Raw genomic sequence first — 72,089 nt, forward strand, 5'->3', positions numbered from 1 at the left:
TACATAAACATACTGGAAAAAGACACATCTGAAATTATATTTGCATAAACTTGTGCCCTGATGTATATGACTTTATGTAAATGTGTATTAACAGACCTTTTCTTTTTCTTTTTTACAAAAGATTGGTTACCATTCAATCCACAAACCCTGCTGGATATCAGGTCAGGCAGCAAATCCTTAATTAGTTGATGATCTAAATTAAGCAGCAGCCTGAAAAATCCATGTATGGACTGCTGTACCCTTTTACTCTGTTGCTTAGCATGTAATCTAATTAAATGTTGCCACAACAGCATATTCACACACAACACACTCTCACAATCTACTCTTATTCATTATCCCTCCTGGGTCCATGACAAATATTTGACCTATAAAGCCAGCTTCCCGTAGAATTCAGGAGCATCCAGTTTACACTATACTACACAGCAAGGCTACAAGGGACTAAACTTTTCCTAAACGGTGGCAATCTGATATTCAATCTTTAAAGCCAACAACATGTTTATCCCCATCACTACTTACTAATGTGGACAACAATACTTATTAATAAAGAAAAAAAAGGAACTATTTAGTCCTCACTTAGTACACAATGCTGAAACGCACACTTTTGTTGGCTTGTGGTTAAGCTGTAAAATACTGTGTGTAAACTGTTTTATAATCTCAACCGGTGCTGAGATACAGCTAGTTTTTTGTTACAGGCACTACTCCATTATTTCTCAATTCCGAACAGACGCATTTTTTTAAATGTCGCCAAAATCTAAGTCTTACAGACAAGATATGGTATGTTCAATGAATTGGATGATTCTATGTATACAGTACAAGATTAAAATATATTTCGTATAATCATTGTAATTTTAATGACATACACTGACTTATATTGATAACCACATTCACATAAAAGGCGCACAGAATTATTTTATATTACATTGTTGTATTTTTTATTCACATACGGATAAAGATGCCGATTTTAAGATAACATAGCAGCACGTCTAGTTAACTATAGTAAATGTACAAACATCAAACATTTTACATCCTTAAGCGCTAAGTGTTTAAAAGTGTGTGCGTGCAACATTTTTGTATACATTTATCTTTTTTTAAAAGATCATAGAAATGATATTGTATTCTCCTTGATGTACACAATGCATGTAATAGTTAAGATAAGATTTACTTTTACAACCCGTCCAAAATGGGTTGTTTCACAAAGAGTTTACAGCCAATTAACATTTTCTGTTCACATAAAGCCTAGTTACAATTTTTAGCTACTTAAAACAACTAAACAAATTAACTAATTAATTGTGCAAAGTTTATTAGTTCTAAGAATGTATGCATGTTTGTGTACAATACAAATTACTGCAATAATTATCTCTCACCTTTGTAGAGGAGTACTCAGGCCAGTCTTTACTTACACAGGAACATCTGTATGTTATGTACAACCTTATTTACTTTTAAATGAAATGTTATACCACTTTATAGGAAATATCCAAATACTTAGTTTTGAGACATACTGTAGATAGTGTTTTACTGACATAACTCAGACCACACTCATTGAGGGAGCATATGTTGTTTATATAATGCATCTTCCAGAAATACGGTTCTTTCCACCATCGCAGCTACTTTTTTTAAGTTACAGTGTATTCAAGCATGCCATCACCCAAATCCCTGTGGAATAATGCATTTATCATACAGCCATGTGAGCACCCGACATGTGCTTATTTATACACTTTCTGATTTTGTGGTGGACTTTCTCTTACCTCTGCAAGAGTTCACTCGTTGTCTCAGGGGGGTATCCGCCACTCTGTCCTTTTCCCAGCATTTTTGTATGGCCTCTCTTGACACTCTCAGTGCTACTTGTCCGATCCCAAGCTTGCTGCATGGCAAAACAAACTCCCTAGCACCACCTGCAGCTTCAACACCCCTAACCTCCTCTGACACCCCTCTCAAAAATCACAGTCCAAAGACAGCAAATCCTGATGAGTCAACCTTCTCTAGCTTGACCCCCCCCCCCCCCCCCCCCACTCCTTAGTGCAAGATGACAGAAAGGCCAGCAGGAAGGAAAAGATCGGCTGCTGAGCACTGCAGCAGGAACTCTTTCACTCAGCTACTCCTGATCGACAGCACCAAAGGCAGCAAAGCACCCCTTAGCCTCTTCTCTGCAACTCTCTTTCCCTATAGGCTAGACTTTCCTTCACTTCCCCTCTTCTCTTGAGGGTCAAAAGATGGGTAAATCAGATCAGAGCCTCTTCAAAGGGAAACAGGAGGTTGACTGTGTGAAGTTTAAGAGGGAATAACAGAAGAGGTGGGCTCAGGGGACGACAGAAGGGGGGTGAGTTGAAAGGGGCCAACTGGGAGTCCCTGCCCGGGACAGCTCCACACGGCACAACAACAGAGACGAGAAAGTCCCTCCTGCCACAACTGATTATCACCCCTACAGTCCCGGACAAACACACACCCACAGACACACACGCACCCTCACATAGTCTGGCCAATGACTGGATGCACTGAGGTTCTGGGAATGTAATCAGTCACTCAGTAGATGTCGGTGTCAATTTAGCTGCTGAATCATTGAAGGGGTCCAGCCTCCAGCCCCTGGAACACCGTGTCAGATTGTTCACATTTTTTTTAATGGACTGCCAGTCTGAGGATTCACATCTGTGAGCCAAAAGGTAGGGCATGTTTGGTAATAAATCCCCAGTAGAGAAAGAATAGCACTGAGTGAAAGCACATCAGCAATCCTTGAAGGATACACCATACATCAAAAAGAGGAGAGAGCGTCTAGCTTGTAGCCAGGTTGGATTTTAAATTATTTATATATTTTGGTTGGATAGGCAATTGTCATTTGGCAAGGGGATTAATATTGTGACTACAGCCATAGAGTGTTTCCAAAGGATCAGTCTGAGAATCTGAGTTGTCATTTCTATTTTCAGAAAACAATTTATCCATGTGGAAACAATTAGAAACAAGATATTTACTTAAAGAGGATAGTATTTGCTTAAGATTTACAATACATTGTGACACTTTTAGATAATAATCAAGACTTTTCATTAATGATTTCGCTACTTTGCTTTCATCTAGATAAGTGAATGGATTTTGCAAAATGTGACAAGTGGCCTAACAACACCCAAGCATTCTTGTGGTGTAATCCGAAATTTGGAGAGAGAGAGAGAGAGAGAGAGAGAGAGAGAGAGAGAGAGAGAGAGAGAGAGAGAGAGAGAGAGAGAGAGAGAGAGAGAGAGAGAGAGAGAGAGAGAGAGAGAGAAAGACTGAAGGAAAATAAAACAAACTGGAGTTCCTGGTGAGCTCTGAGATCAGTCGGATTCTGAGCTGTCACACAAACACACTCACCCGACACAAATGGTTGGTGCATGTGTAGCTAGCTAACTTACAGCTAGTGGCTGTTAGGGGCGAATAAACAGACTGCACAACCAGTCCAGCAGTCAAATTGGAGCAAGTAAGGCAAAACAAAAATTTGCTTTGCATTGTCTGAACATTTTCCATCTTTCTCTAATGTGTTGAATTGTGTGAGAAAAAGCATCCTTCCTCTCTCAAGCATTGCACACGGTGCTGAATAATAAATCACAGTGCAGTTTCTTAATCAACCAAGAGAAGAGACATGCTTTACATCTTCACATTGTCCACTTCAATGATGAATGGCAAAAGTCTAAACATATCTGACAATTCATGCTGACAACGACCAGGAAACTCTTGCCAAGCATTGCGTGTTTGCAAGCACATGCATATATTCATGTGACAACTCTACATAACAATCCCCCTATTTTTGGCCCTGTGAGAAAGCAGATACCACTGTAGTATGAAGTGGTTTCTATAATGGTGCTCATCTGAATGACTCAGAGTTGAGCAAGGTAGTAACAGAAGTGAATTAGAATTAAACTGTCTAGTGAATCTCCTGCAAACTTTCAAAACCATCAAGCTCCACATTCCAAAAATCTTACCTGAAAGGATATTTCTTGTACATGACTCTCCTTTACATTACATTCATTTAGCTGATGCATTTATCTAAAGCGACTTACAATAAGTGAATTCAACCATGAAGATACTTCCCAGAAAGTGCAAGAATCATGTGAGTACATAAAAATTATCAAATCGGCAAAACTGCTTCCAGTGCTACATTTTAGAAACATTGTTTTTTTAAAATCACATATATATATTGATTCATGAGCCATGATGCAGTCTAAATACGTATGTTGTATGTAAGGCGTGATGGGGTTTCTGCTGTCCTGGGGAGCACCTTTTAAAATGTATAACAGTGACACCCTTGTCAAAGAACTTCATAAACATGGGTATAAGTGAGTCAGTGCGAGTGTCCGTCTGTGCGCTACGTCAAAATAATGTCTACTTATAATTATTCTAAAAATTGTAGTCAGAATATTAGTAAAGCTCTCCCACTACTCTAAAAGTGTGCCATCAAACTACATTTCTATAACTCACCAGTGCTGCCTCACCAGCTAACATTAGCGCAATCATGTGAACTGAGAACATGCTGAGAAGTGATCTGTCATGTTCAGTGTAGCCAGCTGTGGATTAAAAAGCCTAGTGATGAAAACTCAATTTTGATGATTGAGAGTGAGAGCAAGAGGCCTTGCAAAGAACTAGCCGATGACAAGTGTGGAAGTCTGAGTCACAACAACACTCAGAGAAGCCAGGTCTTATAGATACAGCTCGTAGTTGAAAAATGATTTACCTGAAGCTAGTGCAAACTAATCACTGAACATATTTATTACTCAACAATATTTTTCTGTAAATGTGTTTTAAGTTGTAGATAGAGGAAAGTGTAAGCCTTTTACTTTTGTTGCATTATATTTTAAATAATGAACTCTAAATCAGGATCAAAAAGGTGCTCAAAATACAAGGGCTTTTCTTTGGTGTTTAATGCGCACAATAATTAAAAACAAATGAACAAAGTGCTGTAGTCAAGAACATAAATAGAACAATTACCATGAGAATATGAAAAACAGGTGTACTGTAACATATATAACAAATACATGGGAATTAGTATTTTGAAGAACTTTTTTTTTAAAGATGTATCTCAGTGCTACAGGATATTGGTGTGTGTTGCAAAATATGCAACCGAACCCTTTAGCACTGGTGCTGCATTCTACAATTAGGAATGTGCAGCTCTACTAAGACCTGCAGGTTTTAAATGATGGGAAAAGTTGACTCTGTCGTCTGAATTTAACTGCGCAAAATGTTGTAAATGCATGTATGAAAGAAAGATTTTTATATATTTTGGAAAATAATCATGACAGACTTTAAAGGTATAAGGCCAGTATTTTATGTGTGTATGTCTGTATTTGTTTGTGCTTAAGCTTACAGTCGCCCCCAAATGAGTATGTGTAGATTTGAAAGCAGTACAGTATATCTTACTATGCATGCAGTCATTATAAGAAAATTAAGAGTTGTTTATTTTTACAGAGATAAAAGGAACAGGGAAACAGCTTGTTCTTTGTGCTAATCTTGTTAAATGAAACATGTATGGCACCACAATCTCTCTGTATCAGTATCACCATTATATATTGTGAGACAATAAGTCAGTGAAACAAAGACAAGCATAACAATCCATACCATTTGCCAAATGCCAAAGTAAGACTGTGCTAAGTAAGAACAACTCCCTTTCCATGCGATCAGTTTTCCAAAAAATGCTCCGGTTGCAGCTGGGAATGCCACTCTGGAGCTGAGCATTCCCATGAACAGGGGAATGTTTATTTTGCAGTGGATTTAGGCTGACATGTGTGAAGCCGTTAAACAGGCTTAGTCTGTTAATTAAATCCATTCTAATATTCTACCTTTAGCCTCATTAGAGTGAGACCTCTATGCTGAGAACTGAGCAGGCTACAGTATGTGACAGACCAAAGCTCACAAATTCATTCACAGACGCATGTGACACACTTACATACACACATACACAGTCAAGGTCAAATGTGGTTATGGTCATTGCATGGGAGGAAGGTATCTATTTCAGCACGCCTCTTTTAATGTGTGCACACTTGAACAGGCACACCAACTAGGTTCAATGACATACACAAACGTACAATAGTGTTTCTTTAGTTTGGAGTTGAAGCTATTTAAGATAATTACATATTTTTTAAGTAATACATTTTCTTTGTTAAATAGAGCAAAAGAAGTGTATATGTTGCAGGTTGGAAAAGCCTGCAACAGAGAATTTACACAATCACAGAAAATGAAAATTCACCATTATTCCCATGCCAAGAATTATTATTAATTAGTAGGTGTCTTGCTATTTAACGTTTATGTCCTGAAGCTGCTTGACTTCACTTCTCTTATATCATGAGTGGGCAAACTGATCAATTTACAGATCCGTCCAACCCAAACGTGCATACATCTAAAGCCAGGAAAACACAAATCCACAGTCAAAACTGTTCATCTAAATCACTATTAAAAAAAACTGGGTATGTCACTTGCAGTACAGACATTGGTGCCCTTCTGGCCGGCCCAGACTTTAGTGAAGTTATGACCAGCTATCAGCATTTGGCCATGGATCCTGAGAACATATGACCTCATAAAACCAGGTTAAAAAAGGAATCAGGCACCAGCAATCACTGAGACAGCAGCCTGTAAATTCCTTTGACAGCAGTTGCATTTTTTTTATTGTTGAACTAAAACCACACAGTGACACACTGCCGTGCCACATGATGCAAAATGTCTATTGTCCAACGTGTTTCTGGCTTTACAGAGCACAGACAGAAAAAAAAAAGCCTGTTTAAAAAGCCCCAAAAAAGAAGTGATTTTATAAAAAGTTCACAATTTATAGATCTGAACGACACTAATACCTCTAGTGGAACCGGCATAAGATCCTGTGTGAATGGATGTGGTCCTCAACCTGAGAAGCTTTAAATAGCTGATATTAGGAAAGAGTTTGTTAACACGCTCACATTTTATAGACATGAACAGCCCCTCCAGTAGCAAATAACTAAGTGGCAAGTCTTTTAAAAGACGGAGCAGATTCTTGTAATCAAATTGGTAGTCTAACTGTAATACTGAAAATTTACAACTTCACACTTACCTTAAAATTGCCATAATAATCATTTAATGGGCAGATGCGAGTAAAGACAGCTTACCCAGTTGAGATGCCTGTCAAGAATGAAAAGAGCATCATAATGTTACTTTGAAGTGAAAGAACTTTTACTGGACCTAAATATGACTCGGACAGAATAAAAAATAAATATTGTGTCTATTATGTGTAGAAAGTAGCTCTGTCTCATGACTAAACTGTAGCTGCATTTAAGCTACATTGTAATCTTTACCTTTAAGGGTTATTAAGTAAAATACTACCCAAATATCTACTTAGAGGTGTAGTAAAGTAGAAATTCTGATTTAAGAATGCACTCATATAAACCTCACAAGTATTATAAGCAGACCTATAAAAATAACTTATTAAAATTTAAACCTTAAAAAAGTAATACTCTAGAATATTAATCCACAGAATTAATAAATATACTATTTTATTCCCATTATCAAAGGTTGTAAAGTAGCTGTCTTTCCCTGGATAAGTTCTATGACCTTTGGGAAACTCAGCTTTTAATTAATAAAATAAATTTCAGCAGTAAAGTAAAGTAATTCTTCTAGGAAGTGAATTGCCGGAAAATAATAGAAATTAATAACTAAATCTTAAATATTATGCTTCAAAACATTCCTTTTGTGTGTTTTGTCAAAGGCGCCCCTGATAATTTAACAGCAATTCAGATTAAATTGTTTGAAAAGTAATGTAAATGACAGAATAAGATATTAAAACAAATACCATTAATCTATCCTGAGCATATCACACTTTGCCTGAGGCCAGCAGCTGGGTCATGGAGTGAAATCAAGGGCCAGATCAGTTGGTGACCTTTGGTTCCACAGAGTCTGAGCCAGGGCCTCCTGCAGGGCTCCAGCAGCTCAACAGCAGACCAACGGGGGTTAATGTCTGTCTGATGCCTGGTGTCAGCTAAATAAACACACTCTGAGAAGACCCCTGGTCTCAAAACTAATATTTTTCTTTCATTTTTTAAATTTGTATTTTTATCCATTTAAATGACAGGTATAGAAGGCATGGACCACTCCTGTCACCTCTGTGTCAGCGCCGCTAAATTTATGCAAGTGTACGCTTTAACGTCTATTTTACGAATACTAGTTTTTACTTTTTGTGATTGACATTGGACAGTGATGTCAACTCACCGGTCTCCTGCCGACTCTGCTTACCTGGCTGGTCGAGGTTTTCAAATGTAGGCTAAACGTCAGAGTAAACATCGAGGACAAGGTGGAGAAGATGGGCATCAGTGACGATCTCGACCACATGGATAAGCAAGACCATCTCTGCATCCATTTCCATCTTTACATCAGAAGGGGCATCGGGGGGAAGCGTGGAGGAATTAACACCGGCTGTGAATCATTGATCTTCTCTGCCAGGCATTCTGCTGGCTAGTGTGCAGGTGTTGGATGGTGAGCTGGGCGGCCTTCATGCCTGCGTCGGTTTCCAGCGGGATGTTGAGAGCTGTGGTGTCCTTGGTTTTGCCAAGAAATGGCTAGATCCTAGAGTGATTGATGGACAGATCAGTAAAACTGAGTCCGTCCACAAAGAACCACGCAAAAGCACCACTTTATAATCTTGCATTTACCAGCGGTGTGCTCGTAAGACATTTAGCATGAAGAAAGCATTAAAATGACTAATCAACTAGAAAACTTTTAGTCGAGGAAGACAAAACGACAGAGTAGTTTAAAGCTTATATTTGACATGGGCTTACTATTAAAAATGACAAAAGTTCTCCGCACAGTGAGACAAGGGAGCCTGATGAAGCATAGACAATCCTCTTTTACTTGCAAAAAAAAACAAAGACTTAACTGACCTCTTTGAATCTCATACATAAGCTATCAATGACATGGTGTTAATAAGTCAACAATACATGTAATGTATGCAGCAAGTAAATGGTCATTTAAATGTGCATAGATTAGAAATTCTTCTTCTTCTTATCTATCACATTATTATTATATATATGTTTTAAACAACTTACCCAGGACTTGGTTTAATTTCTTAGGCTCCAGAGTCCTTTCCTTGGCATGACCCATGGGCATGGCTGGCATGTTTGCAATTACAGTAGGATACCTGACCTTTATAAGGGGGCCCCACCTGACTCCTCCAACTTCCGTTGTTCTTTATATTAAAGCTGCAGTCGGCAAGTCTGGCAGATTAAGTCGACCGGGTGATTTACGTTGCTCTATCTGGGCATAGTGTCGGCTTCAGTGAATATGATTAAACAAATGTTGCCAACTGAGACATTAAAATCTTTGAATTACAATTTTTTTTAAATGTTTATATCCCTAGTGATTTTAATTTTTTTTTTTTACATGTTTTATTGGTGTCAGATTATTTATAACATAATGGTGATGAACACTGGTTCGAGGGGCACCAAGTGAATTTATGCCCATGGCCGCAGCAGACTATAAACTCGCCTCTGTCATTAAAACTAACGTTACCTCTCATTTCACTAAACATTAAAGTTCTGAAACAGTAATAAATAAAAAATAACTTAAAAAGGTCAACCAGCAGCTGTATTGTTCAGTCAGACATACCATGTTAACCCACCTTTAGCACTTGTTTATTAGCTAACTGGCCGGTCTTACCACCAGTGAGACCAATTTGTTTTAACTTAACATTAGCAAGTTAGCATGAACGTTACTATGGTTACGGCCGTTTAGCTAAGGTGGCGTTATCTAACTGTTAGCTAACCTAGCTAGAGATGTGTAAACAATTTAGGAAATCACAACAAAGTGGGACAATTTCACAAATTCTCATTTAAAATATGATCACGTTACCTGGAGAGTTTAGCGTCCTCGCTGTTACCGTATAACCAGTTCACACGACACAGGTTCGATGCTGCGTCCACAGAACACGGAGCTTTTACTTTGCTTACATGGCAGCATACTGTTAGCTGTTCTTGCTTATTTTATCACACATTACAAACATCATACTGCTTCCTTATTTATTTCTAAATGTATCTAAAGTGTTTTTGAATATCCCAACACGAATAACACAATTTATTATTATTATTATCATTACTATCATTGTTATTAGTATTATAATTATCATTGTTATTATTATTATTATACCATAATCTAATATCCGTGTTCTGTGGACGCAGCATCGAACCTGTGTCGTGTGAACTGGTTACAAGGTTACAGCGAGGACGCTAAACTCTCCAGGTAACGTTATCATATTTTAAATGAGAATTTGTCAAATTGTCCCACTTTGTTGTGATTTCCTAAATTGTTTTTATTTTTTGTGTTTGTCATGAAATGTCTTTGTCTGAAATGTCTGAAAATAAACTGAACTGAACTGAACTGAATATTGTAGGAGTAATAATAGCGATAATATAATGGTAACAAACTAATATAAAGTGGCCAAACGACAAATTAAAAAACAAACAAAACAATCTTTACCCGTGTGTGCTGGGCTTCCACAATGTGTGTTGGGCGGGTGTCTCTAATGTCACCCACACCCACCTGCTGAACATACATACACATACCACCACTGCAAGAAAATCTGCATTTAATGAGATTTGACTCAATGAATGAGATCTTGAGCTAAAAAATCCAATAAAACCACAACTCTCATCAGAGATCCGTTGCTTGCTTGGCAGCCTGCAATTCATCTGTCACCACCACTTTCAGGCTCCAGCTCGGGCTTTGGGACAGTAATATGTTTATAGAGGAACTTTAACACAGACCAGAATCACATGTCAGACTGATCATCTGACAGGCAGATAAAATAGACGGGCAGAGTTGACTGAGAGTCAGTCAGCCCATCAGGCCTGCATGGCAGATGGACCACCATGAATTGCAAGGACAGAGCCCGTCTGTTCACAGGACACTCCTCCTCCTCCCACTCTCCACTGCAGTTAATAAGCACCTGTTGGACAACAAATTAACTTGTTGACTGTAAAAAACAAGACAGTTTTATGCCAGCTTTTGGGGCTTAATTACAGCAGCAAGTACTAGCTGTACGTTGCTGTACAACATACCAGAGGGCAGAGGAGCAAGCAGATAGTTCAACAGATATGGTGTTTATTGTCTGAGAAAGGAGGGACGAGGGGAGGCCAAGGAAGCACGGGCGGATTAGATAGTGGAGGAAATACTATACGAGCGAGAAACACACAAACCCTGTGGCAACACATAACAGTTTTCAAGCAATAATTGAAGAATGATATTTATAGGTTATTGTATTTTACAAATCAAAAGAATCATCTGTTGAGTTGTGGTTTCATCTGATTAGTTTAGTCTAATTAAGAAGCTGTAAATATGAAAAGTTACTACAGTGGCACTTAAACATGTGACCTCTTACTAGCAAACCTAAAGCATCATTTTGAAGGCAATAAGAAGAGCAAATACCATACCTTGACTTTAATACTGTTTAATGCACTTTTTTTATAGCCTACCAATTGTATAAAATCCATTTTAACAAAAAGAAATTACAACATCATTTATACAGTATATCCTTTTTTTCAGCTCCTTTGAGATGTACTATAGTCAAGCCTCTCAGAATACAACACACTTGTGACACACCCCTGTCTCTGTGTGAAACGCAGTACATGCCTCTAAGATATGTTACATTAGACAGCATTACTATTTCCTGGTACAGGCATACATGCTTACTGGCCCCCTGACGCTGATGGGAGTAATCTGTAGGTATTGAATAGTGTGGCCAATTTTCGATATGCAATATGGAGCCAATTTAGTTGGTGCCTAACATTAAAATCCACATAGCATATTGTAATATAGTGTTTATCTGCAATACTGTACTTTATTGTTGTTCATATTTTATTTTTAGTACTTCTGATTGCTTTGTACCGCTACTACGATGACCTAATTTCCCCTCGGGGATAAATAAAGTTATCTCTCTATCTAAAAGTATTAATGTTCAGCACACAATTCCCAGTAGGAAATGCACAGGTCTTAATACCAACATTAATGGCTGAATTCCATTTGGCTGCTTCAGTTTCAGGGTCTTTATTGCGCACGACTGGGCTGCACTCACACAAATGGTGCAGAAAATGACTCTCCTGTCTATTAAGGTAATTTAAAATCAAACAAGATCTTTTTCTGGTGGACGTTTTACACATGAGAGAGGAGAGCTGGAAGGGCGATGGGAGGAAATTGTAGACGGGTTTCGAGAATATGGCAGAACCGATATGAAGCATATCATCATCTGTCAGCTGACTTGGCGACAGATAACATGCAGGGTTGTTAATATCTGGCAGCCACAGCAACAGATTTTCTCTCTGCTGGCAGGCCCAGGCACAGAGGGATGAGGTGTGCTGTCAATATCACACCAGGCCCTCTGACGTGCTGGCACCAGATTTTTGTGTTTTTTTTAACCAACTCACTTTGAGGTCATTGGGGTTCACATGGAATGGAAAAAAAAGTGCAGATAATATGGGTGATAACTTTATATGCAGGGCAAAAGAACAGCACAGCAGTGTAATTTATCTTATTTAAAACAGCCTCATCGTCAATCAATGCCACTGTAATACACTTCTTATAATCATACAGGAATAAAAATGTGCCATGTAAACATGTAAATTAGTTTTCCTCCCACCCTGGAGTGTAGAAATGTACAAAAAAGTTTCTTATATACCAGAAATATGTGTAAGGGAGAGACAATGGCTGCGTAATAATAGCTAAGGAGTGAGATGAGGAGGTTATTTCTGTTCCTCACTTCAGAAGTGTCAATTAGTTGTGGAGGACGCTGTACCACGATACAAGACAAGAAAAGTATTTCTGCTTCAGGTGACATCTAACAATATTACAGTGGTGTAACAGTGAGTCCAATTACAAAAGTCCTACTGTGAGTAGTCTACTTTGAAAGGTCAGAAACCTCTGACATACAGTACCATGGGAGTCCTGGCAAACACACAGTTGGAGATAATCTGGAGCTCTGCAGTATAATAATAGGGGTCTAAGGTTCTATCTCAGGAGGTCACAACTGTTGTGATACGCCATCAGAGCACGGTGATGTTGCACTTATGACAGCCATGCATGTGTGACATGTGGGATCTCCCCTGGCACACTGATTACCGGATCAGAATCAGGATCACTGATATCAAGAACAAAATATACCAAGAGGTGTAAGGGCTTTGAGAGACCTTGATGACGGTCGCTGACCTTCTGTTTGCTGTGCCTCAACGCTGAAACTAAAGCTGGATGAAGTTTGATTTCCCAAATATGTAAAAAAAAAAAAGGTTTAGGATTAAAGACAGGCATACACATGATATAAAAAATAGGTTAACAAAAGTACAGAAATTATAAAAAAGAATAGAATAAAATAATGGAATATGAGAACATTTGTCCATATTTCAGTTTAAATGTAAAACATTAAAAATGTATTTGTAAATACAAGTAAAATGGGATCAATTAGGCACATATTTGCTATTTATAGAAAAACAATTTTAGATTAATTTTCAAATCATTATGCTGTAAAATCCTCTTGAATAACACATTATATATTTCCTTTAAAGTACTTGAAAACAGACTTTCCCCTGTGTAAATACTGCTTTGACCAACTGAACGTAATGGGTATCAGTAGCACAGCACCACCTTGTGGTCTTAGTATGTGTGATGTAACACGTGTCAAACAGTTAATTTTCAAATCTTTTATTCTTTTTGTAAGTTTTCTAGTTACATAAAAATGAACCAAAACATTTAAAAAGCAGAAGGGAAACTAGGTGAAACATATGAGAGGTTTAATCCCAAACAATATATCCAGTAAAATAAGGAAGTGATAAATTACAACGCGGCATTCCAGAAAAGAGCCACTACTATTGATGTAATTTCAGGACCCAAACAGATACGGTATCCATCACTGAATCACTTCTGCCTTGGAAATATAGACTGATGAAACTCAAGGAGATGTGTTGATTTCCACAACGGGTAATCTGTTGTTTTGGAATTAAACCTTTCATATTTCTATAAGACCTTGAAAGAGGAAATTACACAGTACAGTAACAACCATAGAAATGAACCACAACCTTTTAACATTTTAAGCCACGTGGCTGGTAAGGACAGATACATAAGTTTCATGAGTATAAAGAGTATACATTAAAGAAACCTCAGTGTGAACAAAAACTTTTACCAAAGGTGGCAACAAAAACAGAAATCCACATCAGCTTGAGACCCTCCCATCTCTCCGCTGAGCTCTAACAATCTTCATCAACAGTAAGTCATATCAAAACGCTCTCAACTGTACATAAGATGATTTGCTTTCTGCAAAAGGTCCTGTAGGTCTGTTACCTTTCAGAGCACCTCTGGCACTCTGCATGACAAATGACAGATTACTTAAACTCAGCTCAAAGTATTGTTATCAGATCCAGTGTGGTTGGTACACAGAGAGGAACAGCAGTGCAGAAAAGTGTAAAGACAAATCATCGAGCAGATTTTTCTCAAAATTGGAGTTCAATGTAGCCTGGAATAATGTCAAAAGGAAACGGTTAAATATCCGTTTTCTTGAGCTGGGATTTTTCAAGCACATCCAATTAAATGCCATCCTTTGAAGATGGTATGAGAAGCATACGGCTTACCGCATTGTTTATCTTTAACAGAAAGACTAAAGGAGGCTGGTGGACTGAGTGTGTTTGCTGTCTTTGGACCCTGTTGTGGAAATCTACAAGCTACGCAGTGCACTGTAGAGGCTGAGGAGGAGGGTGATGAAGAGCTTAACCATGGGTGGTGTCATCCTCCACAAAGTCTTTGGCCTGCTCCGCTGTGATCACATCGATGTGACTCACCTAAACACACACACACACACACACACACACACACACACACACACACACACACACACACACACACACACACACACACACACACACACACACACACACACACACACACACACACACACACACACACACACACACACACACACACACACACACACACACACACACACACACACACACACACACACACACACACACACACACACACACACACACACACACACACACACACAGTTAATGACCAATCAATGAGTCTGTTTTAGTCATTCGGACTAAGCAGTGATGTTTTATGTTATAAAATCACCAAATTAAGGTAATATTTTCTTTTCACTGAGGCAGTTCAACAGAAAACCAACTCGCTCTCTTCAAGGAGAATTAGTGAATCCACAGAACAGCGGACTGAAAGAAGAACCAGTTAAAAAAAAAAAAAGACCAATTGGACTGAAAAATTGTGGGTTGTTTGTTTAATCTGAAGATGTCTGTTTATGTGATGAATCAGAACAGAAATGTGGACAACTTACTGAAAGGGATGGCATTTTTTTTCAAGACTCTAGTATGATAATGATACACTGACAGATATTGGTGTAGAAGCTAGAGCTGTAAACTTAATATTACTTTTGATCCCAATTTTGGATTATCCCAATTAAATGAACATGACTGACTGTGATATTGACGTTTAAAATGCGGCTCCTGTAATTGAAATACTCGAACATCCACCAGGGGATGATCGAGATGTTATAGCTCCATTTTTGTGGAGCAGTCATCCCGCTGCATGTGCAGCTTGCAACTTTCCTAAATGTTGCAGCTGCAGTGCAGAAAAAGTAACATACACCAGAGGGCAGAAGGGCAAAATAAAAAAAACTAATTTTGGGGACAATTTTATTTATATTTTGCTTCTAGGAAATACACTGAATTCAGGTATAGAAGAAGACAATTTTAAGTCTTATTTGGATGGAAAGATTTTTAATTAGCAGGAATTTTACACAACATGGAACTGAAAACTGCTGTTTATTTAAATTTCAAAGAACAATAAAGATATCATGTCCCTACAACAAAAAATAATCAGGATGTCAATACTGATCAAAAATAAGGGTGATTATCATTTTGTACATAACCATGCAGCCAAAGTAGAACATGTTCTTCTTTTAATCCAAAGTCTGGTGCCATCTTGGATTTCACAGTCATGCCAAGCAAACCCATCACAGACACTGCTGATCTGAGCATTTTTGAAACACATCATGATTCTTTTGGGTTTGTGCTAAATTATGCTGTGAAATTCACTCTCAAAAAACTACAGAACTGCAGGTTCAATGATGTTTAGGAACATGATATGGATTATGTCAGAAAATGGAACAAAATGGTTTTTAGTATTTTTTTGCAGTTCTTCTCAGTACATTAAAGTTATTGTTAGTTTTGATCTCTCAGGAAAATTGATGATAATAATAAAAGTATAAAATAAAGACTGCCTCTTCCTTTAAACCGGGAGGTTTTTTAACAGACACCTTACAAAGAATATACAGAATGTTTTTAAGAAGAACCTGTAAATTATCATTCCTTATAATAAAAGCATGTTTTCAAGTTTGAACCCAGGTTTTTAACTATGACACTCTGCTTGTCCAAAAGTTGATAGTGTTATACAGGGTAAACAGGATATTTACAATATGTTCTTTAATACCATTACATGTTGCACTTGTAATTTCAAAGAGATTTTCATGCTTAGTTGGCTCTTTTCTATCTGTCCGTCTATCTATCTAGATTTTTGCTGCAAATGCACCGTTGAGATGGTTCTCCTCAAGTTGTATTGCTTGTTAAATCTTTAAAAACATCCGCAAATTCTGCAAAATGTAAAATATTTGCATTGGATTTTTGAGAAATGTCATAATGGCAATGTTAAGATCCTCTAGTCTGTCTGTGAGAAAATGTCTTTAGATAAGATTAAAACTTGAATGGTCCTTGTGGAGAACTGGACAAATTTTTATCCTTTAGCAGGAGACTCACCTTGTTTCTGAATTTTACACCGTAGAACTTGTCAGCGGACTCGAGCAGCTCAGGCCTGAAGGTGGTGGTGATGAACTGGGCGTGACCTGCCAGCTCGACGATCATGTCTGAAATTGACATGCAAAACAAAGAGAACCTAGATAATGACTTTCTTACATTTACAAGGCTTTCTCATAAAGAATAGAAATCACAGATTTATTTATACAGCTACAGCCTCAATACTGATGATTATGGCGACTCTGTGAAAGTCATTCATGTATGATGAGATTTTTGGATACTGCATTTGTAACTTCATCTCGGTAATAAAAATACTTAAAAAAAATAAAACCGAACCTAATTCCCTTTCTGTATATGTTGAAACCATCACTTTACCTGAGACAGCCTTCCTGTGTTGGGCGTCGAGAGCCTGGTCAATCTCATCAAACAGGTAGAAAGGAGCAGGGTCACACTTCTGGATGGCAAATATGAGGGCCAGAGCCACCAGAGACTTCTGACCTCCAGACAGCTGCTGCATCTCTCTCATCTCACCCTGCTTCCCTGTGAACGACACCTACACAGGACCCGAGGCAGAAACACACAGAGGTTTGTTATTTCCACTTAATGGTTTCATCACTATAAGATTCTCGGTTTTGGGACGGATACAACAGATACATTCAGAGTGAAGGGTTTTACTCATTGCATGACCAACTACAACTTGATCCTGCTTTGAGGGGATAGAGATCAGGTGTGTTCATGATACTCCAGACATACACATTTGTAATGCTTCCCATAGTTCAGTTCGAATTTGTGAATAATTCAAGAGAAGCACCAAATACATTTCCCTCACATTACCATTTTAGTTTACAACTGTTTTACCGTAATAACATAATACACTTCATTTCAACACATTTGGCTTAAAAAAAACATAATAATAAATAATAATTTGTATAAATTCATCAATTATTGAAGGGGAATGCATTCTCAGTCAAAAGAGATACAATGAACAACAGAAAAAGAGTCTTACCCGGATGCCGACTCCAGTGAACTGGTCCACTGAAGGAACGCTGCTCTGTGAACCGGAGCCCCTCTCGCTGTCTGCACCGCTCTCACCCTCATCTTGAGACTGGCTGCCCTCAGCATCGCCCTTCTTCATCACCAACGTAGCTTTGCCACCTGGCACCAGCTTCTGGAAAACCTCACTGAAGTTCTTCGACACCTGAGGAAACGAAAATATAAAAAACAAAAAAATCATATTTTTAACCCTAATACAATGTTGCATATTTGCAGCAATCATTAAGAATTCTATACTTCTGTATTTCTACACAGGTAGTGTTTGAACTGCTGATATGGTTGGGTATCCAACAATTACTTCAATTATTTTCCACCAGTAGAATTAACCTGTTATGCTATTACATGAGGCAAATGTAGATTTTAGTAATGCCTGTATTACTTTTCACCAGTGTCTGCAAAAGGATTTTCTTATACATGTTTTCTGCCACAGTTTAAACGGTATAAGATGCTGACTGTCGCTAATTCCCGTGTACACTTGTCTGATAATGGCCAGTTTAAAAATTGCATTTACTTGCCAGAGCGAAGGGGATCAAAAAACATGCATGCCTAAAAAATACTCAATGCACCCACAGGCCGTAATCCTGCAAAACCAGCAGGGTTCCCACTCTTCTCTATTGATTACTTTCCAGGACTTTTCCAGGATTTTTTTCAGTGGTGACTGTGAAAGTGTGCAATCTTCTTGGCTATAACTTGCATGAAATCATCTTGCGTTCTTAGAAATGATGACAAATTGATCATAGAATAACATACTAATAAAAACTATTACAGTTATCGGCCAGCAGTGACTAACATTTACATTTGAAGGATACCTACCTGTTTGAAAGTGAGCTGGATGGCTTCATACTTTCGCAGCTCCAAGACGTTCATGAGCTCCATGATGGATTTGTAGCCACGGTCCAACTCATCCTGACGCTTGATTAGCTTTTCCTTCTGCTCAGAGAAGTTGACAAACTGGTCCAGAGCTTTCTTGTTGACATGGCTGTACTTCTTCAGCTCTGTGTTACACTGCTCCAGTTTTCGGAACAACTGTTGGAGAAGAAAAACGTAAAGAATGAACCACCATTAACTTCTGAGTTATTCAGGTTGGCAGTAGGTGGTATCTTTAAAAATACACAACTGCAGGACAACAACTTAACAATAAATGAATTGATTATTTTCAGAGATTTTTTTTCTACCGAAATATGCGAGGAAAATTGACAACAAACGTGTTCATCATCATCTTGCACCGAGACATATATTCAGAACAAGTATTTAAAAGTATGTTACTAGATTCTATTAATTTCTGAAGGCAGGGCTGGGTGATAATTTAATATAATAATGTATCATCTTCCAGTGGAATAATATTATATCACAGAAATATCACAATGTTGTCAAAATTTACGACAGCAAGCACACTGACTCAAATTTATCAAAAAGTCTAATGAAATATTTTGTGGGAATATCCTTTGAAGATTGCGGTTTTGTTTTTATATCACACTATTTGTGTGCTTGTTTGCAGGCATGTCAACATAATCAGTGTATAGCTGGATCTCTATTAATTCCCTTGAAACTTGTTTTAATTTTGCACTTAAGTTCTTAATAAAATGAGAAAATACTCAATTTTTATCCACATTAGTTCAATTAGTTCATAAATTCACACAGGTGAATATAAAAACCTCATAGGGTTATTTCATATAGACCCTTTATTGAATTACCAGAAGAAATGCTATATCGTGATATATATTGTTATCTAGATATGAAATGACCTATATCGAGATAGAAGATGGCATGACCTGATTAAAAACCAGCTTAGCCTGAAACAAAAGTTACATGCTATCTATAAACTTTCAAACTATAAATTCAACCATCTGAATCACATATGACTGAATGCCATTATTATCTGCCCCCCCCCCCATCCACTTCTGCAATCAATGGCACCATCTTGCCCCTGAACAGTGTCCTGTGGAGAGAGATTAACTATGGTGAAGTGTTTATGAGAAAGTGTGAGGCTATTTTCAGCATTGTCAAAGAGGGGAGATGGCAGACAGACACACACACACACACACACACACACACACACACACACACACACACACACACATGCACACGCACACACGCACGAAAGAGGCAGCCAAGTCCACTCAATTCACAGTCTGTATTCCCAGAGGCAGCTAGCTGAACAAAATCACAGACAGCACTAACTAGTGTGTGAGTGTGTGAGTCACTGGTGAGTGGGTGGTATGTGATGGCCTCGGGTCTTATTCCTTAGGAGATCTGTGCCTATCTGTACATGAATATGGTGCGCACACTTAGAAGCTTGATTCAGGTAGTAAGATCGACTGCACAGAAAAACTGCCCTTCAGTAGATCTTCATATAATTAGTGTTTGTGTGTCATTATGACACACGGCTTGGGTTTGGTTTTCTAAACAGCTGGCACTAGTTTTGCTTCACAGCACTTTAAAAGGCTCAAATCGTGTGTTGTATAAAATCTTGTAATGGCCACTGTGTTGTGTAACCTGGGTTTACTTGCCACTCCTTCGGTCGCTTGGGCAAAATTCTCTAAATTATCTCTAAAGCAAGTTACCAGACTGCTCTGCGAGTGAAATACAATAGAGCTAGATGTTGACTGGTTTGAAACATGAAACTTAAAAGCAACGAACCATCATGTATCATCATTAAGCACTGTGTGTGTTTGTGTGTTTGTTTGTGTGTGTGTGTGATTGACACCTGTTTGAGTGTGAGGGTCTGGTACTTCTCAAAAGCCTCCTGAGGCAGTGAGCCAAGCTCTCTGATCTTCTTCATGCACTCTTCTTTCTTCTTGAGCAGCATGCCCTGCCTGTTGGTCATCTTTTCCAGTTCCTTGGTGTCGTGGTTGATGGCGTCATTTTGCTCCTTCTCAATGTTCTTCCAGCGCTCCATGCTCTTTATGTGGTCCTTGATCTCCCCCTCTGTCTTGTCGGCCAGAGAATCCAGATCTGAAAAAGACGCAGGAGCCGGTGAAGTTGGTGCAGTAGTACACATAGAGGAACTTTTCTAAAGCATAATGTAAAAAACCCAACCAGCAACGTCTTATCAACACGAGTTTCATCTTCATTCTGTGGCCACAAATACTCCATTTGGCTTTACAGCCTACATCAACAGCGCACATCGTAATTGTCCAACTTTGTTAAAAGAAAGAGACAAAATAAAATCAAATTGTTCCCTGAATCATAAATAGAAAATCCTGCAAGAGAGTTTTAGAACAAATTATCCTTGTGATGCCTACTTAATAACAAGGTCATGCTGTGAATATGTCTTAAATTAGATTGAAAAGGATTTCACACAAATCCATTAAAATGGATTCTTTCTTCTTGTTGGAGGAACAACTGCTTTATAAGAACTGCATACTATCATCCGAATCTGAGATACAGCACCACCAGAGCATTTATACAACAGCCAGGCTGTCTCTGGAACAAAACATAATCCACATTGTGAGTCGATCACATCACAGCAATTCTCACCATCTGCTGGCGGTACCAACTCCCTGAAGACATTCTCCACAGTTGCTGAATTTAGATTACCCACTGACAGCTAATTTTGGGCTCAATGGATAATAAATCCGTTAAGATTACTGATAACCAGAAAAGAGTGATAAGCTTTGTTTTTATAGCTGCTGAAAGCAATTATACAATCTAAAAAACCTTATATCCGTCTCTTAACACATTCTTACATGCTTACTCGCCTTTATTAAAGTATTAGTGTAAATATGTGTGTATGTCATGATTTGGGTTAATTAACAGAGTGTGTTTTGTTTGAGGGGGAAGGGTGTGTGTATTTTTTTAATGGTGTATCTTCTGGTTACAAGCTGGTGTCTCAAAGCTTTAGGCTACCCTCACTAACCCAGTGTTGTGTGTTTAGTACAGAACGTACCTTCTGATCGCGCCAAAGTCTCTTTGACACGTTTGTTGATTCCGTCCAGCTCAGATGTTGTGGCTGTGAGCACTGTGCCGCCCTCAGTCTCTCGTAGCTCGTTTAGCTCCTGTGTCAATGCAAATTAGGACACATCAATAAAAGAGAGTCATGCAAATTCAACATCTCTCTTCTGACTCATGAATGAAGCAATGAATCCAAGACCCTCCATTTACAACAGAAGGCAACACATGACATTAATTGAATTATCTAACAGCTGCAAACAAAACCCTTAAATGTGTTGGTTAATTTAAGAATAAAAAAAACAGAAGCCTTATGTTGCCCAATAGAATACATACTCTTTATGCAGAGCTGTACTATGAGACTTATGACATGTTTCTAGGGAGTCTAAAGGGACAGCGTACCTGCTCCACTTGGTCAAGGCGCTTCCGTAAATTCTCGTTGAGATATGTTTCCACTCGGGTCATTATGCCCTCAAGCTTGATCCTCTCATTCAACAACTGTCTGTTATCCTGTGGGTGGATAGAGGGATCAACACACAAAATACAAACGGTTACTCCTTGCTAAGTGCAAACAAACAAGACATTCCCAGCAACTCAATATCTAAAAGTACTTACAAGGGATAGTTTTTTGAAGTGGGGTTGTATGAGGTTCTCACTGATGGTTGAAAAACAGGCTGTAAAGATATATATTTCTGCTGTAAAGTTGGGTTAGGGGGTCTACGAGGGGTGACTGGCTTTTGGAGCCAGTCTCAAGTGGCCATTTAAGGAACCGCTTAGCCTGAGGTTGCTGCTTGGTTAATATCTGCTACATTTATAGTTATCTGTGAACAACATATAAGGACACTCATACATAAAGTCTTTGCCTAAAGTGGTACACAAACAACTGTCTGCATTCACTTGCCATAACAAAAACAATTAGTCCTAACAAAGTGTTATGTCGCAAGCAATATAATCTGGCAACCGCCAACACTGCAGAACCAAACATGAAAGGGTCCATGTTGCGTGGGCAGAGCTGTTGCGCAACGATAGCAGGAATGGCTGAGAGTTCATAGAGGTGAAAGCTAAGAGCAGCTGGCAGTGAAAGAGAAAGAGGGGGCACCACTGGATCACAGGAACATCCCACACACAGATGCTGCCTGCTACTCTCACCTCAATAGGGTTGTTTTAATACACCAGCAGGAGGCAGAGCGGGAGGGGAAACAAAGAAACAACAAAATGTAGCTAACAGATGTATTCTCTGAACCACATATAAGCAGGTGAGAGGGATGTGCATGCAACAGTGCTATTCTAAAAAGGTTTATGATCAAATAATCCTTCAAGTACAAATTATGGCTTAAAACATTGTAGGTTATTGTTGCTCCAATTGAGATGGCTTAAATTATAAAATGTGTAGTTGAAATCATCAATCTGATGAAAAAAAGTGATTCAGAGGAAAAATGGCAAAACCGAGGGGGGGGGCTCTGTGTACATGAAGATGAACGGCACAGGGGAGTTGCTGGTCTCCCGCTGCCTCAGTCGGTTAGTTTGTTTCTGTTATTGTGTGAATTCAGTGAATGCTAGTATAGTGCTACATTTCATAATAGCAACTGCTTTGAATGTGCATGCAGCCAGCCAAGGAGGGCCTATTTTATTGTGGAAATAATTATTTATAAATACAAGTCTATTTAAAAAGGAATGTGTCTATTAGTTTTGCACGGTAAACAAATACTAGAAAGGTACCTCGGTACCCAGCCGTAAGAAAAAAATACTATTTCCCGTTGTATTAGTATGGGTACTTTACAGCGGAGCAGTTTGTGCAGCTGCTCTCTGCTTCATCACTGCCTGCAGCCACAGTGGGCGTAGTGTTGCACGGTATACCGATACTAGAAAGGTACCGCGGTACCCAGGCGTTAAGAACGATACTTTTTCACATTTTATTAGTATCGGTACTTTCTGAATTTTCTGCGACAGCGTGTCTGTGCAGCTTCTGTCTGCTTCCTCGCTGCCTGCAGACGGAGTGGGCGTGGCTTTACGGTGACGGACAGTCACAGAGCAGAGCGAGACAGACATGGCCGAAAGTCTCACGAGGGCTCCTGCCGACCGTCCGAGGCTTGTTGTAAAAGCAGACGCACGGAGCGAAATATGGAAATATTTCGCTTACATTGCAGACAGCGAGGGCAAGCCCACGGACACCACAAGGCCCGTATGTAAGAGATGCTATAAGTCGGTGATGACCAAGGAAGGCAACACGTCCAACCTGGCGAAGCATCTCGCGGACAGACACCCCGATTTGCACCGAGAGTTCAGAGAGCTGCAGGTTAGCAATAGATAACGTTAAATATCCCCCGGATGAAGTCAAGCGAACTGTTTTCCCCATCAGAATTGCAGGAGGCAGTCAGGGGAGAAGCTGTTTAACAGTCCGGTGTGGTTCCACATATCTCTGTCTGCTAACGCAACGTTCACACTGGTGACATGAACTTTACGATAACATGCGCTGGTGTTCACACGTATGATAAACAACAACACTCATTTTAAGTCAACCGGTGCTAGTAATATAATCATAGCATGTACATTATTGTCAAAAATTTACAAGATATATTTTAATTTACATTATTAGAAAATGGTATGGTAAGAGCACAGACCTCCACCGGGTCTGGGTCATTTGTGTTATACTTTACTGCACTAATGTAGTTTGCAGGCTGATAATACAAGGTTTGAATTTTATCAACTTAAAATACAAATTGCAAATTTCCCTTTTGTGGGACGAATAAAGTATTATCTTATTTTATGAATTGCCAGATTTACAATTATTTTTATGCTGAATAGAATTGTAGTTAATGTGCTGTTAATTTTTTTCTACTACAAACACTGAGCTTTAAATGGAAAATCAGGTCATTAAATAATCTGTGAGAGCAAACAAGACAAATAAACAACACAAGACACTTGTCTTTTTGGACACAGAGATGCTTGTAACCACATTGGCAGCTAAGTTAACTATCAGCCTGAAATAATGATGATAATATTAGTAGTATTGAAGCATAAGCATAAAGTTCTGCAGCTTTGACAAAAATCTCTATATTTATTTTGACTTTTTAAGTTTAAGTGTTGTAATGAATAAAAATAAATAATTTTAAGTTCCACATTTTGTCATCTAATATTTTATTCCATTACTTTTGCTGATGTTTTAGTTTTCTGCCGTGGTATCGTTTCAGTATCGGTATCGAGATATTTTAGGCAGGTATCGTACCGAAGTCATAATTTTGGTATCGTGACAACACTAAGTGGGCGTGGTTTCATAGTGACATGTCACTCACAGAGCGAGACAGACATGACTGCTCCTGCCGACCGTCCTTGTTTTTTTATAAGCAGATGCACAGAGCGATTATGTGGCCGACAGTATCGAGCCTCAAGCCCACGGACAACATAAAGCCTGTCTGTAAACCATGCTTTAAATCAATATAGACCAAGGGAGAAAACACGACCAACTTGGAGAAACATCAAGCTGACTTGTTCAGAGAGCTGCAGGTTAGAGATAGATAACATAAATATTTCCCTGATGGAACGTTAAGTTACGATAACATACGCTGATGTTCACAAGTGTGCTGATCAACAACAACACTTATAAATTATGTATTTAAGTCAATCAGTACTGATAATATAATCACAGCATGTACATTTTTGCCAATTTATCATTTATAGTAGAAATGGTCTGATTAGAGCACACACCTGCCTGTAGTTTGCAGGGGTTTGAACTTTATCAACATTTCCCTTTGTGGGACGAATAAAGGATTATCTTATTTTATGAACTAAACATGTTAAGTAGCTAATAAAGCTCAGCAGCTCTTACAAAAATATATTTTTATTTTGACTTTTTAAGTTTAAATGTTTTAATTAATAAAAAAGAAATAATTAAAGAAGTTCCAACATCTTAGATTGTTGGTAAATTTGTTTTTTGAGTTAATGAGGTCTATCAAAAAACATTAATCCAAAACATAAATCTGTGGCAAAATCTATCAATAACAACATTCACAAAATTTTCTTAACTTAAAATCCAAACATAAGTAAAAGAGTAGCACTGGTAGCCTTTTTGAGGTTGGTTTAAAAGTAATGGTCCTGGGACTTGAGCAGTGACTCACTGCAGCAGACCACCTGGCTACAAAATATTTTCTCGTTAGTCCATCTAAGAAGGGGACAGAAATCCCTAAAATTGCGAGTATTTCAAAGATCCTATGTGTAATAACAGACACAAATCATTGGGCTGTGTCCAATCCTTCTGCTGACCTGCTGGAGTTGACGGATCTCATCGTTGAGGTCATCGACACGCCTCTGGTCCTCCAAGCTGAGCTGAGAGAGGAGATCTGTACCGAGTTCGGCCTTCAGTGACTCCCTGGTAGACTCCATGGCATGGAGGCTGGCCTCCAGACTTTGGAGACTGCGTTGCTGAAGAGGAAGAGTCAGAGTCATCAGCAGACAGCACAAACAGACGCTGAGCTGAATACAGGCTGAACCTGTCATACATGCAAAAGAATGACGGATATTCAATTCATTCAAGTCTTAGTGACCTTGAACTCTAGGCTTGTATACAAGTTTAAATGATGATATTGTGAAAACAAAAGTATACAATAACCTTGGGCATGAAAGTCTTCTCTGACTGCTGCCTCTTCTCTTTCAGCATCTTCATCTCTGAAAGAATACTGTCTCTGGATGCCTTAAACTTCCTCTGTTGTGTCTCGATCTGCTGCATCTGGTTCATCAGTTGGTCGATCTCATTGTTGATACGTGGAGGCAGTGATTAAGGAAGTATCAGACAATGGTTTTACGGATGATGAGCATTTTCATTTTCTCCCAGTTCTCCCTTGGCAAAGGAATTTGCGCTGACAAGTTGAACTTTATCTTCTCATAGTTTTCCCAACTTGATATGATCAGCTGTCTACAGGCTACGGCTGTCCACATTACCTCTGTTGCACGGCCTAATAGTGTGAAACAAGTCAAGTCAATTTTATTGCTAGTTCCCAATATCACAAATCACTTGTTATCAAGGCAGAGGATTAAGGAGAGCTGCACATCATTAATCTAATTTAACAGACAGGCTTATTGATCGTGCAGGACTACACTCCTATGGGCCTTTGATGTTTAACAGGACTGAATAAACAGTGAAGCCAATCAATGTGCTGATTTAAAAAGAAAGGTACGGAAAACACATTTAAGAAATAGTTGAAAGGCTGTGTGCTCATTTTATGAGACATCAGGTCACTAACTGCCCTGAATAAAATGTTGGAAAAAAAAGAAAAAAAGAAACCTGCATTTATCTCTGTAATGGCCACTTCAACTCTTACGAATAAAATATAAATCAGGTTGCATTTCACATAACTAAGTTGATAAAACTTGTAGTCGTTACAAAGCAAGTGCGTGACCTCAATACTTTCACTGCAATGTTTTGCTGGTGGCAAAATGAAAATAGCAACTTAAAATAGGAGGGATGGGTGAGGTGAAACAGCGTAATCTCATGCTTATCGACAGGGTAGAAGTGGAGAGTGAACAACAAGAGGCTTTTAAATAATTGATCTGTTTTGACTCACCGCTGCAGGAGTGAAGGACTGGCGCCGTGTCATCAGCCCAGTCATCCATTTCCCCTGCCCACTCCCACATGTACTGTGCGTAATCACCAGGTGCACACATACCCGCATATGCATACTGCGAGTGAGAAGCCACACACAATCACACAGGTGTGCAAACATACACATAATCATTCCTGGGCGGAAGTTATTATATCCATAAACATACTGTACATGCTAACCTAAATCCTCTCTGATCCGTCTGTTTTGCCTTCATCGTCTGTCCAGAAGTGAGTCATGGCTCTGGCCGATATGACCTAACATGCACTAATCCCTCATGACCTGCTTAGACCCTCTCATTGCACCTGAGTCAGCCTCCTGCTGGCTGAAGTGGCTACATAACCCAGATGGATTTAATCCACATTTAAAATTCAGACTCAGCCATGTGACATCATTGAGTGAAGGCTGCACTCAAGGGTGTTAAAACTTCTTTCAATAGATTTCCTAGATAAGAGAAATGCTCCTTTATACTGCATGGTGGCATCAACAGAAGAAGACTGATTAAAGGACGCCTTTTTATAGAAACTGTCACTACTGATCTTTTTAATGGAATTCCATTGCTAGGCAACAGCCTTGGTCCTTGTTAACTTCCTGTTAGCTGATGTCATTCACATTCACTGCAACAGGAATCAAACTTGGACACATTTAGAATGTTTACAATAAGATACTATCTGTTAAAGTCATGTACCATTCAGCTGTAAAATGAGAGTTTATGACCAGGTCGAGCAAAAACCAAGCACCACCCACAAAATTTCCTGTTTCTGCAAACCCTTTATGCCGCAAATAGACAATAAAGTAACATATTGATTCATAATTGAGAGACTGCTCTTCTCTGGTTGTAGGTTGGGTGCAGATGTCTGTCTCATTATGCAGTCGGGATATAGTGACCGGTTCAGCAAATATGCAAAAAAGATATATTTATATAGTCAATTAAAGTTATTGACTTCAGCCTTAAAAAGGTGAATAATTCATTATCAAATGTAAAAACATTTCCTCTTAAGTCATGTACTCCTACTACATCCTGTATACCTAGTGGGATGAACACTGGCATAACTGTATTCATTTGTGACTCAAACGATTTTGTAATAATCCATATATCTCAATAGAGGGGAATAATCTGTCCCTCTGATGAAGCGATTACTTAGTAAAGCTTTTACAGAAACTGCATGACTCACTTGGGTGAGTCACCAACAGATTTTCATTGCAAGTTATACTGCAACAAAGGAATTTCTTTAAACTCTTATACAAATCACACAATGAAAATGATTTTAATTAGGTGTTCTGACTTCCCAATGGAGAACAGAAAGAACCAATCGGTTACTGGGGCATCAATGATGTAACATCATCTTGATGAACTATAAATGAAAGGATATGTTCAATGTTCCTGCGCAGGTTCTCGTTGAGTTTGGCCTCTAGCTCGCCGAGCTCCTCCTCAGCCTTCCTCATGTCTTTCTGCAACTCCAGGCGAGACTTTCTGGTATCGTAGTAGCCTCCTGTCAGAGCTCCACGGTGGCTCACCTGGTCACCTAGAAGTCATAACACAACATGTTTATAATGACAAAAAAAAAAGATAAAAGGCCTCTGCAGTACTGGAATTACAGTGATACATCGTCCAAAAATAGGTCAAAGATCCTGTTTTTGTGTGCCGTCATAAGAAACCGTCAAACCCTAAAAAGGAGATCAACACCTAATTTAAGAATTTGAACATGGTATTTCCATGGCCTTGGGAAGTTCAGTGGATATTAGTGATCATGAGTTACTACCTCAAAGCCAGAAACCAGAAAAGTGTCAAACCTGTGATGTCATTAGGTATGAAGTCTGGAGCTGCTCCATAGACAATGAATGGAGACTGATTTTGTTTGAGTTATTTTTTCGTACCCAAATTCTCTTTATTCTATTGTAATGCCAGATGTGAAACAGAAAATGTTCCCATATAGTTAGAACATTCCTCTGGTGCGCTCAAAAAGTCATTGTCTATGAAGCTGCTCCACACTTTTTACTCGTTGACATCACACATTAGAGTTTTAGCACCCTGGTTTTCAGATTTCAGAGAGCTGTTCATGTATACTAATATTTTTGGACTTTCTTAGATCATACAGTCAGGGTTATGTATGAATTCAGACAGGGTGGATAGTTAAAATAATGACACAGCTCATACTTGCTCCACAGACAGAGAAGAGGTTTTACGCAGTAGAATTGGGCCATTACACAGTACAAAGTACTAGCTACGTTTTCTGGCAAGGGATTCATCAGCAAGATATCCCAAATATTGCTGATGCAATACAGAATGTACCTGAGGGATCAAAGTTAAGTTACAAAATCGCCAGGTAGACTGGAACCAAGCTGTGTAGTGATACACAAACTAACAACTCTTAAGATGCAAATGTCTACCAAAATATTTTCAAGTATTTTGGTCATGATGATTGCTGACTCACCTTTGGTCTGAAACTACATCGGTTTGTTTCTGAGTTGCCACCTTCCTTATATGTTCTTGTGGTAGTGGTGTATATTGTACTATGTATCACAGCTCAACTTACCCTCCAGAGTGATACAGTCCATGGTGAAAGCTCTGGCAAGCTGGGTGGAGACTTCCATGCTGCGACATATCAGGGTCTTCCCAAACACATGCTTGAAGGCCTTGTCAAAGTTGGTGCTGTAGCGCAGCTTGCTGATCATGGGGATAGCGTCCTTGTAGGGCAGAAACATGCTGGTATAAACACAGTGGCAAATACTACACACATCATCAAACAAGAACTGTGTGTCGCAGAATAGGTAACAGTGAATATATTTCTGGTGCAACCGGGAAAAATCGAGGGAGTTCATTATGGCCTTAATGTCCTGAAGGGGGGAAAGAGGATTAAGTTAGCGTAAGGGCGTGGTTGTTACACCTCAAATTCAAGTGTGTTTAAATATACATAAATACAGTTTATTTTACGTTTAATCTTCCAGAGTTTTTGTACAAAATTGCTGCGTACAGAACCAGATGCAATTTGTGCATGTTCCTTACATTGGTCTCTGGGTAGGCGGTGTCCCTCACGTCCAGCTTGGTCAGAGGCAGGAATGTGACTTCTCCAGGAAGGTTCATTTTGTTGAACTCCATTAGTATTTTAGTGCTGACCTCGTCAGTCTCCACAATGTGATAGAACAGTCTGAAAAACAGAGAGAGAGAAAAAAAAAAAGAAGAGTTCGTAGGCAGACAGAGTAACGGCACGGAAAAAGAGAGACATAGGAGTATATGGGTTTACCATACTGTCACTTTAACTACAAGTCAAGGCTGAATCATTGTAAATAACCAAAAAATATCTGTTAGCTTGGAAACCATCGATTCTGCTGAGCTCATGTTTTATTTGCTCAGGCAGGTACGTCTGGCAATTCTCCAATGTAGGCAGATTTCCTGACAGACCAATCACAACCATTTATCTCATGTTGGGCGGCTTTTAAGACACTGACTGAGAGCGTCACCATCCAGTCTGCAGGTCCCCCAGCACAGTTTATCAGGATCATAAAACTCCGATCAAACTGTCAAACAGATATATATAAATATGAATCAAGATTCTGTTACTTTGTTGCCTATTTCTCTATAAAATGTTTTCAGAAACGATTGGTTGTATGTCTATAGAATTAAATCCAGAATACAGTAATTTCTATATTCGGATACTCGCATTACCTGACGAACAAGTACTCGAGTACTCTTAGTGAAACAAAAAACTAAATAAAAACAGGAGGTCCGTTTTTTGTTTTAAATCCTGCGGCTCCCAGCAATGTCATGATTCTGTCACTTTCTGTCTAATAGCGTCATGGAAATTATATTTCTATTCCTAATTACAAACTAACAAATTTCTTTAAAGCAAGTCATTTGGTGTATTTAACTTGCAGATATAAATTTAAGACAGGTTTCCGTTGACATGAGTCATCTGCAGACAGAAGCACCATAGCGCTCTCTCCATTCTCTTCATCCTCCTCCATTGAGGCGCGCCGGTGCGGGGAGATGAGAGGACACGGTCTGCTTATACGGCCAAAAATGTACCTACTGCTTTTGATGCCGTGGGCGGGTTACTTTTATCGAGGGCTAAGTACAAGCCACCATCACGGGAAACAACAGCAACAAGGGCGGAGAAAATGTATTATGACATTATGACATTGAGGGCTGATTTGGAACATGTCGGAAAAGGAAAAGGCAGCTCCTCACCACTGTGTAGAGAATGTATTCAAACAATGGAACCGCGTTTCTCCTGCGTTTCATATATAGGGGGCCTCACACTACTATGGCCTACGCAGCACAAATAGTGGCTTCAACAACGAGTACTCGGTTACACAAGTAACCGTGCCCATCCCTAGTCCAGAGGCATTTTGGTTTGCACTGTTGATAAGGCCCCTTAGAATCGAAAATGGACTGAGAGGTTCCAGGTCAACAAGCATTTACAAATGACTCTGATGATGCCAGGCTAAATATCTGTATATCTGTATATCTGTGGAAGCATTCACTGCACAAAATATATACAATCTGCTCCTATAATGAGTACACCTTGTTTGGTAGTGACAGTTTCTTTGAAAGCAATACAAGGAGGAAGAAGTAAATATGTAAAAAGAAGCCCTTACCTGGTTCCAGCAGTCACTTCTACACAGGTGTAAAAGGCTGGCTCGCACTCAAAGTTATTCATGACGATGCCGTGATAACCATTGATGACGTGCTGGTTGATGCCCTTCCGACGGAAATGCTCAAGGACTTTGTTGATGCTGTCAATGCCATTTAGAATAGCCTGAAAGACCACAGGAGTAGAAACAGGAATACTGAATCTCATTTCAATTGGGACAAAAAGGAAAAGATTGAATTTGACTCTAAAATAAATAATTCTAAAACTTTAGATAGGAAAATAAGATATACACCAATAAATAAAATCTAAAAATATATGTGCAGCATTATGAACTGTTCACTATAAAAATAAAAAGGTGAGAGAAGATAGATGAAGCCCATCCTTTGCGCTGTTGCCTGTCCTGGAGACAGGATGAGTCAGCCTGGACCAATAAAAGAAAAATAAACGCAGGACATTTGTGCATAAAGACACACAGAGCCTCCTTTCATCTCAGCAGACATTATTCAGAAGTGATATTTGATTGATGTATCGGCCCAGAATAAACGACTGGCAGTGACTGGATGAGGCAGCGAGGAGTGAGTCATATGTAAATTTAGCTAGTTATGATAAGGTGCCAGTAGTGAGGCACATGAATGATTCCATTTGATATACCTATCCTGACAACTGGCTGAGTCACAAAGTGAGTCCTTCGCAGTATTCAGGTGGGCTCATGCGGAGAGAGAGGCAATTTTTCACTTGGGGGTTGATTTATCTTCACTTGCCAATTTCCTCTCTAAGTGCTCTAGCAAGTAAGTGTGTGTGAGGATTAAAAGATGTGTGGCATTGCAGGTCTACGGACAGCATACAAGTATAATTCTGAGAAAAAAATCAGATGTGTTCGTGTATGCACGTAAAAAGATATGTGCGGTTCCATACATTTTTCATCAATTTGAAACCCCCTGAAAAAGCAATTTCTCTTTCACTTTTGTCGTAAGAGAAGCATCAGGTATCCTGTAGTCTCGTTATGCAAGTCGATAATAATGCAGTGACACAGACCTTGCCGGTGGCCGCTCGAAGGAGCTGCTGTTTCTTCTCCAGGTCCTCTCGTTTGGCTGCCAGGGCCTGCTGCTCTGCGTTCTCCTCACGCCACAAGTAGCTGGACAGACACAGACAGTCACACACTGTCACACTTATGTCAGTAGAAAGACCGAAACCAGATCGCAGCCAGTCGGTGATAAAAACACACAAAAACTGGGACACTGTTCTAAAATGCTAATGTCCTCTATGAATATTTTTGATGAAAATAATTCATTAATAAACACAAGCATCTTACAGGACAGAAAAACCTGATTTTATATTTGAGAGGTATTTCTCTTCATAAAAATGAAGAAAAATAAGTGAATTACAAAAGTACTCACCCTCTGAATTTTTACATTTCAAACTATTTTAATTTTTCAATCCTCAAAAACAACAACAAAACAATTTAAATAATTAAACCAGTAAACAATATTCCTCTTGTTTCAATTAGGGTAATTTTAACAATGTAATTCATTCATATTTTTAGATCATACACTACTAATAGCTTGCAGCTGTCATATCTGCATGTTGGGTCCCTTCTATCAAAGATGTTATTATGCTGCCTTTTCACCCACTACATCTTAACAATGGATCACAGTGAACTGGAGGGTGGATTCAATATTAGACAAACACACATATTCATGAAAGCCGTTTCATTTGGTGATGGTACTGTAGTTTCATTTAAACTTAAATAAAAACACATTCACATCAGACAATACTCCAGTATATAACTAAAGGTTGACAAGCTGAAACAGCATATTGGCTTAATGCAAGATGCAGGCTTGATCCGTGTAATGATTCATCTAATTAAGTGAAACTACATTCACACAAAAAAAGCATGAGCACAACACAGAACGTTAAATTAAGTCCAAGACATGAGGTCAAAGAGACAGCGTGAGGAAAAGAAAAGGTTCTTACTTTCTTTCGCTCTGCAGCTCATCTTTCCTGTTCTTAACTTCATAATACTTTTTGTCCAGTTCTTCAACGCGGGTCTTGACCTCGTTTAGATCCTGGTCAAGTTTCTAAACAGACAAAGTTGAAAATCGGTCAGATATACTCACCTGTCAGGAGGTTAGATTAAAAGCTACAAAAGACAAATATTTTCAAGATGTTTTGCTGAAGGTAAAGTAACAAAAACAACCATGTAAAAAATAAACCCGAGTCACTCTGTTTATAAGCAAAATTATGTACACTTATATAGTCCTTTAGTCTCCAAGGCTGTGGAGTCGATAGGTGCTTGTCTAATCTGTTGCCTATATGCTTGAAACATAAACTTATATGATTTCACTTATAAACAGTGTGTCCTGTTTGTTTTCGCTACTTTTTGTTAAGCAAAACTTCCTGGATGTTTTTGTCTTAAATATATCATACAGTAGCATTCAATGGTTAGCTTACCCTTTAAAATAAACCAAGTATTCATCCATCAGGATTAAGGACTGAATACGTTAGGACTTTGTAATTATCTTTAAACATAACTAACTTACATTGTATTGCTCGAGATTCTTCTCCTTGTTGGTCTCTGTGTCCTCCAGGTCTTTGTGGATGGCTGTGATCTGCCTCTTTTTATCATTGATGGCCTGGTCCAGAGACTTCAACTCCTTCTTAATCCACTTGTCCCTCTCTTCCTTGGAGGTGAACTGGCTGCCACGGCCCTGCTTGGCATACAGGTCTGTCCTCTCCTGTGTAGCCTGGGCCAGTCTGGATGGAGGTGTTACCACAGAGGGAGTTACATGTTATAAAACTAAATCACAGGTTCACAGCCAAGTCAACAAGCCATCTTAATTTTATTCATTTCTAAAAATGTAGTAAGGTTGTCAAAAATAAGGATACTTCGATATGTTTTTATTACCATGTGTTTAGAGCGATACAATATCCACATTTGATAGTACTGAAAATACTGCAGCTATTAAAAAAAAGGGTAGATCTACAATCAGATTTTCAACCAAAGGCTGCAAAGATGAAACAACAGGGAAGGAAATCAACTGTGTTGGTACATGTTCAATAACCTTTATTTCCTACAAGAGCACTGTGTGCAAGTTGTTGTAAAAGAAAAAAAGATCCTCTAAAACAGGTGTCCAACCCTGCTCCTGGAGAGCTACTGTCCTGCATGTTTTAAGTTTCTCCCTGCTGAACACACCTGATTCTAATGATTGGCAAACCCCTGACAAGCTTCAGCTGGTTGATAACATGCACATCATTAGAAGCAGGTGTGTTAGAGCAGAGAGAAACCTAAAAGATGCAGGACAGTAGCTCTCCAGGAGCAGGATGGGCTACCCCTGCTCTATTGTTTGCCAAGGACTATGGATTCTTTTTTTTACATACACGTATTGTATTAAAGTTTGAAATTCTGGTTTTGTGATACATTTCCTCATTTCTCTACCCATGTGCCTTTTTATTTTGATCATTTACAGCCATGTAATAGAGTGTCTGCTTAATATATCTGACACGTAAGCGGCAAAGCGTTGAAGCAAAGGTGTGACTCATTTGGGTCCTTCAAAGGAACATCACGAAAGGACCAAAAACACATTCCGTCTATTTAGGATTCCAAAGTGTTTGTATCACACCTGAACCACCTACTTTCTATAATAATCCATAACGATCTCATGTGCATTCACCTCTTGATCTCTTGCTATCCAAATGTATTCTCAATGTGATGACTGACTCATCGAGTTTTACCTGGACATCAGTTACTCCAGGGATTGTTGCTGAGAATGAGTCATTCCTACCTGGATATGCCCCGCTCCTCTTTTTCCTTCACCATGTTGAATTTGGGTTCAGTCTCCTGCAGCTCTTTTTGCTTCTCCTCGATTTTCTCCAGGAGCTTTTGCCGCTCCTTCAGCAGGCGTTTCTGGAAGAGCAGGAACAAGCAATTTACAACAAATCCACTAAGGGTGAGGGAGGGGAAGAAGAGGAAAAAAGCTGTTGTGAAAGAAAGACTGAAGGATGATTTTTAGAAGTACCTATAGTTATGTTGATATATTATCCATGTATCTCTAGACATTTGGTACTGCCACTGTATCAGACCCCAAAAATGACCTGCCTTTGTGTATGTTTGTGTGTTAAGCATGGACTGTGTGGTGTAAATTGTGTATAATTAGAATGTCTTTAGTTTATAGTGAATGTATATATATATGAATAAAGCAAACCCTGTAATAAGTGACCATAAATGCACAGTTCCCATCCCTCTAAATGATTGTGCCTGTAAACCACGGTCACAACGGCAAAAGAAACTGGGATACTACAGGTGCTACTAGATAATACTAGGAACTCTACAACCTGCAACATTCAAAAGTAAAAACGGTTGGCTAAGCTGTGAATTCAGGAAACATGCAGCAAGTAAAGAGGGTAAGTAATCCCTATGTAGGGTAAGCCCATTCTGAAAAATTCATCAAGATTTAAAAATCATTCTCCTCCACCTTCATTAGGAAATGTAACTTTCACCTTGATCTCTCCAACGGCAGACCTGACTTCTGACTGACAGATTTTTCTGTGTTGTATGTATGAAATACTCCATCCCCACGCCCCTCCTGTCACCACCTCAAATCAGAACCATCAGTAAATAGTGACGCAGTTCTGCTTCCCTTGCTTTCATTTTGCTCCAGTAACTTTTGGCTGGTTCTCTGACAGCCGTAGCCAGGTGGGCTTAATCCAACCACTCGCCAGCGTGCTGCCTGGGACCCATCATCGGTCACACACAGACTGAGCCAATAAAGCCGTTATACGTATGATTATCGTCTTCGTACTCACAGGTGCACACAAACACACACTGGACACACGGCCATACGGAGAGTGATTCATGCCAGCGCTGTACACAGAACCTCATGCCAGGAATGATGTACAGTGGAGCTGATGGCACAGCCTGAAGTACAGGCTGGAGCTTCCTTTGTTTTGTTTCTCTAATAATCCCACTATTGGACCACAAACGTTCTTCTGAAAGATTCAGCACTCTTACTGTATACATTAGGACATTAGGCTTTTTTATTAGTCAATGAATTGATTAAGTAAATCAATAGAAAATTCATCAGTGAGAATTATGTAAGTACATAATTTAAATTTTTCAAAAACGGTAAGGCTTTTCTGGCCATTGTGATTTTTTTTTTTTTTTTTTACCTCACAAATTGTGAGGGACTAATGGGGAAAAAAGAGAAAAAGACTACTAGTCTTCTCTACATAGTGATGATGCAGGGAAAGGGGGGAGTGGGTGGGGGTTGTTACTGGTGCAGCATTACGTGTGCACAGTGACGCAGATGGGAGGCTTCCGTACCCTCTGTTCGCTGTTGCCTGCCAGCTCGTCCTGCAGGTCCTTGGCCTTCAGCTCGAGCTTGGTCCTCTGTTTGATCTGCTCCTGGCGCTCGGCCGATAGCTGCTCTCTCTCCTCTTTCATGGCAGAGATCTTGGACTTCAGCTCTCGCACAACACGCTCCGTCTCCTACAGATACGGAGCCAAAATAAAGGAACAGGCTGTGAGATTTGGAGGGTCAATTTAATAACTCGCTTCCTCTTCACTGATAAAGTATCCTTTTATTTAAAGTATCCTTTTATTTACCTTTTATTTGCCACATACTGTCAGAGAAGTTGGACATTAGTCCTATAAAAATGCTATGTTAAATTAATTTTAAGTATTTATTTGGTGGCATGTAACCTTCTTATAACAGGACATATTAACAAAGACAATGATGTAATGTGACAAAAAAATAAAACCATTCAAATGTAGATACTGTATTTTATTTCTGTTTCTGACAAATCATGTTTGCATGATGAGTAAATTCAATGAATCCTGAACTATTTGATTTGACTTTTTAACCCATCGTTAATACTAGAGTTTAATAATTCTTAAGGTAAGATTATTTACCTCTACTTTGTCCCGAGCATCTTGCTGAGCATCACGCAGCTGTCTGGATTTGTCTCCACAGGTCTCTCTCTTGCTGGACAGCTGGAAAAAAAAATACACAAAAAGTGTTGGTATTGAAGCTGTACACAACAGAGAAGGACATTCATTTTGTTTCCAGCCATCAGAAATGCTGATAAAATAGTCATAGCCAAAGTAAGATTAATATGTATTATAATGCAATATTCTGAATGATGGGCAGTAATAATTTTTCTACCCTGGCACCAAAACAGATATCATTCACAAAGTTTTACATGCTCAGTCTTTTACTCTATATATACACAAAGTACACCATTTGTTACCTCATCCAGTTTGGCCCGGGTTTCATTCAGCTCCTGGTTGTAGATGGTGTACTCCAGGGCTCTTCTCATCTTGTCCCACTTCTGGTACTGAGCCAGCTCCTCCTTCTCATCCTCCAGGGTGTGCAGACGCTCCTCAATGTACTTCAATAGCTCATTGATCTTCTCTCGCTTCCCCTCTAGAGCACACGCATCACGTTTTGTTTTTTTTATGCAATAAAAAAAAAATAGTAACTGCCCATTTTGATGCAAGTAATAATTGGATGGAAAATGCTGTGTAAAATGTATTGTAAAACCATAATAATAATAATAATTAATGGTAGTCTCTGAGGCAATGATATTAAGAAGCTTTTACCTGTCTCCTTCATTAGAGAAATACTCTCTTCTTTGCGCTCGTCATACACTCGTGTCCCTGCCACCTCTCTCAGCAGCTTCAGACGCTGGGAATCAGGTGCTGTTGCCATTTGGTTTATCTGAAATAAACAATGAAACAACACGGGAGATGAAAAACCCTGCTGTTTTCCTGCCTGAAAAAATATTTATTTCAACACTAATCCTTAAATCAACTGATACTGGCCAAGACACCCAGCTAAGTACAGTTGGTAATCTTTTAACAGCCCTGCATAAAAAAATAATAATAAATAAATGAATAATGAATAATAAATAATAAACTATCGTCCTAAACAAGTGTGCGGTTGGCACCCACTCCCTTCTCACCTTTCCCTGCTTGACGATGTAGTAGGGGTTACTGCGGGAAAAGCCGGCACTCTCCAGAAGGTTCATGACGTCGTTCTTACTGCAACAATCACAGACGCCATCAAACAAGTGATTACATGAATTCAGAGTTGTTATTTCCTGTTATTGATTGAACAATTCCTCCATAGCAATACTTACGTCACCATCTTCTTGTCTAAGAAGTACTGGTCCTTTTTCGCGCCAATGACACGGCGAAGGGAGACTTCCTCTTTGTCAATCTGGAGGGAGAGTTTATCGCTGGTCAAGAGGAGAATCAAACACATCAGCAGAATTGCCTGCTTATGTCACAGTACTATCAGGCTGCAATCTTTGGAGTGGCACAAACATATGGACTTCATCATCAGAACAATAGCTCCTGCACCTTTTCCAAATTCAAAATAAAGCATTTTCAAAGCATTTCAAGGTGCATTTTTCCAGCACCTTAAAGCTGTGATAGATTACATATTAATATACTGTATAATACAGTATACTGATTATTGCACTTCTATATCACATTGAATTAGATGTTCTATAAAACAACCAAAATCACATTTTGTGACACCACTCTACAGAAGGGCAACAAATTCAAACAACAATGTTTCATGTTTCAAAATGTGTCACCCCTGTTTGTAAGTAGACTTGTTATCTTAAAGCACTTTATTCAAAACCCAAGCACTTTTCAAACCCTTGAAACACCACATTAAAATTCAAGTGTTTTCAAGGATTTCCACTGCAAGAACCTTGTAATAAGCACGGTTCGTACTGGAGGCAGGCAGTGGTCATAGCATAGCTCAATTATGAACTCAACATCATAGAATAGTGATAATGCTCCACTTCCACTGGTAGCCTGGACTAAGGATGTTGAGAAAACTTATTTAAAGTGTCTTGGTACAAATGTAGGCATAAAATGGATTAAGTTGCCTATCTTCATCATAATTTTTTATTCTGTGGCTAATGTGTTGAACATTATACTTTTATATGCAGAGTTTATTTGGCACAAGTGCTGTAATCAAAAGTGCCAATTCCACTACCAGCAAAACCATCTGCAGTAAAAGAAATTAGAATTGGACATACACTACGTACATTTAAGCTTACACTGACCAATTCAGACAGCATGTCAATATACCAGTACACCTCTAGCTTTAGCTTACACTGGCTCCAACAAAGAATTATTTGAGAGGCTTACAGAAAGGATTCAAGAGTATAGTGTTGGAAAGAATCTATCAGAGCGTCTGCGATTACAGTGATAGGATCAATAAGAAATTATTGCAATTCCTACCGGCAGCCGGTTGTCAGAGTTGTCAAATATAATCTCCACAAAAGCCGAAATGACACGAGGACCAGTTCCCTCCTACAGTGACAGGGGAGGAAAAACATAATCATCATAGGTTTACATTTATCAATAGCCTTGTAAGTTTAAATAAGTTTCCCACTGTAAATCAATCTCCTACAAAACTTCATATTTCAACAGAAATGCAACTAATCCAATAAAGACTTTTGTAATCTGCCAGTTATTAGGAAGTTGCACAAGCTTTTGTCAGCGTAAGCAGGGCATTTTTAAAGAACCACTGTGTTACAGAGCCTTTTTCAAAACAGTGGGATCTGTAGAGGAACTTACATGGAGCAAGGCCAGGCGCTGTTCAGGTCGCAGGTGGCTGAACTCATCACTGAGCACAAACTGGATGGCTAAGAAAGCAGAGCACAGCCACAGTTTAAGACAACAAAAACATAGCTACACAGAAGGGAAAAAATGTGCTGTATGGTAAATTTCATTAAGGCTGACATACCATAGAAAAAGTTACTTTTTCCTGACCCATTTCTTCCCACTGTAACAGACAAGACAAATACAAAAAGAAGACATGGTGACTTAGGTACACAGTCACTCCTATGAGACAAGTGCATCCCCTTACACCAATATCATATTTTAAAGAAAAATACATTATAATACAAAATTCTTGAGTGAAAAGTTGACGTGCACATACTCACCGATGACATTGTGCTTTGGGCTGAAAGGGTCCACCACAGTTTGGTCCCTGTAACTTCGGAACCCCTGGATGATGACCTGCACCAGAACCCGTAGACCATGACATTAACCACATGCTGTAGATAAACAGTTATCTAAGGGGACTGAAGCAGATAGCCAGGAACTATACCTGAATGCGACAACATATTACTGACATAAGTTAAAATCAACATGTTATTATAATATAATACAATAATTATAATTTATGTGCTCAGCCCTGCATCTATGATAGACATATGATAAACATATACATCTCACACACACACTCACACACACACACACAGTATTACTACACATCATGCTCTCATTTCATAATTGATTGTATATCCTACAGCGATGGTGCATTTAATCCCTCAGTGCAGTTTTCATCTGGCACAGGCCCTATTTAATGCACTTTCTATATTTTCATACTTGTATTTATACATTTACCGTAGAAATTTGTTTGTACTTTTCTCTCTGTTTTAAAATAGCATCTCAAAATTTGTTCCGTTGTACTTGTGTGCAGTGACAAATAAAGTAGCACTATATATCTATCCATAACATTAACCACATGCTGTAGATAGACAAAATGATATAAATGGACTTAAGTAGATGCCCATTCCTGAATGCAACAACATATTACTGTCTGCGATTATAATACAATGCAATATTGTAATGTATGTGCTCAGTGCTGCATCCATAGTATCATCATAAGCGGGGCATGGTCTCCAACTGGGCCTTGACTGTCGGCTACAGTATGGGCCACTTTTCATTCAAGACATCAACGCATTTGCAAGCGTGCTAACAGTTAAACACCACATTAGACAAACACAATACGGTCAAAGTTCATATTTACATATGCTCTAAGGGACCACAATATGGTAGCATGCAACGTTAATAGAGAAGCGACAAATCCGCTAACCGAACGTTAGCCTTGTAACTTTAGCTTAGCATCCTGTGAGGGGGGACGGTAAGAGTCTGGTGTCGTTATCTCACCTGTTTGATGTACATGGCTGTCTAAACAGGCCGTCTCCTGGTCTGAATATGGAGATAAGTCCCCCTCTCCACTAAACGGAGAAGCCGGGAATTTAACAACCCAAACTTAACAAATTAATAGAAATTGCTGCATTCAAAATGTGTGAAACACTGAGACAGAGGAGAATAACATGGAAAATGGCGGCGGGGTCGGGATAGAATGGATCATACCATTATGTGAAAAAAGGGTTGTAGCAACGAACATAAACTATATGATGAGTAGTAGAGGAATGAATTAGGCGTAATTTGGCAATAGGAAAATACCACACTAATTTGCGCTGTATCTTCAATCTTTGGCCGTATGTGATTGTACGTAAATAACAGGTTGGACACGTTTTCTATGCACTTACCCCCCTATTTGAACATCTGGTTCAGTCTAGCTGTCTGCGTTCTAGGCGCCAAAGACAGAAAAAAGTCGACACATCGCTGAGTACAGGCTGACAAGTAGAAAACAGTGTTGTTAATCGACAGAGACTGCTGTAACCTGAAAACCCCCGTATTAAATGTTTTATTATCTCTGTCCAACAAAGTCACTGCTTCAAACGGGAATTTCGTCTGAAATTCTTTACACCAGGCTGTTGTTATGTGTGCACTAATAGTTTTCTTAGGTTGCACTGGGTGGTTGGTTGCACTAACTTGTGACGCATAATCGAAAGTAAAGTCTCACTATTAATGTGATCAATGATTCTTAATTGAAGCTCATAAAGGTCAACTTAGTGACTGCAGGTGTCACTGTTGTCTCGTATGTCTCGTATTTAGGCCTGTCCGTTTACAAGTGCATGCAAGTAGCTATGCTGGTTATGTGAGCATGTCTATGTTCCCTCAACCCTGTGTTCTCTCAACCCTATGTTCCCTCAACCCCATATTCCCTCAGCCCTATGTTCCCTCCGTCCTTAGTTCCCTCAGCTCTACGTTCCCTTAACCCTATGTTTTCTCAGCTCTAACTTCCCTCAGCCGTATGTTCTCTCAGCCTTATATTCCCTCAGTCCCATGTTCCCACAACCCTATGTTCCCTCAACCCCATGTTCCCTCAACCGTATGATCCCTCAGCCCTATATTCCCTCAGCCCTATGTTCCCTCAACCCCATGTTCCCTCAACCGTATGATCCCTCAGCCCTATGTTCCCTCAGCCCTATGTTCCCTCAGCCTTATGTTCCCTCAACCCTATGTTCCCTCAACCCATGTTCCCTCAACCGTATGATCCCTCAGCCCTATATTACCTCAGCCCTATGTTCCCTCAACCGTATGATCCCTCAGCCCTATGTTCCCTCAGCCCTATGTTCCCTCAGCCTTATGTTCCCTCAACCCTATGTTCCCTCAACCCCATGTTCCCTCAACCGTATGATCCCTCAGCCCTATATTCCCTCATCCCTATGTTCCCTCAACCCCATGTTCCCTCAACCGTATGATCCCTCAGCCCTATGTTCCCTCAGCCTTATGTTCCCTCAACCCTATGTTCCCTCAACCTTATGTTCCCTCAACCTAATAGCATTACAACCATAATAGCCTACCTTTTTTGCAGCTTGTATTTTCCATTTTATGCAACTTTACTTCTACTCCTCCTCATCTCAGAGGGAAACACTAAAGGCTACGTTTTACTCCATTACATTAGTCTGACAGCAGTTTTTCATTTAAATGTTTTCCATACCATTCCTGTCCAGTGAAAACCATGTATCTCCAAATTTGGGGATTTTGATTTGTTTTCTTTCTGATAAACTGAAGGATGAAGTGCTCCTTTATGGGTTGAGAAAATCCTCCTACTTCTTAAAATAATAAACTCCTTAAAACCCGTCTTGGAAAATCCATCACCTGAAAACAGGGCTTTTTCACGAGTTCATGAAAAGTTGACTTTTTAGAATATGTGGTTCTCACAGGATAGTATCACTACAAACATATGAGTTTATAGACTATGATACATTGCTGTAGATTAAACTACCCAACATTTGCCTATTAATCCAAACATAAAAATAGAAAAACACTCACTGTATATTAAGTTGTTTGGTTGATAATACTTAAGTAACATTTTAAATACTTTTACTTGCAGTGGAATATTTTCACAGTGTGGTATTTTTAGGATCTGGTGGCAAGTAAACACCTTATCCAGGTGTCTGTAGAGACGGAGATGGTGAGAAATCAAAGCACAACTGCACACAGATCTTCAGAATCATGTTTTTCCTGTTGTGTTGTTTGAGGGGAAAGGCCTGCTGTAAGCGGCTTGGAAAAGGTCCACGTTTGATTTGTAATCCTATCTACAAACACAATGCTAGAATGATTACATAACTTCAACTTTATTCTTGTGCTGAAAACATTTATTAAACACATATTAACATCCACATTATTGAAAAAAAATCAGACAGACTGTAATTTTCAAATAAATTAGGTTTAAATGCCTGACTGTATTTGTGAATAGGCATAAATCACAATAACAACCTAAGGCATGTATATTGCAGTTTATCACTGTGCTGTGTTGTTCTATCATAGCAGTTCAGAAGACAGGAAAACAGCATCAGTGTTTGTAGCCCATCGTTTTCATCGGCCTCAAGTCCCATAAACTATACTATTATCTTGACTCTTCTGTTTCTGTCTGTCTGCTCTGCTGGTTGCAACACTAGGCACACACAGATCATTCATTTTCATTTTTTTTCAAGTAAGACTACAAGCAGCCACCGTTCCTTTTAAGGCAGTGCAGTTATTGGGCTCAGTTTGAACTGGTGGTGGACCGGGGACTGCAGGCAAGAGGTAGGGAGGGTGAACACGGATGGCTCAAAGTTTTTGGTGTTGAAGGTGGTGTTGAAGTCGTTGGCAAAAAAGGAGGCGGACTCCGGGGCACAGGGTGTGGCAGGTTCAGGTGTGGCGGCATGAGCCGGCGCCGTGGAGAGGACCTCTGACTCAAACTGCAGCAGCTGACCCATGAAACTAAAGTTGGGTGAGACGACTGCCCTACGCTGCTTGATGATGTCGAAGGCCGCATCGAGTTGCAGCTGCTGCGTCCTCATGATGTAGGCCATGCAGATGGTAGGGGAGCGGGAGATGCCTGCTTCACAGTGGACCAGAACCTTTCCCCTGATTGCTTCACATGATCTGGAAGGACAGGAAGAAGAAAAAGACAAGCCAACATTAGTGATCTGTGGTATGAGATGGAGGCACAATTTTTTCACAAAATCATATGTTGCATTAATTCAATTTTTTGAATACAAATAGGTGGCACGGTTACAATGAATCAACAGGGACTTTTAATCGGTGAAAAATAAAAATGAAAAATCACATTTTAACTGTGTAATCATTTCCCACTCCTTACTCCCACTCACTAATTAATGCAAACACTTTTCTACACATGCATAGTTTCTTTCTCTCTCTCTCTCTCTCTCTCTCTCTCTCTCTCTCTCTCTCTCTCTCTCTTTCACACACACACAAACACACACACAAACACACACACACACACACACACACACACACACACACACATATAGAAACATTAGTCAGTACATCTTCTTCATAGGGACATAAATGTACACGCATCTTATACCAGCTCCAGACACTTGAGAGGCTTGACTGAGTCACATAGTGCAGCTACATGAGACTTTCTTTCTTCTTCACTGCTGTGGGGGCGCTGGCTGCTGCTGCGGCAGAGCTCTCTGCATGTTCTAATTTCGGGCTGCAGCACTCCTACACACTTATCTGTATGTTCTGATGCCTACACAAAAATCTACTTTCTGTCTGTCACCTGCCCTGTATAAGGGACACTCAAGACACATTCTGAAATTTTGTTAATTGCTAGAACCACTGCGAACCCACGTCCTCTTTTCTGCCTCGTGTGTAAATTCAATCTACCTACAGGACACTTAGTTCCACGAAGCCACTGCAGACACCTAAATCTCTCTCGCTCTATTAAATAGAAACACTGAGGGCCACTTCTGTCTGGTCCTGAGAGCCACTGCAGGGGGGGCAAGGATGACTTCTGACAGCTTCTCGATAAACCACATGAATGAATCATGAACTTCCCATCTAGAGGGGAGGATGGCGGGGTGAAAGAAAAGGAACTCCGGAAGCGGCGAGTCAATAATATTTTCATCTCCTCCCTGACTGTACACCACTCAGGTCAGAAGGCTTTTTAAATTGGTGATTGATTTCCGTTTGGGTCCCAGCTGCTAGTCGGTGATTATGTGTGCGCACCACATTTCTAATCACTTGGCATGCCTGGTGGCCCTCTCTGAATGTAGGCTAAACCTGCCCCTGGAACAATTTTATGTAATGACACACAGGCGTACACCAAGTTACCCTAACCGTAGTCTGCATCCCCAAACAATGCACAATACTAACAATAGCAACCACCTAATACAGGTTAGCAAAAGCTGCTTGTGGGTGAGCTTTGTCCTTGGTTATGCCTGGCTATAAATAGACACTAACACATTAAGTACATCTTTTGCTGCTGCTGCTGCTATTATCCAGCACCTCTCTCCTCTCCCACACACTCTCTCCTCCTCTGTAACACATTCCCTGCCCCGCTGCCCAGGTCCATAGATGATTCCAACCTACGAGCAACCAACAACTATGCTTTCTCATAATGTTTCAGTCAACTGGCTTTTATCCTCCACCCAACCATCATAAACAACTCTGTGTGTGTGTGCGTCAGCCCCCAGCCTCCTCCACCCGGCCATTACTAAACACGGACAACTCACCCAGTTGTCACACTGACTGGCCACACCCGGCAAAGTAAGCCACTGAGATTAGGCCTGGAGGCGATGACGGCATGGGAGTGTCTTTTTAAAGTAAAGACGTAGGGAGGGAGGGAAGAAGGAAGGAAGGAAGGGAGCGGTGGAAGCAAATCCTGAATGAAAGCAAGCTGGCTGGATATGTTGGTGGGGGATTGAAGGCTGGCGATCAAGTTAAACTGATTACAGCCGGGCTTCTTATAGCCCTCTATTTGTGAATGGTGGCAGGTGAGAGGCAGTGACAAAGTGGGTCTATTTGAAGATGCATTCAAAAAAATAAACACACCTATGTATAGGAGACGCCTTAAGGCATTACACTATAAATAAACAGAAGCTGATGTTGTTCCAGGAAAAGACTCCATTTAGGTGGTGGGGCATTTATGTCCCTTCCTAGCTAGCAAGCCATGTTTTCCCCTTCAACTCACCAATAAAATCTATGGCCTCCTGGAAGTGGGAGCTGATGTCGGCCATGTGGCTGTCCTCCACTGGGATCCACTTGTAGTCGTAGTGGCCCTTGGCCGGCTGCAGGTCCCTGCGCGACACATTGAGCAAGGCTGTGATGTGAAGGTCGCTGAGATAGTCCTGTCTGGAGGCATGGTAGGCACTGCCGAGGTAGAGGAAAGGTAGGATCTCTACAGGTTTACCCTGAAAGGTAGAGGGGGGTGGGAGAGAGATAAAGAGATGTGAGTTCATGTAGATAAGGACTAGAATATACAACACAGTGTGATTTCACAGCCCCCTAAAAAGACATAACACTGGACCTCAGATCTTTATGCATCTGCTTTAACCCACCCATAATCCAACCCTGAGAAAATGATCCAAGCCACAACATCCAAACACCTGTCAGCTGATAAACTGCAGAGAAGAACATTACCTTCACCTGCAGACAAAATGTCCAGGGATAAGAGTGCCCCCCCCCCCCCCCCCCCCCCCCTATTATGTAAACCATCAAGTTAAATAACCCATAATATGTCAGCCAGACACAATAGAGTGTTCTTTGAGATGTGAAGCAGCAGCGTGCTTTTTGTTTGGGCAGTGGAGGGAGATAGAAGAAAGGTCAGATATGAAAGGGTGTTTTTCGCTATGGGGCTTCTGATGTCAGCTGGGCATCATTGAGCGGTCTCTCCATTTTTGAGCCAAAATGGGAGGAGTGAAGGTCAGATAATCTTATGTATGTTGAGAAATTTTTTCAATGCTAAATATAAGTCTCTTTGTTTTTTAGCAGGGCCTGAATGTGTTTTTGTTGTTGTTGTTGTTGTTGTTGTTTTTGGATACTGTTAAAAACCTGACAGTGGACTGTGGAGTGCTGTATTATAAAAAAGGTGTTTCCATACCTGATCGTAATCTGGTTTGTGGTGAGAAAGCTTCTCGCTGTGGCTGCAGACTCTTTTGTCAGTTTCAGTTCCGCTCTGGTCGATGGGTTTCACCTCAGTGCAAAGTTCAGGGTATTGGGAGTGGAAGTTCTCATATCCCCCTGAGAGAAGAGGGGGGAAAACAACCATGAGCACATACTGTAATAAATAAGCTTAGTCTAATTCTGTCTCGACCCTCCCAATAGCACAGGCCCATAGGCTACATCTTGGGAAATGGCAGCGTTTATGAAACACGTCTTAGCAGCGGATTATACCCTTTATAACCTGATTATAAGCGCCTAATTAATTACAGGCGCAGGACGGTAATCCTTTTAGGGCAACATCCTGAGGACGCAGAGGTGACAGACGGATATGGATGCGTTTCAACGCATTATCACAACCACGACGGTTGTATTTATTTAGCTAAGCGAAATGGTTCGCATGGGACTCCGTTTTTTTCTATCAATGATAGTCACTGCCCCACCAATTTGCCTGCGTTTCTTGCGCACTGACTCATCCGTTCCGTTGACGCACGTAGGACGTTTAAATCCCCAAGAAGTGAGAGACAAATGTAGGCTGCTCTCTCAACGTAAGCGAGAAGGATAACAACAGACATATGACTTGGGTTTAACTGTATATGGATCATTAGGAAAAGTGAAATAATTACCCAAGGCCTACAATTAAAAATAACCTGAACCTGAATAATATGTGTTATTTTGTGATAATGGTTCAGGGGGCCTATGGGGAGAAAACTGGCAGAAAAAAGGGAAAATTGTTCCTTTAGGTTTGAGTGCAGTTTAGGGAGATTTAAATGGATTATCTTTTAAATGTATGGGGCAGGAACTACAGACGCTAACTGAAGTTGAATTCCCAAACGAGACTGTTTTCAAGATTAAAATGCACTTAAAGCTAAACTGTGAAATACTGAAATCACCGTCACTGTCTTTCTTACAATTTTAGTTTTGAAACAACATATCTTTGTTATTCCCTTTTTCGATAAAAAAAACAAACAAACAAAGAAACACAAAAAAAGGTTTAATTTCACAATTCTCTCACCTTTCAGGAAACAGACGTTTGCCCCGCTCGCTAGATGAGAGAGAGTGTTTATTACTATTTGTGCTACACTGTCCTTCTTCAGTTTTTGCCAGTGGGACGTCCGGTCATCCAGAGCTACGATGGCCGATATGCTCCCCTCCCGAAGCCGAAGCACGGATCTCTCATCCGGGATGACAAACTGCAGAGGCACCGGCCCTCCCCGGGACCTCCGGACCACCACGGAGTTGAGATTGACATTGACAGAGCCTCTGATATTGGAGTTCGTGAATGAAAGATAAGGTCTGCAATCCACAATAAGGCAGTTCCCGCACTCCTTGCGGATGATTTTCCTCAGATGCCGGCAGTCTATGCTGGAGACTTTCATGATGATGCTTACAGTTGTTATTATTATTGCCTAAAGAATGAAGCTTGATTACTCCTGAACGGCAGTGACGGGCGAGTGAGGGCTCCCGTGCGCGTCTGTGTCTACATGTCCTCTGAGGGGATTCCGGGTTTTCAGTTTTATGTGAATGGAACCTCCGGCCCGTGACGTCACGGACCATATATGGACACCGGCGAGGTGTGACCAGAGAGACAAAAAAACCCGCCCACATCTATGACTGTCCCGTGACTCCGCCCCCGGTCTCGGTAAATAAAGAGCCCTCCACCGTGTCTGATCCAACTACTCACTGTGTCCTCCGCCTGTGGCCCAACTACACTCGTCCTTTCATTTCCATTTTATTTTCAGCTTCCACTATTTGTGTTCAGCCAACATTGGGAACAAACCAGAGTGACGACAGCTTATTGAAAGAAGGTCTTATAGGCTACACATCCCCTTGACTATAATAAAAAAGACTCAATACTGTGGAAGGATGCTATCGAACATCCCAGACATGATTTCTAATCTCTATAAGTAAGTACACAGTAATAGAGATGCTTTGCAATTAGACTAGATGGCATACAAAGAATAGCTATATACAAATGATACAAACACCAGGAGGTGTTACAGGAGTATCATAAATGAAAATGGCTGCAACAGTAACCATTGTTATTTCGTTTATTTATAAATCTGCTGATACATCCATTCCGCATGAAAATGACAGAATATAGTGAAAACTGCTCCATGGTGACATCGTCAAATGTCTTGTTTCGTGACATTAAACAGAGAATAGATGCAAATCTTACCAATAAAGACCCTGGAAATGTTCTGCATTCAACAATTAATTCATTAATTATAAGATTAGTTTAATGTTCTGTCAATTAATCAATCACTCAATTGTGCTAATGCAAAAGTTATATGGTCACAAACTGTACTGTAAAGTCCATATATGAGCACCATACACTAACACATTCGTACAAAAACACACACTTATGGAACAGGCAGAAAGATATTAAAATGAAAATAAGGCAAAATTCATTTTTTTCCTCAATCACGTTGGCTCATTTTTCTTTTCATTCTAGTTTCTAAAAAGCTGTAAAATTCTCTAAAATGAGCAATCTACTTAAAAGAATTAGAAATGCATCTGTAAACAAGAAAGTAATGGTTCAGAAATTTAGACTTATTGTTTTGAAAAAAAAATCTCATTTGACAATTTAGCCTGAGCTGATGAAAAAACAGTAATAACACAAAGAGCCCCGGCTGCAGGTCTCCCAAAACATCACCATCATCATTTTCAGTGATAAAAAAGCAAATAAAAAAAGTCATATAACATGTTATGCTCACATATAAACTCATTAGTGACCACATTAACTATACTGTAAATCCCCAAAGGTGTTTTTTTTCTCGTAAGGGCTACTTATGAATAACCTTCTGTGGAGTAGTCAGTAATGTGGGGTCTTTCGGGGAGAGCTCAGTCGTTGGACCAACAAGTAGCTGACAAAAGCAACTTAACTTCCACTCAGTCCCCATTTTAGCTCAGTGAACCTGCCTTATATCCCTCAGCATGTAAGCCTAATCCCCCAAATGAATGAACAGGTTTAAACGTCACACTGCATGCACTCACGTGACAGGCATTCAATAATAACACTGTGTTTTTGGGTTCTATTTGTCTGTGTGTGTGTTTGTGTGTTTGTGTGTGTGTTTGTGTGTTTGTGTGTGTGCGTGTATTTGGATTTAAATTTGTAACTTTAGCCCTCATCCAATTGAAACCATGAATTCACTGTATGTCCAAGAATATTGCTCTTTTATACAATCTATGATGCTACCAAAGAGCAAGGAGAGTGGTATCAATCCTCTCATCTAATGTTCAGCAGGAAAGCAAATAACTGTGTTTCCTAAAATGTTGAGTGCATTAATATTGTAAGTGAAATATCCATGTCTTTTTCAATAACGCATCAGGCAGAGGTGCTATATAAATGCCGTGAATATATTAAAACGCTCAATACACAGAGATCGTATTCAGAAACTGTGTATTCAGACAGACGGTATGAGAAAAATAATGTTTTTTGAACATTATACCACATAAACATATTCTAGTAGAAACCCAAAATACAAGTATGAACCTGAAAATTAGCATAATATGAGACCTTTAAATTACAATGCTGAACTTACTAAAGCAGTTATTACAGTTGCTGCTGTAAGTACTAGCTAATTAGATAATTTGACTGTTAATGTGAATCTCTGACCCAGTATGCTACAGTACGTATTGAAATAATTTTTGTTTCATTAAAAGTCTGCGGAGAAAGCTACAAGGTTCAAAGGCCAAGCCACGCTTTAAAATGTGGCTTATACAAAGTGTAAGCACTGAAAGCCTCTTTGGTGAAATGAATCCAACAAATATGTGTTACATCATGTTGTGTCTGCTGTGCTGAATGAATGCGTATGAAAAGAGCAAAACAGAGACAGACAGAGACGAGAGAGAGAGAGATAGAGAGAGAGAGAGAGAGAGAGAGAGAGAGAGAGACACTGAGCAACAGAAAAGAAATTTGACAAATGGACAGACACCAGACAAAAATAAACAAACAAAACAATAGATCGCCCTTAAGGCCATGACAATAATGTCATTAAATAATGGAGAAAGGACTCTGAATGTGGTGCTGTGCCTGGCTAGCTGCCTGTCTATGACTGTCTGAAAACAAGATGCAGTTATCTATCTATCTACCTATCTATCTCTCTTTCTCTCTCTCTCTCTCTATATATATATATATACAGTATATACTTTATACTTTATATATACTTATATATCTATATATACTTTATATAGACGTGGCTAGATAGATAGAAATAAATGAAAATACATACATATATATATATATATATATATATATATATATATATATATATATGGATGGATGGATGGATGGATGCACTGTAAGATGAACTGGACGGGTTGGGGTTGGCTGGAGGGATGCCTGGTTGGCTGCAGAGGATTAGAGGGACAGCAGGCAGCGTGCCATATGGTCCAGTCTAATCTGGGCTTGTGACATCATGGCTGATGAGTGGGGTGGCCCAACATCCGTTTCTGAGCCCTCATTTCATTATGGGGTTTGTTAGTGTCAGCTCTAAACAACAACAGTAGGCCCATACGAGCCAGAAAAACAAGATGTGTACCGAAGTGCTTTTCCACCAAGTCCTTTATTTCTATATATCCCGCTCTTTTCCTCTTTTTATTTCTCTCTTTGTCTCTACTCTGGTGTCTTTCCTTCCCCCTTCACATCGCTCTGACAGGATCACCTCAGTATATCAGTGGCTCTGTAGTATCACTAATATATTTAGGAAGCAGGCAAGCCGCTTTAAAGCCCTGTAGTCAGCTGGTTGACTATTAGGCCTTTTGTGTCGACTGTGAGCGTGTCACACAGTGACATCTATGTTGTGATGTCATTGGGTCACAACTGCTACAGGTCAATTTGGATTTCTGGGATTTCGAGGTTCAATTGATTTACCCATAAAAGCATCGGAATTGCAGTGTGCCTGTCTTATTGTTGCCAATCAAAGCTGAATAAAATACATCAATGAACACAAGCTAGAAGATGAATAAACACACAAGAAGAATAGCAACAACAAAACAGAAGAACACATCCTGTGGCATGCCGAGCCGAGCCGAGCCAGACTAGAACTAAAACAATTAGTTGAATTGACAACAGTTGAATTAAAAATTTTACAGGCTCCAACTGTTGTGGCATATTTTCTGGTTGTCACAAAGCTCTCTGTGTAAACTGAATACGGTATATTTTAGGATGACATTTTTTATTTTTTTTTGCTATTTGCTGACATCCTATAGTCCAAATGATAAATAAAGAAATGAATCAGTAGATTAATCAAGATAGTTTCAGCCTTAAAGGAGAGAAAATGCTAACGTGAGCGTCAAGTGGCCTCAGCTGCCACTATGTTCACTATCCAGCCTCTATATTCTGACAAGACACACTGACAAATTTTGTGTCAGACAAAGTTGCTGTTGGACAAAGTAACAGCCAAAATTCATGGGGAATGTACACAGAGTTTACATAGGTGGGGCGCAGAAGAGTTGTATAACCGCTACACAGACTCTGTCAGCAGTGTTTGGCTGCTGCCGGCTTCACTGTGTGCCTCTGACTTTGATTACAGCTGGTTCTGCAGGTTTGGAAAATGTGCTGCCTCCCATTGGCCTTGACACAATGAGGTATGTGTCTTCATCATTTAAATTTAAAATGTACTGTATTAAACTTAATCATAAAAGCAAAGCTATTTCTTCTGCATTTATGTGTCTGGTGCTGCAAGACTTTTTTATTTACAACAGACAATTACTGTTGGCCAAACATTAGTACGGTATGTAAGTGCGTCAAGGCACTTCCTGCCTAGAATGTCCCTTTTTCCATGTGACTTATAAAAAGCACCAAAACACAATAGGTCGCCTTTGCTGGGACATGTACCCTCCCTCACCCTCCCTCACCCTCCCTCCCCCCTCGAATGCACGCCTACTGCACAGGTGCTTCCTGAATTGCTGGCTGAGCCCGCAGATGATGTTTCCTAATAAGGCCCACGCTTTACTCATCTCACCTCGGCTGACCACTGAGTACATCAGCGTGGAATTACACTCATTTATCAAAATGACTCAACGGAGGAGTTTCAGTGTTGAACTACAATCAATAGTTTGCAGTACATTTATTGTAACAGCAGCAGTCATTTGTGGGAATGTCCCCCACAGAATTAAAAAGAAAAATATCACAAGAAAGCAATTGACCAAGAATAGCATGTTAAAAGTGTTTGCTGATAAGAAAAAGGGGAATTAAGATAACGCGGTCTTTTTACTCTGGTAGTAAAAACGAGTGTTGGCAGACAGCTGCACCTTTGGTATCTATTCAAGGTATATATATGTTTTTCTTTCATCTAGCCTTTATTATATAGGACAGACAGAAAATGGGGTGGGAGAGAGGGGGAGACGTGCAGCAAAGAACCGCAGGTTGGAGTCAAACCCGTGGTTGCTGCCTCGAGGACGCCCAGCCTCTTTACATGGGGTGAATGAATGCTCTAACCACTGTCCCACCGGCCACCCCATATTTATATTTTTTTCTATATTTATATTTGAATTTTTCATTTATATGCCGGTTTTCTGCTGTTGTCCTGTCTGTCCTACGTTATGAGCTCTCTAAGAACATTTGCTGTAATTGCAATAAAATTAATAAAAAATAAATAAAATATTCCTTCTAATATAACTCGATTAATTAAAAAAAACTTTAAGTGAAAATAATATGGGAAAGTGGATCATTGTACATTTTACTGATTGAATGTTAATGTTGAATGTTGTTTATTTTCTTTTTTAAGTCTCTTTTCTTCAATGTCTAATCCCCTTAATTTGGAGAAGAATACACTTCATAAAACAATCTTTTAATAGAAACAAAAATGGAAAAATCTCAGCAGCAGCAATCCGGCTGTTAAGTCGTGAAGTAACGCCCTTTCAAAATATGATTCCCGGGTCCAAGCCTGTCCAAGCCTTGTATTACTACAACGCAGCAGTGCCGTGTTCCCAGTTGTTTGAACAGATCTGAGTTTTAAAAAATCACTGTTATTGTCATTTTACCTCTTTCTTATGAATGAAAAAGGTGTCTAACTGATGTTAGAGGTGATCGTAATTGTTCACATATTCGGCCGTTGTGTCTGTTTTGTTTCAACGGAGCGTTTGGACCCGGAAATCGTATTTTGAAAAGGTGTTATGTCAGACTTAACAGCCGGATAGGTGTCGGTGTATACAGTATATGCAGTATAAATGCTTGCTGTCCTTTCACCTATTTTATCAGTGCAATTAGCCAAAGTAATCATAATGATAAAAAAGGAGCCATAAAATAAAACTATATCAGACAATATAACATGAAGCTTGAATGATTGAACGAACTGTAGGCTGCTCAGCATTCAGAATGTTAACATAGCAGAATTTGTGCTGCTAAATAAAGATGTAGTGTAGTAAAGGCGTCATGCAGAGAATGAAGTCACTCTCCCTCTGTGTGTGTAGTTTCTCTGTTCTTTGTTATGACAGATAGTCACATGGCCATGAAAAAACAGCGGTATTTCAAGTTTCGGAGAACGGTCTGTGAGAGCTGTGTGGAGGCAATCCCAGCCTCCAGTATTTTGAGTAGATCCACTTTAAACGATAAAAAGGCCCACTCATATCAGCAGATCAGCTTTTAGTCTTAAAACAAACGACATGGATAGGATGAATGTTATAGGTAGATAAAAGTAGAAGTCACAGAATTTCAATATGGAGAAAAACAATGAGTAAGTACATAAGTATGGAATGCTGATGGCATGTAGTCACACGCCAGTTTTTGTTTATATGTATGAGCAGAGACAGCAACAACGAACGTCAGCACTGTGAGTAACCACACACTCAAATCAAATCACATCCAACGCACCAGTCAACCTGTGGCTGCCAAGTTCAATGTGAAACAGGAACGTTTGGTATTCCTGAGTTCAAGTCATGATACGATGGCCCACATGACACACACACACACACACACACACACACACACACACACACACACACACACACACACACACACACACACACACACACACACACACACACAAATGCCTCAAAGACCTGACTCACCATCTGCTCATCATCATGTCATGACTCTTCGAGGCAAGCCAAAGTCTTAAGCAATACAGGAGAGAGAGAGAGAGAGAGAGAGAGAGAGAGAGAGAGAGAGAGAGAGAGAGAGAGAGAGAGAGAGAGAGAGAGAGAGAGACAGAGAGAGAAAGAGAGAGAGAGAGAGAGAGAGCTTCCGCCAGTTACTGTTGGAAACAAAAGTCACTCTGGGTCACTTAGTGAAATTTCCATTGCATAGAGATCGTTGAGGCCTCAGGAGGTGATAAATGAGGCATGCCCTGTTCATGCTGCAGAGATAGGAGCACTTTGGGGATTCACAGTGGAGATGCAGGCATTGTTGTGCTGCTCTGTGATGTGTAAGAACATACGGGTACATACGTGGTACATAATTTTTTTGTCCAGGTGTTCCACAAAAACAGACACCGTTTCCGATTGGGAAGATGCTGTAACTCCTAGGGAGGCTGAATTACATTATGTTCTTTACAGTGAATCACAGCATGGCCTAGTTATGGAGGAGGAGTTTTATCACATCTCTTAAAATAACACAAGTACGCATGTATATGTGTGAAAGCTATCATGACAGATGACAATCCAGCAAAGATGACTACATGCTCTTCACCTGCTTCACATGCTTCACACATCCATATCTGGAAGCTACTCAGTGTTCTATATCATGTATCACTGCAATAAGTGTTTTTATTTCCTGTTCCTTACCCAGAAATAAGACATACACAGACAGTTATTCACAGCGGAGATTTAACAGAAATGTGGTGAACACTTAATATATTAACCAAAAATGTATAATTTCTTATTAGTAATTTCCTGTTTTTAGGTTGTCAACATTACTGTTTGGCTTTTTGCCACTAATGTGTTGCTATACACATACTTTGTTGGAAGCACTGAGCTTTATTATCCCATAGGGCATGAAGAGGAGTAAGTACTGAGCTCTATTCCCTCCCAGAGCAGGGTTACAGAAAGTGTCCAGTCGATGGGTAGATTTTGTTACAGGCAGCAGGGGGGTTAAAGGACAAGGCTGGTCATATTGGGTATTTTTTATTGTCAACAAAAAGAATGAAGAGACCAAAACCAACAACGAATCGATCCTATAACTAACAAGTTATGTCTGTTTATCCATAGCCTGATAAAACTTATTCCTCTATGGCATAAACTTTGTCCAAAAAATGTGAAAAAAAAACCCACATCAGTCAACAACAGTGCAGAGTCCAGCTATTTTAGGGATTTTAGAGATGTTTGTGGTATGTTTTTAAGATTTACATGTTTTTTTGTAGGAATGAATGGATTGCTTAGTGCAACAGACAGAATGAAGATGGATTAATGAATTTTTGCTTTTCATTTTTTTCGGAGGATTTTCCTTTGCTGCACGTTTCCCCCTCTCTCTCACCCCATTTCCTGTCCGTCCTATATAATAAAGGCTAGATGAAAGATAAAAGAAAAAAATATATACCTCCACTAGATACCAATTTTTACCATTTTTTTAACAGTAATGCTGTGTTCACACTACGAGTGACAGTAATTTTCAATGGAAGCCGGTAACATTAAGATGGGAAAAGCAATACTGAGCCCAATTGCATCACATGACCAACACAGATGATCCCCCATTTGGCCACAATGTCAAATTTACTTCAAAGTCTGGCGCACTTCCTGGAGGCTTGGCTACAAATCTAAGTTAAGCTTGTTTTAGCTTTTTCCAGCACCCCAATGACGTGGTGAAGCGTCAAACAATGATATATTTTTGTTTCACCTTTTCCAGTCCCCTTCTCTCTCTCTCACAATTCCGGTCTGTTCCGGAAACAAAACTCATTCTTGCTGTTATCCAGTTCCCTATGCTGTTATAATACCCTACCTCATTTACTGCTTTTACCTCTACACTAACAAAATAAGCAGCTTGGCAGCGGGTGATAGCTAAAATGGGAGTACCAGGCAGCCATGTAACATTATGTTACATTTTTAAACACATAATGGATAGCTGTGGTATACTGTTTTATTTAGCTAATGTAGCTGGTGCTGTGCTAGTTTTCTGTGTTTGTGTGTGTGTGTAAAAGGATAGAATGGAAGCGTATCTAGGTCCTATGCTCCCCAGCTCAATATACTCTTAATTTGACTCAGTAATAATACATTCCAAATGGTTTTATGTTCTCAGTGGTGTTTTTCCCTGGGTCAAATGTTTAATGTATGTATTTCTGGGTCAGTTGAAATCACCTACAGCTTGTTATACCCTTCACATGCCCTGGGAACATTTGAGTCTGGGAATATAGGGCATGAAAATGATAAAATATCTCAATGAGCACTTAAGCAACACTTGGTGACGATGTAACTGGCCACGCTTGTCCGTGTCTGTCACTCGTGTGAACATAGAATAAAAAAAGTATAGCCTCATCCTTAGCGCTATCATGGGTATCAATCAACACTTCAGGTACTGTGCTGTTTGTTATTTCATGTTATAGGAAAGTAGAAGATTTTTCTTTTGCATCTGTTTATTTATTTTTATTTAGAACAAAAGGAAACAGATATTTTCTATATTTCACATGTCTGTGTTTTGCGCCACTGACATTAGGGCGCCACTGATGGTGCTGCATTGGTTAACATGGCCTCTTTCGTTCTCAGCAGGATCTGTAAAATCCGGGCAGAAATTCAACTTGAAAACAGCCTCTAATTAATCAAGTTGAACAAGCTCATGGCGTTTACATACAGTCTTACGTCTGTCTGCCTGCTCTGCATTATTCTACCACATCCTCAGCATTATATATAACAATGCATTTGCAAAGCTGTGCCTTCCTCTCTGCTCTCTAATTTTAGTATCTATAAATATACATATGTGTCACTATTTTGTGATCCATCTTCACTTCCGCAGAGTACAGTGGGTCACAGAAGAGAACGAGGAAGGAAGGCAGAAGATAAATAAATGCCATTGAAGCACTGAAAATGGTCTGAGGGTGTTAATGTTACTTTGAGGAGGCAATACATTTACCATTAAGCCTTTGGCGAGGTGTCAGCCAATGGATCATGAACTTCAGAGTCCCAAAGAATAAATCTCCACATGCACTTGTAATTGTATACATCAAGCTTTTCTGCATAAAGAACAAAATAATCCGGGTTGTATGAATGTAGGACGGCTGAGAGGAAGGACGACTGAAAGCTTTTAATAACATGCTGGCTTGGCTTGACTCGGAGCATCAGCCCGGCATGGCGGGCTGATTTGCATTTCCATTTCAACAACAAGGGTACCTGCTTAAAGGCATGCTTTGGCTGTATGTGTATTTTTAAAGATTTTAATCTTTCTCATTTCTCATGTCACAGAAAGAAAGTTTGAGCAATTAACCAGATTTCACGAGTATAGGATATTATTACAGTTCTCACATCGCAATATCTGCCGTTGAGAAGCCGACGAGCCTGAGGCTTTGAGTTGATAAACACATTTCATTTTCTATAAATTCTTCACAATAAAAGTCCCCTGCTTTTATTATGAAACAGCAAAATGAGTAACTTAACTGCAGTAACTTAACACGACTCCAATTTACCAGCTTGGGATCAATAAAGTATTTCTATTTTATTCTATTGAAACTAAACTTCAAACCACAGATATTTAGTTAGAAGCGACAAAAGTACTAAGAGCTGAACACACAGAGACTTTTAAAAGCTTTCTGGTCTCTTGCAAATACACTTGTTTGAGAGGGGTTGTCTGTAGATGGCGTAACATCCCTGTAGCCTGCTTGGACGCGTGTTTGGGGTGCTTTAGTCCTACTCTTGGAAAGGTCCATCTCTGCGTGGCTCGGCTCATTAAAACTGGAAATGGAAACAAATTCAGCATGGCATAGTTTGGCTCAGTGCAGCCAAAAGTGCCAACAGAAAAGCTCTTATGGTCACTGTGGAGCACTAAACTTCTCTCAGTTCACCTTTACATGGTGCCTTGAGTTCAAATGGTTAAGTCATGAGAACATTGTTGATAGGCAATGTCACCACCAACATGGATGCCAAGAGACAATACAGCTAGCATGCTAGTGGGAGAGAAATGTTATGTTAATGCATGTATGAAATTGAAAGGCTAATTTTCCTCTATAAAATTGTGAAGAAAGACTCATGGGTAAAATTACAATATATTAACTCACCATCCCCGAAAAACAAACATATCCTCCGTCATCTTTGAAAGCGTTAGCAAACACGTCACAGCTCAGAGCTTTCAGACACTTATCTTGTAAACATGGTAAGCACAACTCCAATTAAAGACACCAACACAGTTATTGAACATACTAATATGGGACATAGGAAACAATGCAAAAAAACAGAAATTTGGAACAGTTACTTTGGCAAAAGTCCTCGCACTTTCACTGAGCCACTAGGTTAAAGTCATAGTTTCAAGAAGCTCTGTAAAGCTTTCAGTAAGTGCCAGTTTCCTTCTTCCAAACCTTTGCATTGTCAACAAAAACATCAAACTGATTTACAGGCAAAACAGCCTTCAGCTTCTACTGAGCACTTCCCGATGCCTGGTAAACCCGGCCTTTGTTGTTCAAGGAAGTACGCTCTCTCGTAAGCTCAACAACATTGCGGTAGACAATTGAATGCTTGTAACTGCAGCTGTGTGTTTCAAAGGTGAAAGTATGCAAACAGTGACATGTTTTTAACTTCAGACGAAACAGCATACGTTCAGTTGTTTCAAAAACATTTAGCACATGGTCATCTGAAATTAATGTATGTTGTTGTTGTATAAAATATGGAGGTAGTTTTCTTGTTGTCATCTGTAGGTTTCTGAAGAGCTTTTGTCAAGGTCAATGTGTGTGGCTCTGGCCGTCACCATCTTTGCAGTGCCTAAAAAAGCCTGCTCCTAATCCAAAATGGCAAAGAGGTGCGATGTGGATGGAGATGAGGCGAGCCGAATGAAGCCTACAGTCTGTGATAGCCACCTGTGACGTCACCCACCTGTCACTCAAAGCGCCTTTTCCCTTAATTATGCATAGCTTTAAGCCTTTATATTGTTTAAATATGTGATAACATTCACCCCTTGTACAGCTGTCATGAACAGGGAAAATATCTATGGAGAACAAAACTGTTTTTTGTACCAGAGTGTGATGTTTATTTCTGCTGTAAAGTTGTGCATTTTAACATGGAGGTCTGTGGGGATTGACTCATATTAATAGTCAACCTTAAGTGGCCATTCCCGGAACTAACGTTCTGGCACTTCCGCGTCTTTACTCTTCAGCCCCAGAGGTTGCTGCTTGAATTAAACACTTGACTTGACAGTACAATTACAAATACAAAAGTCATATCAATGCCACAAGTTCCTGACAGTTTACAGTAAACAAGAAGGATGTGTTTGTATTTCATACATCCATGTGGCTCACCTCCTGAACCCTTTAAAGCCAGATGAATCTTCAAACTGAGGGGGACGGTAGTGCAGCAGTGAAGAATGAGCTACGAAGAAAGTAAGAATACTGGGTATGCTGTTAAGACTGTCACTAGTGAAAAAATACAAAATGAACTGTTTTTGTGATTAATTGCACAGTAATTTACTGTTAATAATGAAAAAATACATCATTTAATAATCTATTTATTTTAACCTCAATTAATGCAGCCTTCACAGGTTTCACACATGGGAATAGTCATAAGCCTTACAATTAAGAGGCATATGATTGCATTTCACTAGTTTCAAAATCTCTAGCTAGCAGCTGAATCCTTCTGTCATGACATGCACATAGTCAGTAATGCAAACAAACTGGAAACATCCCTGATAGACTTTGCACTGATTAATTAATAAAATAAAATAAAATGAATGATTAAATAAAATTACTACTCACTAAATAATTAGTATGATGAAGATGGATGAACAAAAGAATGGATCCAGCTTGACACGTGCAGTTCTAATAAGTACTTATGGATGGTTGATTAGCAATAAACTGTTGTATTCAAGGAATATATAATAGTTTTGTTAAAACATGGAGCATAAATTAACAGATTCTTGTTCATATTAACAATAAAATGCTGTGTTTAACAATACATATTTATACTGTTGCTGTAAATGAACATCAAATACATTAAATGCAACACTTTGGATATAAAATAAATAAACTCATAATTAGCAAGAAAAGTGTCTGCAGATTTTCCTAAATGATACATTTTGCTGGAGAAGTTTTACATCACAATCTATACACAATAGATTTGGCAATAGGACTGTGGCACATCATGGAAACAAATAGTATGTGACCTTTATGAGAAGCGATGTCAGAAATCCTCCCCCACACAGATGCACTGAGATAAGGGATTTCTTTTTTATTAAAGACCGGAACTTTAGAGTCACTCCTGCACCCTTCCGTCTGTCTAGCTGTCTGTCTGTCTGTCTGTCTCCCACTCACCCTCTCTGTTTTGTTTCCACCGTCTTCTCTCATACCCTGTTGTTCAGCCTCCACTCCACCTCTCCATCCTCCTCTCTCATCACCTGTGTCTGTGTGGGAAGCACAAAGCCAAATCCTCTCAGCTGGAATTAAACTCACTGGGACTTTACAGATTGCACTGCTCCGCTTTAATCACACACACACACACACACACACACACACACACACACACACACACACACACACACACACACACACACACACACACACACACACACACACACACACACACACACACACACACACACACACACACACAAACTGTATATTTATCATAGAGGCCATTTTCTGTAATCTTGATAGTTATGTTTAAGCTGATATGATGCCGTACACTGAAGCTGCGGTGGCTTTAGCGGGGATGCAGACACTCAGCTGGGCTTTGACGCTTCCTTTTTCTATACCATTATTTAACTCAGTGGAGCTGAGGTAGGGGCTGGGCTGGTGACTCATCATGTCTGTCTTCATCTAACTTCCTCCAATCAGTGACAGAGGGCGAGAAGGATGTGGGAGGTTCTCACTGGAGACTCTCAATTTCTTGTTTTTTTTTTTCCACTTCCTCAAATTGACTCTAACTCACCAAGTTGCCACCTCAAGAAACTGACTGAGGGACGATTGTGGTTGTTTGAGAGGACCCAAAGGTTACGCATCCCTTATTGCTGGCGCCATACCGCCCTCCCCCTTCTCCCTCTCACCCCATCCTTCCTGCAGAAATATCAAATATTATGAGGGACTCGTTTTATCTGGATAACACACTGCCTGCCTTCATTATGAGGAACCGCTGCTTCTTGATAAGGCTGGTCCGTTGCCGGGGTGATGTGGTACAGGGACGGGTAGAGGAGGAAAGACACGCAACAGACAATTAACAACACTAGACTTTCAGCTGTGATCAAGAGGCTGCTTTGAGATTGTCTGTTATGGATAGGTCAGATGACAAAGTGAGTTAGGATTTCACTGACAAACCAAAAGTAAATTGGGTTGAAATTCGGATCTGTGTGTCTATGTCAATTTATCTTAGAGTTGTGTCCATCGAACTTCCACCCATCCTAGCATAGTAGCATAGTGGCATATAGCACAGATACTTTAGACATAAATTATACTGGCCATGGACATGTGGTCACTGAGAGCACAGAGGATATACAATATCATGTAGGATTTTGGTGAAAAATGTAATCACCAATGCTGGCACTGCTACAAAGATGGTTCATTTTAGTTTGATTGCCAATTAGCAGCATTTATCAGCGATTTGTTATGAGATTCTCTCAAACAAATCTGAGCACTAACACAAGGTCCAAAGAAGTCGAACCGTTGGTCCCACTTTTCAGGGGCATCACTAAAAGAAAACAGCAACTACTAGTACTTCAGTTTACCAAGGGAAATCATGACAACATATGCCGAACACAGATAAACTTCATGAGAAAGCTGTGTTTATGGCCGATGCCACACAATTTAACAGCTTTCCTGCTGTTGATACAGAGGCGTAAGTTTTCATTTGTTCATTGGAATACAGAACAGCTTCTCAATCAGCTTCCTTAATTTGTGTCTTTACCATCAACAATCTCTACCGGCAAAATACAAGCAGCCCAAGCTGACCAATCATAGCTCTTTCCCCACACCAGCCACTGCCTGAACCATATGTTACAGTGACTACTTCATGAAGGCTCAAATAACAGTATCAGGCTTTGAAACCCATTTGAACTAGTGGCTAGACCGTGTGATCACATCTTCCAATCGGATGCCTTTGGGACCAAAATGACTTTCCCCCCATGGAGTTACATTGTTAAAGAGACGTTTGTAAATCAGCAGATCGTTTTTTTGAGGTACATCCATTTCACTGTGCAAACACTTAAATACCCCTCATTTAAATCACTATGTCCTGCAAGTCATAAAATTCCCTAGTAGCCGAATCCAGAGTGAGTTCCCTTCCGTTCATGTGAATGAGCCAGAGACTGAGGCAGGGTTAAAGGAAACAGTGTACATACTCTATGGCCCCCACCTACGACGGGACACCTTTATGCTCAACTAAATCCAGCTTCAAGACACTGAAATGCTGGTAATGGCCATGCAACCTTTCATAATCTTTCTTAATTTAAAGTTAACAGGAAAATGTATCATTCACGGTAATTAAACTTTCATTAAACACAAGTTTAACAAGTCTGCCAATTAAGGCCAATGAGGCCATTCACACGTGTGTCTGAATTTCTTATTTACATTTCACAAAGGGACACGGAGCCAACATGGCATTGTCTGAAATGATGCACACTTCAGTAATGCATGAATGACTGAGTTACAGGTGATGGAACGGGCTATGGGGGCATTGGGCAAATCTCGGTCGATCTCTTGCGACCTTGATACTAAGTCAAAACTGTGTGCCCAAACAGATACTGCAGGTGTTGGCCTAATATCATGAAACTGTGGTGAGAGGTCTGTACACGCTTATCTCAATGACACACTATGTTCAATGAAAACATCAACATTTTGGGAGTGTCCTGAAATGTCAGTAGGAGGTGAGTTTCTTTTGTTCCAGGGTGTTCTAGAAAGTAGGACATCTTGGCTTGTGGCGAAAGAAAATGTTGAGTCAAATGCATTGACCAACATGCTTATAATCTCCCCACTAATGACTCACTGAATTGTTAAACTAGGTGGGAAGTCGACAGTGAAGTATGGGAGTTTGTGTGTGTGTGCGTGTGTGTGTGTGTACGTGTACGTGTACGTGTGTGTGTGTATATGTGTGTATACACACTTGAGTATAGGAAGGACTAGCAACAGTTTGCGGACAAATGTTAGTCATTCTATTGTTCAAAAAAGTTTTCAGTGCAGCTTATACTATAGCCTGAATAGCCTGTTTGGCCTATTATTAGAGATCATATTTAATATGGACACTCCTTTAAAGTGTACAGTATATATTAAGACATACAAACGGGCATACAAGCAGAGTCAAGCTCACAATAGTGTATTGACAACTACTTCCTTCATTCTTCACAGTTAATGGTTCATTCATTCGTTGTCATTCATTCATCAACAGCTGTTGGTCAACAGCTGACTTGTAACATCGAGTCCATAGGTATTATAAGCTCACACTTCTTGTTATTAGTCTGCTAAAGCACTCCTGGTGATGTCCTTTGTTGCCAGCCCCCCCATGCGGAATAGTGTCCATTAACAACACATTAAAAAATGACAGTTTCATGTTTGCTTTTTTCCCATGGTGACCGCACTACACAATCATTTCAAATTAGAGCATAGGACTCAGGTGTTCTCCATCAACATCAAAGAAACCATTGATCAGTCCATCGATCCACCACAATTGATATGCTCAATCTAATCAATAGGTCGTTTAATTCTTTGTCCACCGCAAGGTTACCTTACTGGGACATCGTTTGACACATCAATACAAATTTAAATATTTGGGTGTGAGTTACATAATGATGTGATCCTGGGCCATATGAATGAAATAAAAATAAAACTGACAAGATGTTTTAGATAAAACAAAATGTCACAATAAATACAAAATTTTAAAGTTTTGTGGGATAATGTTGCTTCCAAACTCTTACTCATCACTCTGTTAACAAGAGGATTATTGACACATTTTAATGAGAGATGAAACAAGAGAGCAAGAGAAAGAGCAGAAACTGTGTGAATGTCAAAAAGAACAACCTTTTCTTTCAACCAATAGTTTGTGACAGTTATTGAGATGGTGAATAAAACTCCCCGGTGAGTCAACCTGGTGAAAATATGAATCTCATTCCTGAGTCACAGAGACATGAATGATGAGCAACAAAAGGATAGATAGGACACAGACCCTCAGAAACTCAGAGCAGTAGAGAGTGAGACAGAAATATCTTCAGGGCATTCCCTTGTGCAATAATTTTTGTTTCTATAGAAGGACAGCTCGCTTTGGTGTCAAAGCAGACAGAAGCGACCAACAGCACAAAGAGTTCAGGCAGGAAAGTAAAAGCCCATCTTGATATACATGATGCTATTAAAGAGCTGCCCTTTGTAATGCTCAATTCAGGCCCTCTTCACCAAAAAAAAGGGTCTAGCTGCAGAGCTCCAGGCTCAAGCCTGCGTCCTCTGTCGGATCTGCAGCAGAAAGCAGTGACACCGGACACTGTGTACATCAAGATACAATAGCATGCCTCATAGTTCCTTATTTTGGATAAGACACACAACCTCAACCAACAAGACCAAGGTAAAAACTAGGCTACAACCTCAATATTAACTGTAATTTGTAAAGTTAGGTAACGTAACGTTAATCATATAGGTAACGTTAGCAACACCCTCTCTCCAACAACATATATTGAGCTTACTAGCAATAATATAATATAATGTTAGCTACATACATATTTGTTAGTTAAGTTACACACTGTGCAGCTTAACATTACGTTACCTGACTTTATAAGGTACAGTTTACAGTTATTAAAGTTGTATTGTTTACCTTGGTGTTACTGGTTGAAGTTGTGTGGCTTAGCTTCTAATAACATTATAATGTTACAACAACGTTCAACACACTCATAAAGAAATTAGTACGATTGTTTTGACCAGGGATAACAGAATTCACCGCATATCATTAACCAAGTTAGCTAGCAAGTTAGCTAGCTAGCACACTGTAAACACTGCGGCTATTTCATTAGAACGAAATTACATCAAGCGGATAAATGCTATGAAATGTAACGTGAAAAACATTCATACTTTAACTTGTCTGTAAACATTATTTTTATTTGCAACACTGACCCTCACCTCCCACTCCCACTCCTTTACCTTGGTATCATGTTTTCATTGAGAGACCCCTAGTGGGGATTTTCCACCATGGGTTCTTGCGCTGGAGTGGACCCAAGCCTGACTATTGAAAAACAGGTCATATACAGTAGGTCCATTGTGCATGCAGCTCATGATTATCCTTATTTACGTCAAGTAAATCTGGTGTTAGTAGTTATGTCGGTAGCAAAGGAGGAAGTTAGGTAACAAGTCTGCATGAAGAGGACAGTCAGGGGGTGGATTGGTCGAATTAAGAAGAAGACAAAAGAAGAAATTCAAATTTATACACATATTACACACACACAGGCCCAAACTACACAAGGCAAGACAACGGAGATGAAAAGGCAGAGGCGTTAGTTGACCGGGGTGAAAATCACATGTTGCATTTTCTCCAAAGATCTTGTCCACTACTTGTCTCTCCACCCACCCAGGCTGAACAAGTCCAGACATGTTCTCTCAGATATTTTGATTCCCATTCAAGGGAAGTTTGCATGCATTTTTTTTTCTTATGGTGTTTGTCTCTTTGTTTTCCTCATCCCATCTCCCTTCGACAGACACACTTACATCCCATAAAGGTCTAAATGAGAAATGCACTAAACTGTCTCAGTCTGAGTCACATATTGTCAGGAAAGAGTTTGTAAATGGCAACTGCGGCATCAACAGAGCAATGACTGGTCATCTGAAACATGGCGGTAAATTGTTTCTTGGGATAATTTGTTTTTCTGCTCTACCAGCCACTCGGGCTGCCAGCAAATCATCATCATCTTGCGTTTGTTTTCATGTTGTAAAAACCAATTTGCCTGGTAGAAAGGTAAAAGAAAAGATCAAAAGGTAATTTCCTGCCTCCTGAATGTCAAGCCACTGACGCACGGTAATGGTCATTTAATCTACCACTGTTGAAGACAGAGCGCTTGGCCACGATTCCTTCCTCGATAGAAGTGGATACATGCTAAGCCGGGTTATCTCTATTCTTTGTTTGTCTGAGTTTTAAATGTAAAGCCAGGAGTCTTGATAGGACTGGCTCCGTGGTGTCTGTTCATTAAGGAAGCGATCAATGCTGGAAATGAGCCCTTCTACCTGAATTCAATCAGTGACGGAGCTAAAGCCTGTTATCATGAACTACCTCTGGCACTGATGAAAGAGGACAAGGCAGGCAGACGTTTCCCAGAAGAGAGGAGCCGGGTGGTGCTAGATACTACAGCATTTTCCCCTCTGAGTGTAATTCCTGAAAAGAATCTGGGAGCAGGAAGCAAAGAGCTTGTTAACAGTATACCGAATTTCTTTGTGTTAAGTTAAAGGTTTTCGGAACATAAGACTTCAGAAAATCACATCAAATCCGACACAAAAATAATATATGAGATAGATAATTCCTGCCCTCTCCCTCTGGATCTCTCTACTCATACACATCCATGAAGGCACACCTTCAAATCATTCATCAAAACCCATCTCTTCAAAATATCCTTCAACCTCCAATAATCCACTATGGTTATTTAAAATATTGCGCCACTACTTGTTTTTTAATGTGCCTGATTTTTAGTAGTGTGCTAAATATAGCCTGCTTGTTTTTAATGTACTTGTAGCCTGCTTGATGTTTAAATGTACTTGTTTTAAATGTATTTTGGTTTTTATTGCATTATGTAAAGTGTCCTTGAGTACCTTTGAAAAGCACTATACAAATAAAATGTATTATTGTTATAAATATTTCCTCAAGAATGTAATCGGGTGATAACCCAGATTCAGTAATGTGTAATTGTGCTCTGGTCGCTGGTATAGAGGAGAAAGCAAAGGGCTGAACGGCTCTGTGGTATTTCAGTTTGGAGTAGAAATAGAAACTTTATTTTGCACCAGTGCTCCAGGTCAGTGAACACCTGCCACAGCTTGAACAGCCGTCTAGTCTCACAGACATTTTCTTACACAAAAGTTTTCCTAGAAGTGTTTCCTTAATCGGCTAACACCTAAATGCTGTGTTGATCTGCTAAATAAAATACATTCAATTTCTTTTTTTGTATTTATTTCACATAATGCAACCATAACGTATGCCTGGCTGCATGTAATATAAGCAAGCTCACTCAAAATTAGTATTCTTATTATGTATTCAGATAATCAGTTAATATTTGAAATCACTGCTGATTTAAATCCTTGTCGTAAATCTCCTTCACTTCCCAGTGATGAAGCTTCAGCCCTCAATGGTTACTGCTCCTGGGGCAGATGAGCTGCAAATTGGGTCTGCCTGAGGAGGAGCACAGTCACATAAGCCGACCATATCTCCTATTGAGTTTGTTCATATACAATTGCAGTATTTTGCATTTAAATAATATATTTCAAGAAAAACATTAGGGTAAGGGCTAAATAAAACCATTCAGTGACACAGCCCTGTTTAAATGCCTATGGTAAGTTTAGGTTTACCCAACCAATTGTAATCACCAATGAACAGCACAATTGGATGACTCTGCAAAACCCTTGATTAGGGTCCCCGCCTTACGACTAATGTCAGCTAGGATCGGCCCCAGCCCCCCATGACCCCGTCAGGGACAAGCGGTTGCAGATGACGATGGATGGCTAACCAGCCACCCCATTCTTCTCTCTAAGAGAGCCCAGTATCCTGACAAATGGTCCTGATGTTGGATGATTCTGTATCTCATGATTTATGTCTAGTGCCAACATTCAGTGCCAAAAGTCGTTATTGTGTCTAAGCAATTAAACCTTACCATACGTGCCTTATCAAACAACCTATTTAGTCATTTACGTTGGAAGACTGCCAATTTATAAGGATACTAACACAACAATAAAACATTCTCACTCCTAATTTGTCACATAAGATTACTTGGTCGGGACCCCTTGGCATCATGTTTTTAATGCTCTGGCGTCCTTTGACATCATTTCTTAACATGCAGGGAATGGTTAATTTTAGGCAACAGAACTACTTGGTTAGGGTTAGAAAAAGGTTGCGGGTGGAAATAAGTATGTACGTTAAGTTATGTTAGTTAAGTAATGTTAGTTAAGTACCTAGTTTTAATTGTAGGTTACATCCACTGGTAAAATAAGTCATTGTTCCTTTTTTGGTTTCAAACAAGACACAGACATCATCGTCCTCGGTGAAAGTCAATACTAAACACAGGGTTAACGAACGGACATTGACTCCATTCATCCATCTTCAACTGTTTGTCCCTATCGGGGTCGCGGTGGGGCTTGAGCCAATCCCAGCTGACATCAGGCGTGAGGCGGGGTACACCCTGGACAGGACACCAGTCTATTGCAGGGCACATAGACACAAACAGAGACAGACAACTATTCACACTCACATTCACGTGCAATTTACAATAATCAAGTAAATAACAAGTGCATGTCTTTGGACTGTGGGAGGAAGACAGAGAACCTGGGGAGAACCCATGCAGACACAGGGAGAACATGCAAACTCCACACAGAAGGGCCCCAGCCTGGATACGAAACAGCAACCCTCTTGCTGTGAGGCGACAGTGCAACCACCACACCACCTTGCCGCCCCGGACACTGACTGTCCGGTGAAAATGTATTAGCTTAGTTAGGCTGTCGTCACTCTTGGATTTCCACACTTTTACATTTCAATGTAATATATGAATGTCCCACTACTACCCGAATGCTGCTACTGAAAATAAAACGCTGATGGAGAATATTTGCATATAAATGCATTTCTCAGGAGACACAGTTGAAACATTCAAAAATACCCCCACACATATAAGCCAGTAATGTTGCTTTCAGGTTGACTTATACAAAAAGCATGGATGAAACCCTTTGTGAAGAAAATGAATGAGTCAGAGAAGTGACCACCCCCACCCCAGCAACACTCAGTGACAGCTGATGCCTTAAAAGCTTATTTTTATCCCATTTGACTGCAATTACCTTGTCTATTGACTCATCCTCCCAACTTGCACTTTCTTTCACCCATTGCTTCTGCTGTAAACCTGATAAATGTCAACCCAAATCACCTTCACTCTTCCCTCTCATTTTCCAAAGTCAACTTCTCCTGCTGTGCACTCATTTCAGCTCGACAATTCCACCTGACGTCAAAACGCTCAAATTAATTGGCCATCTCTCTCGGCTGTGATTGCCAAAGCAGTCCTGTGCCTCACTCAATCTCTACACACGCATACACAGCCCTCTTTTAGCTAGCGGCCATTTTGTTTGGCTGTAGGGCTCGGGCTTTACTCGATGAGTCACCACCAAGATGCCGCCCGCATGCATTCACACTCTTATTAGCAGCTGCCGTCATCAGTGTGGTGATGATGCTGCTGACCTCAGTGGCGATGACTGTCTGAGGTCATATTGAGACTCTGATTGCTGTGTTTTTAGTGTGATTTCACTCTTACCGAGGAGGGGCTGTATGACAATGCGATGACACTCTGACAGTGTGCAAATGTATGAGATAAAGTGGTTCATATTGGATGTGACGCTCAGTCAGTGGGTTTTAAACATCTGTAACCAAGACCACTGTTATGATCACAAACTAAAATTAAACCTGAGATGGCAACTTTGCTGTGACCCACTCCCTACATGGACTTCCTCAGACAAACTGCAAATGTTATTATGTTTGCATAGTTATGGTTATAGTTCCGTGGACAATTTGCATATTATTCTCATTTTCAGTTCCTACTAGACATGTTTACATGCTTTAATGTTTAAAAAAAACATTTTTTTCACAGACACTTCAGACACTCTGTCTGAATATACCTTTATTCAAACTTTTTCTGACTTCTAGGAAGGATCTGAAGTGTTATCTCACTAAATATGCACATCTGTTCTTTTTTTTTTTTTAAAGGTTATGACTTGGTTTAGGTTACATGACTGTTGGGTCATGAAACTACTTTTAAAGGGGAACGTCATCAATTTGGTATTGCACTTCACGGACTCATGTC

The 72,089-nt window shown here is 39.8% G+C and overlaps 3 protein-coding genes across 3 annotated transcripts in view; all 3 read right to left on the reverse strand.

The window, feature by feature from the left end:
- Positions 1-1,877, reverse strand: part of rbm20 (RNA binding motif protein 20) — a 49,323-nt gene extending 47,446 nt beyond the window's left edge. Inside the window, exon 1 of the mRNA XM_083934997.1 lies at positions 1,746-1,877. Within this exon, the coding sequence (XP_083791123.1) occupies positions 1,746-1,867 (122 nt within the window). The 5' untranslated portion in view covers positions 1,868-1,877. The remainder of the gene's footprint in view (positions 1-1,745) is intronic.
- Positions 1,878-13,665: 11,788 nt separating this feature from the next.
- On the reverse strand, positions 13,666-42,019 carry smc3 (structural maintenance of chromosomes 3). The gene is made up of 29 exons (XM_083927112.1): positions 41,882-42,019; positions 40,870-40,945; positions 40,671-40,709; positions 40,502-40,569; positions 40,163-40,234; positions 39,043-39,122; positions 38,866-38,944; positions 38,504-38,621; positions 38,152-38,327; positions 37,814-37,894; positions 37,226-37,390; positions 35,688-35,809; positions 34,446-34,659; positions 33,880-33,983; positions 32,941-33,040; positions 31,910-32,070; positions 30,318-30,459; positions 29,848-29,998; positions 28,684-28,836; positions 26,323-26,474; positions 25,977-26,135; positions 22,119-22,226; positions 21,715-21,823; positions 20,533-20,780; positions 18,639-18,851; positions 17,779-17,970; positions 17,148-17,325; positions 16,776-16,882; positions 13,666-14,783 (listed from the first exon to the last, which is right to left on the reverse strand). Exons 1-29 carry the CDS (start codon positions 41,894-41,896, stop codon positions 14,712-14,714), a joined length of 3,654 nt encoding a protein of 1,217 aa, XP_083783238.1. The 5' UTR covers positions 41,897-42,019; the 3' UTR covers positions 13,666-14,711.
- A 2,198-nt stretch (positions 42,020-44,217) lies between these two features.
- dusp5 (dual specificity phosphatase 5) lies at positions 44,218-49,504 on the reverse strand. Its single transcript, XM_083934475.1, is given in 5 exon segments — positions 44,218-44,987; positions 44,990-45,001; positions 47,058-47,277; positions 47,967-48,106; positions 49,041-49,504. Coding segments are annotated over 5 exon segments (1,128 nt in total). The 5' UTR covers positions 49,405-49,504; the 3' UTR covers positions 44,218-44,595.
- Positions 49,505-72,089: the final 22,585 nt, after the last annotated feature.

The sequence above is a fragment of the Echiichthys vipera genome (assembly GCF_963691815.1).
Source record: "Echiichthys vipera genome assembly, chromosome: 2".
NCBI classification, from domain to species: Eukaryota; Metazoa; Chordata; class Actinopteri; order Perciformes; family Trachinidae; genus Echiichthys; species Echiichthys vipera.

Bases quoted from the DNA above. Each gene is read 5' to 3' on its own strand.
- smc3 (XM_083927112.1), bottom strand. The intron at 40,570-40,670 runs GTATGTCAGCCT...CTGCTTTCTTAG, and splicing joins AAAAAGTAACTTTTTCTATG to CCATCCAGTTTGTGCTCAGT. The intron at 30,460-31,909 runs GTAAGGGCTTCT...TCTGTTTTTCAG, and splicing joins GAAGTGACTGCTGGAACCAG to ACTGTTCTATCACATTGTGG.